Source organism: Hordeum vulgare, chromosome 5H (assembly GCF_904849725.1).
Source record: "Hordeum vulgare subsp. vulgare chromosome 5H, MorexV3_pseudomolecules_assembly, whole genome shotgun sequence".
Classification (NCBI taxonomy): Eukaryota; Viridiplantae; Streptophyta; class Magnoliopsida; order Poales; family Poaceae; genus Hordeum; species Hordeum vulgare.
In genome coordinates, this window is record NC_058522.1 from 406,688,397 (window position 1) to 406,760,485 (window position 72,089).

The 72,089-nt window shown below is 46.5% G+C and overlaps 1 protein-coding gene across 1 annotated transcript; it reads right to left on the reverse strand.

The window, feature by feature from the left end:
- Positions 1-37,525: 37,525 nt before the first annotated feature.
- Positions 37,526-40,783, reverse strand: LOC123395935. The gene is made up of 5 exons (XM_045090960.1): positions 40,541-40,783; positions 40,193-40,429; positions 39,866-40,099; positions 39,594-39,775; positions 37,526-38,246 (listed from the first exon to the last, which is right to left on the reverse strand). The coding sequence occupies exons 1-5, from the start codon at positions 40,716-40,718 to the stop codon at positions 37,674-37,676; spliced, it is 1,404 nt and encodes a 467-aa protein (XP_044946895.1). The 5' UTR covers positions 40,719-40,783; the 3' UTR covers positions 37,526-37,673.
- Positions 40,784-72,089: the final 31,306 nt, after the last annotated feature.

Here is a 72,089-nt window from a genome sequence, read left to right on the forward strand (position 1 = left end):
GATCGGATAGTAGAATAGAGAGAAGGATCTTCTACTTTCTGAAAATGATAGAGAGTCAGGAGAGGGTCTATGTTAATAGTGCTCTTTAGATAGGGAGAGGAAAGACGTAACTAGACCGTGAAAATAATATAATCTTTTACCGCTACATCCGGTGGAGAAGAAAACTCAGCAAAGGATATTCCTATCCTTTCTCTAGTTGAAGACTAATCTGGATATTCCCTAACATGCTTGACTTCGAGTTCTTGGAGTGACAACTTTCTTTGTACACAAGGGTCCCTTACTTTATTACTTTTCCACTTCATTGATCTGAAAGAAGTGACAGAAGAAAGCTACATGCATATACCCCTGCCCTGGGGGAACAAGTGCCACCTCAACAGTTATATTCTAAATCGTTAAGCCTTGCAACCCTTTCTTTTGTATCAGACCTTTCCCGATTTCCTTACTTTCCTTGCCACCTCAACAGCTATGAACACACACGTACTTGGTTGACTTGACGTCCCGTCTCACAACCGTGTAAGATCTAATAAACAAACAACTTGCTTGCCCAATCCCTATTGAGAGGATTTCTTGAGCTTGAACTTCCTTTTGTAGCTCCGCACAAAAGGACTTCTTTTCATCCGCAATGAAGCTTATACCACCACTTGGTGAGTAAGGCCTGATTTCGTCCCGTCCATAGCACTTCACTTGGTGAGTAAGCTTATACCACCACTTGGTGAGTAAGGCCTACAAGGAGGGATATTGTGATAATAGTGACCTCCGGGCTACCATGTCAATTGTAAAAAGTAGTTGATTCGTGACTTGCAGGAGCAATAATAGTGAAATGAGGACGTAAGCCCCCTAGGTCTTCCTCTTTCTTCTAAACTAATTGCTTTCGCTTGACTCTTCCAGGAGAAAAGTATAATAAGTGGTTGAAGGAAAGCGAAAAGGAATGGCTTTTTCATGTACCAGATCCGTGATCTAGACATCAAGCAAAAATGTACATACAATCAAAGAGAGCAGTTATTTGTAGTGACTGGTGTATTGGTTAGAGATGAAAGGAGAGACTGGTGTATTCGATTTAGTTGAATTTCTTGACTCCGCGGTGCTGGTTATCGAGTTTATGGCGCCGCCGACCATCCAAAAAGTCAAAGATGGCGCCGGCATTTACTTATTATGGTCTCTTCTAATAGTGGTCCCTTGGTATTCAGGTTGTAAAATCCTCATAGGAACGTCGATTGTTATACCTTATTTTTGTAATGGTCTATCTTATCTAAAAAGCCCAAAGATAAACAAGCTCTTGGAACCGAAGGTATGTCTGAGCATTCTGGGCAGGTCGCAAGAAGCCGCTTTTAGAAGGTTTGGAGCAACCGCAATTTTTCACCATATTACCCGCTTCCAATTTTTCACCATGCCACCGTGGGACCCGCTTTCGCGAGCTCTGCCTTCTCCGGTTTGGCCCCCCCATCCGTGGCAGCCGACTGGCAGCCCTCGGCCGCTTACCGTTTACCTCAACGGTCCAGGACTACGCCGACCGATTCCAAGCCCTGGCATGCCACGCGCCAGGCATATCCGGGACTTCGACGCCCTCACGATGACATTCTGGCGGCTGGGACGCCAAATTGGCCTTGGCCTCCTCCTCCTCCTCTTTATGTCTTTTTTGAGCTAAATTACCTAATTATGTCTTTTTTGAGCTAAATTACCTAATTATGTCTTCTTGGAGCTAAATGGGCTAATTATCTCATTTTAGAGGAAAACAAGCTAAGTTTGGAGGAGGAACTTACCGTAGTGGTCATCAAGGAGGAGAAACACCACGGTTGCTCGCGCCGGCTTCGTTTGGAGACGGTTGCCCTGGAGAAGGGTCGTGCGATGCCGCTCGGGAGTTATTCTGCAGAAAAGATATTTTGCAATGTCCCAGTTAGCATGATGACACTCAATTATTAATACTAGTTTATAGTGAAACTCACCGTGCCAATCGAAGAGAAGACGGGCATCGGCGGAGGGACTTGACCGCTCTTCTCGCACAGACCTAGAAGAGTGGGTCGTATTAGTTAGTATTGAAACAGACATTACACACATGATTTGGCTAATGTGAAAAAAAAACATACCACAAAAAGCTCGTACAGGGCCCGTTGACCCGCCTCACTACGGGCCCTCTCCTCCTCAAACAATCGTGCCGTGCTCTGGTCCCTCTCATCAAGAGCAGCCTGAAGAGCAGCCTGGCTTGCCAATCTCTCTTTCTCAAGAGCAGCCTGGTTTGCCGCTCTCTCTTTCTGAAGAGCAGCCTGAAAAACCATTCCTCGTTACCACAGTAATGATCTATGGTGACACACATAATGAAATGGATGAAAGTGTTCTTAGTCTGTACAACTAACCTCGATGGCAAGTTCGACTGGCCGTGGACGACGCGTTATCTCAGGACAGTTGCTCGACTGGCGCGCCTTGATCTCCAGAAGAGTGAGTGGACAACGTATTATCCCATCTCCAATGGCTATCGAGCCATGGGGCCTCCCGCCACCAGATATCATCAGCAGCTCTGGATCCAAAGGTTCCTGGCTAGGGTTAAAGTCATCCCCTTTCGTAGCCTTCCCCGCGTCCCTGTATGCCACGAGCTTCTGGTGGGATGATATGTTGGTGAAGTTACTGGGATCATCCAGGTCAGACTCAGAGAATGCCTTCGCCTTCTTGTACGAGGCAGTATGGGCCATGCCATTAACGTCGTACAAGTGTGGCATCTCAGTCTTATTGTGATGCGCCTAAAAGAGAGGAACAAAATATTAGCATAAGAATGAATTGCATGAATCATGAAGCAAATCACATACCCAGTTTCGTCCAAACTGAAGTAAGTTGGCGCTGCCTTGATGGTGTGGCACACCAACCATTTGGCTACGCCGATCCTTCGCATTATCGTGGACGGCTCGCCAGCTGCCTGTGCACCACTCATCAACCAACGCCTCCCAACAATCCATCTTATCCGCACACCATCTCGGGGGCACCTGTAAGTTATTAGAAAGAATTTTCAGCGCTACGCCTATGAATGAAATCAAGAAAACTACGTAGAAGGACTTAAGAATAGGTAATTACCTTCATGTATTGCTCCTTCTTCAGAAACTTTCCGCGGCAATCCTTCTTCTCCTTCTTAATACCACGCGTGGCGTAGTAATCTCGAATAGCCTGCGGCCGAGCCTCGTGGCGCAAGTTCTGTAGTAACCGCCTACACTCGACCTCGAGAACCCTGGCCGCCGCCTCCTCATATCCATCCTCACACCTATAGAAGGTCTGCAATCAAACGTGAAAACACCGATTAGTACAATAATGAGGTATATGCTTAATTTTAGATTCTGTAAAAGGATAATTTACCCAAAAGCTCCTGATCACCATCTCGGCCCTCGTGTGGCACAAGACACCATCTATAATCTCCTCCGGCGGGGCCTGCGCAGCCTGGTAGTGCTCCCAGGTAAATCCTAGTGTAGGAACCTGACCCTCACCAGGCAACGTGACAAACCCCGGGAAATTTGTCCGGCAAAGCACACCAAGGACGGAGTTCGGCCTGCGGACTCCAAGAGGGTGTACCCATCCCCTGCAGTATGATAAGGTCAGCGCATTAGATATTTGAACAAACTTGAAGGCAAAAGCTAAAAAAAGGGTAAATGTACTTACCTATCTCCTTCAGGTTTTATCACCGGCCTCTGCTCGCGGGTAGCCGGGGCGACCGGGAGACGTGTACTACCACGCTTGTACACGGTAGCCGGGGCCCCGTCCACCTGCACATCGCCCTCGCTATCCGTAAGCTCATCCCCGCCATCCCCGCACCCTGAGCCACCCGGACCCTCGGTCCAATCCGGCAACTCGGTACGATCCGGCCAAGGCTCCCATCCGGACCTCTCCACGTCGGGTGAAGCCTCCGAAACCGTAGTCTCCTCCGGCTGCTCCTGGGCCGAATGCACCTCGACCCGAGGCTGCTCCTGGACCGGAGTCTCATGGGACGAATGCCCGTGAACACCAGGCTCCTGGACCGGAGTCCCCGTAGCCTCCTTCGCAAACGGGTCGACCATACTAGTCCTATGCTCGGTTGAATGAGCTGGTGGTGGTGGCGAGGACGGCTCAACAGTCCTCCTGGATCTTCCGCGGCCACCACCTCTCCCTGTACCCTTCCCCTTCTTCCCTACCCGACCAGCACCTCTACCAGCGGGCAATGCCGCCGACGAAGAAGAACCCCCGGCTGGTGTCGAAAGACTGTCTGCCAAGGCTCTACGTAGAGATAGGGGTGGAAGGGAAGTACCACCCCTCGTGCGGGGCGCCTGGGAAGAACCCATCGAGCGCTCTGGACCCGCGCCCACCATCTTTCAGCACCTGCCATGATAAAGATTAAAAGAAATTAGTACAACATAAAAAAATTGAATGACTGACATGAATAATAATATGTACATGAATAATAAATATTAAAATATATAGATATTATCTTGTGTTGCCCGGCTCTCCAAGGAGCCGGAACCCTAGCCTCCGCCGCACCTAACCCTAGCCGCGACGGCGCCATCTCACCGGCGCGTCCGCTCCAGCCCTCGCTCCCCTCCTCCCTGCCCTTACAACCTACGCCGGAGGCCCGGAAGGAACCCTAGTCCTACCAATTTGGTATCCAGAGATTCCAGGCTGATCATGTCGCTCCCTCCACCACCACCGCCGCTCAACACCACCATCGCCCCACTGCCGCAAACCACCACCACCGCCCCGCTGGGGCCCAACCCCCGCCGCCGAGCGTCGCCCCCACTACCTACGGGCCGCCGTCGCTGCCGTGGGCCACCCCGGCCTTCCAGCCACTCCACGGAGGGGCGCCGCCACTGCCGCCGCAGCTGCTGCTGCTGCAGCACTACCACGCCGCGGGCACTCCCTGGCCGGTGTGGCCGGCCACCACCGCGCCGCTGGGGGGGCTGCCCCAACAGTCGCTACCGGCCACCAAGGCGCAGGCGTCGGGGGTCGGGGTAGGGGGTCGGGGGTCGAGGGTGAGTGTTGTCTGGGGTCGGGGGTCGGGGGTCGAGGTTACCTATAAAACTTTCCAGGTTACCTATACTACTTTATAAAACTTTCCAGGTTCCATCAAAAATATTTCATGCCGGGGTGTCGTCGAGATGTCGTGTCGGGGCGTCGTGTCGGGGTTTCGGGGCATCGTGTCGGGTGTCAGGGGTGTCGTCGAGATGTCGTGTCGGGGCGTCGTGTCGGGGTTTCGGGGCATCGTGTCGGGTGTCAAGGGGGCGAATGGCTTCCTTGGAACCCCCGCATCCCATTTAAACCCCACGAAGTGTCGTGGGGAGGGGATCTGGTGCGCGCGGGACCCCACCAACCCCATGTATTACGGGCGGTAGCGCTTCCCTAAGCCCAACCGACGCGGAGTAAATCCGCAGAGGATCTCTCGCACGAAGGCCGAGGGGGCGTCGTGGCGGGACCCAGGGCCCAGGCCCGGTCCCGTCACCAGTAATCACCATCATTATGTCAGGCATGGCCTGGCACGTGGCGCGTTTTGAGCGATCTACAACGAAGCCGAGGCGTCGCTTGGAAGCCAACCGGCTTCGGAGCCGGCGTCCCCTACCATGGATGGCGGCAGGGTGATGTAGCGTAGCGGTGGTAAGTATTTCCCTCAGTTTGAGAACCAAGGTATCAATCCAGTGGAGGAGTATCTCAAGATCCTGGACAAACACAAAAGCTTGCTCCCAACGCTATGAAAGGGTTGTCAATCCATTATAGATTTTTTGCCAAGTGAGAACTGAAAGCAACAAAGTAACAAAGCAAAGTAAAAGTGGAGGTGTAAACGATGGATGTGAATAGACCCGGGGGCCGTAGTGTTTACTAGTGGCTTCTCTCAAGAAAGCAAGTAGACGGTGGGTGAACAAATTACTGTCGAGCAATTGATAGAACCGCGCAAAGTCGTGACAATATCTATGCAATGATTATATCTATAGGCATCACGTCCAAAACAAGTAGACCGATACTTTCTGCATCTACTACTATTACTCCACACGTCGACCGCTATCCATCATGCATCTAGTGTATTAAGTCCATAAGAACAGAGTAACGCCTTTAGCAAGATGACATGATGTAGAGGGATAATCTCAAACCAATGATAAAAACCCCATCTTTTTACCCTTGATGGCAACTACTTGATGTATGCCTTGCTGCCCCTACTGTCACTGGGAAAGGTGATCACATGGTAGAACCCAAAACCAAGCACTTCTCCCATTGCAAGAATCATAGATCTAGTTGGCCAAACAAAACCCAAGACTCGGAGAGACTTACAAGGATATCAAATCATGCATATAAGAAATCAGCAAAGACTCAAATATATATCATAGATAATCTGATCACAAATCCACAATTCATCGGATCTCGACAAACACTCTGCCAAAGAAGATTACATCGGATAGATATCCATGAAGATCATTGAGAACTTTGAATTGAAGATCCAAGAGAGAGAAGAAGCCATCTAGCTACTAACTACGGACCCGTAGATCTGAAGTGAACTACTCACGAGTCATTGGAGGGGCGATGATGATGATGAAGAAGCCCTCCAACTCCAAAGTCCCCTCCGGCAGGGCGCCGGGAAGGGTCTCCACATGAGATCTCGCGGAAACGGAAGCTTGCGGCGGCGGAAAAGTATTTTCGAGGCTCCCCTCATTTTTTGCTGAATATTTGGGAATGTATAGGCCAAGGGTCTAGGTCAGGGGGCGGCCAGGGAGGCCACAAGCCCTGACACCGCCGCCTCCCCCCTGGTGGCGGAGTGGGAGCTTGTGGGCTCCCTGGAGCCCACCTGGCTTGGCCCAGAAGCTCCCTGATCTTCTTCCGTTCAGGAAAAAATCATTTCGGGGTTTTTATTCCGTTTGGACTCCGTTCCAAAATCAGATCTGAAAAGAGTTAAAAACACAGAAAAAACAGGAACTGGCAGTTGGCACTGAATTAATAAGTTAGTCCCAGAAAAAAGATATAAAAGGTACATAAAACATCCAAAGAAGACAAGATAACAGCATGAAACCATCAAAAATTGTAGATACATTTGAGACGTATCAAGCATCCCCAAGCTTAACTCCTGCTCGTCCTCGGGTAGGGAAGTGATAAAGAATGAATTTTTGATGCTTGCATGCTACCTAGCATAGATGTCCTTTGTAATTCCTCTAATGTGACGTGAATGTTCAGATCCATTAGATTCAAAACATAGTTTGCTATTGGCGTGGAAACAATAATAATTCAAGCAAACTAGCAAGGTAATCATGAACTTTCAAAATAACAAGGCCAAGAGAAAGTTATCCCTACAAAAGCATATAGTCTGGCTATGCTCTATCATCATTGCACAACGAATTTAAATCATGCACAACCCCGGTATTGGCCAAGTAATTGTTTCACACCTTTACTTTCTCAAACCTTTTAAACTATCACGCAATACATGAGCGTGAGCCATGGTTATAGCACTATAGATGGTGTGGAATGTGGTGGAGGTTGCAAGACCAAAAGAAGGAGAAGATAGTCACATTAACTAGGCATATCAATGAGCTGTGGAGATGCTCATCAATAGATATCAATGTGAATGAGTAGGGATTGCCATACAAATAATGCACTAGAGCTATGAGTATGTGAAAGCTCTTACAGAAAACTAGTGGGTGTGCATCCAACTTTCTTGCTCACGAAGACCTAAGGCAATTTTGAGGAAGCCTATCATTGGAATATACAAGCCAAGTTATATAATGAAAATTTCCCACTAGCTATATGGTGGTGAAAAAACGAAAGACTCTCAATCATGAAGATCATGGTGCGTAATATGCACAAGTGTGGAAAAAGTGGTAGCATTGTCCCTTCTCTCTTTTTCTCTCATTTTTTTATTTATTTATTTTTTTGGTGGGCTCTTTGGCCTCTTTTTTCTTTTTCTTTTTTTGGTGGGCTTCTTTGGCCTCTTTTATTTCCTCACATGGGACAATGCTCCATTAATGATGATCATCACACTTTCAACTCAAAACTTAGAGTAATGATGACTCTATATGGAATGCCTTCGGTAGTGTACCGTGGCAATGATCTAGCATGGCATAGACATCAATGGAAACATCATGCTAGCTATCTTACGATCATGCAATGGCAATGTAGACGTGGTGGCACATGTCATGGTGGTAGTTGCATGGCAATATATATAGGAATGACTTTGAAAAGGCCATAGTAGGTAGTTATGGTGGCTGTTTTGAGGGAGGCTAATGGTGGGTTTTGTGCACCGGTGAAAGTTGCACGGCACTAAGAAGATAGTGATGGTGGAAGGTGAAAGTGCATCTAAACCATGGACTCAACATTAGTCATGAAGAACTCATATACTTGTTGCAAAAGTTTTATAAGTAATCGAAACAAAGCATTCAACGCATACTCCTAGGGGAAGGGTTGGTAGGTATAAACCATCGCGCGATCCCGACCGCCACGCAAAGGATGACAATCAATATACTAATCATGCTCAGATTTCATCACATAGCGGTTCACCATACGTGCATGCTACGGGAATCACTAACTTCAACACAAGTATTTCTAGATCCACAACACCTTACTAGCATGACTTCAATATTACCATAACCACAACTCAAAACTAATTGAGATGAATCAAACTTCTCTAACTATTCAATGCACATGAAGGTGGAAGTTTTCGTATCCCTTTGGATAAGTACCCCTTTTGAGACTACTTTCAAAGCATAGATCAACTACCAAGCCATGCACCGATGTGCTCTAAAAGATATAAGTGAAGCACATAGAGCAAAAGTATCTAGCTAAAAAGATATAAGTGAAGCACATGTGAGTTGAATTATCTACCAAAAGATATAAGTGAAGCTCGACAAAATCACGGTGTGTGCATGTCTATCTCTCTAGGTGTGCAGAAAGGATGATTGTGACACAAAAAAAGAAGTCTCCTACGATACAAGACTCTCCAAGCAAAAACTCATAACATGTGGTGAATAAAAATATAGCCCCAAGTAACGTTACCGATGGATTGAAGACGAGAGAGGGGATGCCTTCCCGGGGCATCCCCGAGCTTAGGACTTTACGGCATCCTTGAATCTCTTGGGGTGCCTTGGGCATCCCAAATCTTGAGCTCTTGCCACTCTTTATCTCTTTGTCCATAAGAACTTCACCCAAAACTTGAAAACTTCACAACACGAAACTTAAACAGAAACTCGTGATAACATTAGTACAAGAAAGCAAACTACCACTTCCTTAGGTACTGTAGCAAACTTAAATTCTACTTGTTCTGATGTTGGGTTACTGTACTTTCAATCTTACATGGCTAATACCCCCCCCCCCCCCCGCTACTATCCATAGTTTCATCAAAATAAGCAACCAACACAACAAAAACAGAATCTCTTAACAGCAGACTGGTCTGTAGCAATCTGTATATTTCGTATACCTCTGGTACTTCAAAAATTCTGAAACATTACGAGAGTCTGGAGAATTTGTGTATCAATCAGCAGCAAAAAGAATCAACTCAAAATCTCTCACAGAAAAAAGATGAAAATTATTTTCGTGAGCAGAAAGTTTCTGTCTTTTCCAGCATGACCAAACGATCATCCCCAAGACTAATAATAATGGTTTTGCTTGGCACAAACGCAAAAAGAAACACAAAAAACACAATCATAACAGAATTATGAAAGTGTGGAAAACAAAAAACAGAAACAAAAAGGATAGATTCGTTGGGTTGCCTCCCAACAAGCGCTTTTGTTTAACGCCCTTAGCTAGGCAAAAAGTGATGCAAACACATATAGTCATCTTTGGTGCTCAAACCATAAGTAGCCCTCATCATAGATTCATAAGGCAATCTTATTTTCTTTCTAGGAAAGTGCTCCATGCCCTTATTTAAAGGAAATTGAAATCTAATATTCCCTTCCTTCATATCGATGATAGCACCAATAGTCCTTAGGAAAGGTCTACCAAGAATAATGGGACATGAAGGATTGCAATCTATGTCAAGTACAATGAAATCCATGGGTACATAGTTCTTATTTGCAACAATAAGAATATCATTGATCCTTCCCATGGGTTTCTTGACAGTAGAATCCGCAAGATGCAAATTAAGAGAACACTCTTCAATCTCATGAAAACCAAGAATATCACATAAAGACTTTGGAATCGCGAAAACACTAGCACCCAAATCACACAAAGCATTGCACTCATAGTTTTTTATCTTGATTTTGATAGTAGGTTCTCACTCATCTTGAAGTTTTCTAGGTATATAGACTTCTAGTTCGAGCTTCTCTTAAAGAGATTTCATCATAGCATCTACGATATGCGCGGTAAAGGCTTTGCTTTGGCTATAAGTGCGTGGAGAGTTTGCAATGGATTGCATAAAAGAAATGCATTCAAACAAGGAGCAATTATCATAATTGAATTCCTTGAAATCCAAAGTGGGAGTTTCATTACTACCCAAAATTTTGACTTCTTCTACTCCACTCTCCACACCTTTATCATCAAGATAAGTGGTCTCCGGATCATTGGGGCGTTTTTCCACCAAAGTGGATTCATATCCAGCCCCTCCATAAGTAGGGTTGACACGCGAAAACAAAGATGCAAGAGGAGACACACCAAGCACTTTAAGATCTTCGTGATTTGCATCACTAGAACGCACCCTTTTAAACCATTCATGTCTAGCGCAAATTTGGGCGGTTCTTTCTTTGCTCTCATTCATGGAGATACGCATAGCTTTCAAAGTTTCATCCAAGTTGACCATGGAAGGAGCGCATCTAACTTTCAAAGCATCAATATCACAAGACATCCTATCAACACTCTTAGCCAAATCGTCTATTTTGAGTAGTTTTTCCTCTATGGACGCATTGAAACTCTTTTGAGAGTTGATGAACTCTTTGATATTACTCTCTAGATCAGAGGGTAATTTGTTGTGATTTCCATAAGTGTTGTCGTAGGAATTGCCATAATTGTTAGAGGAGTTACTAGGAAAAGGCCTAGGAACATAGTTTCCTCTAAAAGCATTGTTGTTGCCAAAATTGTTCCTACCAACAAAATTCACGTCCAAACTAGCGTTGCTACTCTCAATCAAAGAAGATAGTGGCATGTCATTAGGATCTATGGTAGCGTTTCTACTAGCAACCAAATTCATCAACTCGTCCATCTTAGCACTAAGCTAGTTAATCTCTTCTATAACGTGCACCTTTTTGCTAGCAGGCGACCTTTCAGTGTGCCACTGAGAGTAGTTGGTCATGATATTGTCTAGGAGTTTTGTAGCGTCTCCTAACGTGATTTCCATGAACGTTCCACCTGAGGCAGAATCCAAGATATTGCGAGAAGCGAAATTCAAGCTAGCGTAAAAGATTTGTATAATCATCCACAAACTCAAGCCTTGAGCGGGACAATTTCTAATCATAAGCTTCATCCTCTCCCAAGATTGTGCAACGTGTTCATGATCAAGTTGCTTGAAATTCATGATATCATTACATAAGGAGATGATCTTAGCCGGCGGAAAATACTTGGATATGTAAGCATCTTTGCACTTATCCCAAGAATCGATACTATTTTTAGGCAAAGAAGAAAACCAAGTTTTTAGGCGATCTCGCAACGAGAAAGGAAAAAAGTTTCAACTTAATCACATCATTATCCAGATATCTTTTCTTTTTCATATCACAAAGCTCAATGAAGGTATTAAGATGGGATGCGGCATCTTCACTAGGAAGGCTAGAGAATTGCTCTTTCATAACAAGATTCAGCAAAGCTGCGTTGATTTCATACGATTCCGCACTAGTGGTGGGAGATATCAGAGTACTAATAAAATCATTATTATTAGTGCTCGAGAAGTCGCAAAGTTTGGTGTTTTCAGCCATGATGACTTCAACAAACAAACAAGCACACAAGCAAGCGAGAAAACCGGCAAAGGCAAAAGAAAACGGCGAAGGAGAAAGGAAAAAGAAAACGGAAAATGTGAAGTGGGGGAGAGGAAAACGAGAGGCAACTGGCAACAAAAGTAAATGCAAGAGAAGAGTTTGTGAGACCTACTTGGATAGATCTTGATTTCTCCTCCCCGGCAACGGCGCCAGAAATACTTCTGCTATTGCAACAAAAGACCTTCCAATGGCGCCAGAAATAGGCACGTCGACGGGAGAATACTTGGCTTGATCCTTCTGCTGCGGCTACGCCTTAAGGGACTTCCTAGGCAACTATGCAAAGGATTTCCCCCGTGGCCTTGGAGCCTTGCGTTGGTGTTCCCTCAAAGCGGAAAGGGTGATGTAGTGTAACGGTGGTAAGTATTTCCCTCAGTTTGAGAACCAAGGTATCAATCCAGTGGAGGAGTATCTCAAGATCCTGCACAAACACAAAAGCTTGCTCCCAACGCTATGAAGGGGTTGTCAATCCCTTATAGATTGTTTGCCAAGTGAGAAATGAAAGCAAGAAAGTAACAAAGCAAAGTAAAAGCGGAGGTGTAAATGATGGATGTGAATAGACCCGGGGGGCATAGTGTTTACTAGTGGCTTCTCTCATGTCGTGGGTACAAGCCTGACAGTAGATGTGTAGGGTACGAAAGGATGGGCAGAGCCTTAGCTACGGCGAGATTGTATGAGTTCAGGCCCCTCTACGGTGGAGGTAAAAGCCCTACGTCTCAGTGCTCTTGGGAGCTTGTTGTCGAGTGGAATATGGATTACGGTGAATTGCTAACCCCTGCACCAGTGGGGAAGGGCGGCTTATATAGAGTGCGCTACCCTTCACAACGGTTCGGTGCACAGCGGTGGAGTAGTGGTGAATAACTGCATACGTTACAGGTAACATATGTCTTAAATGCTAGTAAGGGTACATGCAAACGTATGACCGTTGCCCTCCAGGGGGGTTACGATGTACATAGTGGAATCCAGTCGGTAAGTTTGATACGCTCCGAATGCTCATCTCCGACTGGATGATGGAGGGATCGTCACCAACTGGATGATGCAAAGTCCTTAACTCAGTCGGAACTGACTAAGGGCCTTGTCCTTTATGAAGGGTAGTCCTTGGGTAGGCCCCGCAGGGCAGGCCTATGACCCTACCCTAGGACAATAACCCCATCATTAGTCCCCGAATGGATTGGCGTTGGAACGACGAAGCGATGCTTGGAGTACGGATCCGACTGGTACGGATGCGACTTTGGCGTTGTTTGCCTCGATCCATTTTATCTTCTTGACCAGTGATCCGAGTGGATGTATTTGTGAAACGAACCGTCAGGGACCGAGTGCTTCCGTGGTATCTTTTGACGTGACCAGTCAACTGACAGCGGCGGATTTTCCGGGATCCTCAAATTTCGGTTGCCGCATGCTCGGCGGGGGTGACGACATCGTAATCGAGTAGTATCTGTCGCCTCAATTTCCGCGCCTTCATCTCCTCCACTAATATCGCAGCGACCGGTCGGGGGATAAGATTTCGGGGCCACCTGCTAGTGACCTAGTCGGAACCTTATTTAAACCTCTACAACAAGGGTTTTTCGTTGCACTCGCCTGATAGCTTGCACTTTCCCTGCTTCTCTCGTCACCTCCTGCGCATCTCAAGCTCCTTCCTTCTCCTTCTCCCCCGCGGGTCTGTAGCCTCCACCATGACAAAGGGGCAGACGAGCAAGCTCGAGGCACGGAAGAAGAAGGGGAAGGCGGCGGCTCCTGCTCAGCGGCGGCAGCGAGCACTGCCGGCGGGTTGGATCCAGGGGGATTTCCTCCCCTCCACGGTGACGGAGGAGGACATGCTAGTGCTGGTGGAGCACGGCATGATCGAGCACAAGACGTGGAGGTTGCCGGCGGAGGGCGAGACCGAGTCGACGCCCCAGGAGGGGGAGCGCGTCTTGCTGCTCAGTCACGTGCACCGAGGCTTCTCTGTGCCTCCTCATCCCTTCTTCACAGGTATAATGAACCACTTCGGGGCGCAGCTCCACCATTTTCCTCCCAACGCAATAGATCATCTCTCTGCCTTCGTCGTGTTGTGCGAGTGTTTTATCGGCTGTCCTCCCCATTGGGGGATTTTTAAGCACATCTTCTCTACTAGATCTCAAACCATCAAAAGGCTGAGCCAGTCGGATGACAAAACTCACCTCCTCCAGCTCTGCGGAGGCTTAGGCTTCCAAAAGAAAAGTAAAAGTAGCTATCCCGCTCTTCAGTTGTCTGAATCCGTTAGGAACTGGCAGTCGACTTGGTTTTACTACCACGACGTTGCTGGCCCGAATGCCGCCACTGGACTACCACCTTTTAGCTTAGACCAACAGGCTCCGCCTAGGCAGCTCGTGCTCACGAAGATGGGGAAGATCCAGATCCAGCCTCTGGTCGATGCGCTTGTAGAGGTCGTCCGAAAGGGAGTCACTGGCATAGATTTGCTGGAGGTTTTTCTGGGTCGGCGTATCCATCCTTTGTAAGCTCGACACCACGCCATGTGGCACTACACGGGGCCTGAGGACTCCACTCAGACTAACCCCGAGTGCGTGACCGGGGAGCTGGTGGCGTCGTGGGTCCTCAACATCACAGGCGCCTGCGATAATCCCAGAGGAGCCCGGCGAGTGAAGCCCTTCCGCGCGGACAACCCTCCTCCGAATGAGGTGAGTATAACTTGTCGAGTGCACCCAATTGTCTTAGATTTATCACTTTTTCTTGTATTACTGTCTGACGTCTGATGTTGTCGACTGTATCTCGTGCAGGCGTGGACCAACTGGTTTTCTCCTGTCTCGAACGGGAATCTGACTGAGGAGGAGGAAGGTAGCCAGGAGGGCAGCGTGGAGAGCATCGAGTACGTCTCCGACAGTGGGGAGACGGAGGAGGAGTCCGAAGAAGAAGAGGAGGAAGATGAGGAACAGAACTCGCCACCCCCACCACCAGAGCCTCGAAGTAAATGCCGCCACGAACCTGTGGCTCCGTCGGCTCCCCCAGCGGCCTCGAGTGCCCCGCCAGCCGCTCCTGTGGTTCCGAGTGCCTCGCCAGCTACTCCCGTGGTTCCGAGTGCTCGGAGCACAAAGAGGACCAGGGACTCTGCTGCTGAGCCCGTGGGCCAGCCCTCTAAGGTGGCCAAACCGAGTGGATCCAAGCCTCGGAAGGCTTTGCCGCGGATGAGGATCGCCGTTCCCGTCGCCTCAGCGTAAGTGCATTGTTCTTCTATCTTCTTCCAGTATTTGATTGAACTCATGCTTACTGGTCGAATGAATTTAACTTGACAGAGCTGCCACCTCCGCCACTTCTCTGCCACGCCAGGGGGACGATCCCATGGATACGGACAACGTTGTCACATCCCAGCAAGGTACGTCATGGCGACTCCGAGAGCTTACATTATTGTTTCACGAATTCTGTCTTTGGTCTTGTCATTTTTCCTGTGGTCTCTTGTCGTTTGGTCGGGCTTCCTTCAGAGGTGATCCACATGGAGGAGGACGATCAGAAGAGGTCCGAGCAAGCTGCGGCGCCCGTCATTGAGGCCGTTCCGTCTGTTACCACTCCTGCCATGGAAGCGCCGCCAACTGAGACGATGTCGTCGACTAACACGGCGCTCATCGTTGCTGAACCGACTGGAGCAGGACTTGGGATGCCCAAGGAGCCTCTTGTGGTGCCAGGTCCGTCGACCGTCCAGTTCGACGCCCGGCGCCTTCCAGAAGATCAGGTGGGACCTGCCAAGGGGGCCATGGTGCAGGCGGAGTTGATGGCGGGTGATGCCAAGAGAGCGTATGACTCCATCGCGTCTGTGTACAAGCGAAGCTTGGAACTCCGGGACGATATCCGAGTAAGTGGGCTAGTAAGTATTTGCTTTCCCCTTGTAACCCACTGGGTGTTTAAGCCAGATACTCGGATACAGAATGATTAGTTTGCGGTGGGTTCACTCTTAGTGAACCCAGTGGGTGTAGTCCCCGAGACTTCTGTTGAGTGCTTGCACCGGCAGTTGTCTTTATATAAATTTTATTTTAACTTGATCAGATCAAAACTAATCTGTTCGAATGTTACCGGTGGGGGCATTCCGAATGCACCTACTGGATTAGTCCCTGAGAGTAATTTTACTCAGGTCGGGTAGTAGTAGCCTCATAGGCTTGTTTTTTGTTATGTATCTCAATAGGGCGGACCTGTTTGAGCATCATGCCAGTGGGGTCACTCTTAGTGAACCCACTGGGTGTAGTCCCCGAGACCGTTGTCGACTGCTTGCGTCGGCAAGGGTCTGAAGAACTTCGAGTTTGTATTGTTGTCCTTGTTGAATTTGACTGATCGTCTCTTCGCGCTGACTTGCAGAAGACTTGCGAGATGGGATCAGCGTACGACACTCTGAAAGCTGAAAAGATTCAGTTTGCTGCGGAACTGGATGCAGCAATGCTTGCCTTGGCTGGTCTGAAGGGTGTTCTGACTGAACGAGAGAAGTCCTTGGAGGAGTCCCGTGAGGCAAACAAGGCATTGGTGGCTGAAGTAGAGAAAATGGGGAAACAAAGAACTGAACTGATGGGACAGATGCAGGTGATGAAGAGGCGGTGCATAGCACAGGAGAAGTACGTCAGTGACTGGGCAAGACAGATGATTGCGCTTCCCGGTGGTAAGTTCTGTTTTTCCGAGTGTTTGTTGACTGTGTAGTTCATTCTGCGCTTACTTGCTGCTCGTCTTGTCTTTGCAGATTTATGTATGGATGCTGAGGCTGAAGCAGCTGACGTTGAGCGGTCGGTTATTCCAAACGTTCCACTCGGCGAAGACGCCAATCGAGACATACTCCGAGCGCACATTCTCCTGGGTAAAGTGGGACCTTTCATCGGTCGACTGAGAGAGGTCGTCGGCCGAATCGACAAGGAGCTGTGGCCCGAAGACGAGTCTCGGCAAGAGATGGAAGGGTTGATGACTCGGTTGGAGGAGGTCCCGAACCGAGTGCAGGCGTGGAAGAAGTCTGCGGCTCGCTGTGGTGCGGACGTGGCGCTATTGCTGGTTCGAGTGCACTGCAAGGAGGCTCGCGAAGAGAAGCTGAAGGTGTTGCAGGTCGCAAACACCAAGAAGCTTCGATTCGAAGATTTCATGGAAACCTTCCTCGAGAGCGCCACTCGCATCGCAGACGGGATCGACCGCGCCAGTCCCAGTGCTAGTCCTGATGACTCTTGAGAAAAATTTTACCTCGGTATGCCGAGTGTTAGTTGTATGAAACTTTGGCCACTGCTGTTGGCCGTCACATTCGTGGTTCGGTGTGGATAAGCTTGATCTACACCGAACCAACTATCTTTAGACGAATTTTGAATTTGAATCGAATCTTTTGCTCTTCCTTTGCCAAAGAGTTGTTGACACGATTTTGGCTCGTGGTTTTTGTTTGGCGTTTCTTGGTGAAGCCAATGGCAAACATGCAGAGCATGTAATTGTCAGTTGTCTTGACATCTGCATGAGCCTCACTGAGGGTCTGCTGGGTCTCCGAGTGGATCTGTAGGATACACTCGAAGGCAATTGTGTACTTAGCCGATTCGTGATCGCGGCTAAGTCTTCGAGTGCGACTGTAAGGTCGTACTCGGAGCGAGTTGTTACTCATGTAATTGTCAGTTGTCTTGACATCTACATGAGCCTCAATGAGGTTCTGCTACTCATGTAATTGTCAGTTGTCTTGACATCTACATGAGCCTCAATGAGGTTTTGTTACTCATGTAATTGTCAGTTGTCTTGACATCTACATGAGCTTCAATGAGGGTCTTCTAAGTCTCTGAGTGGATCTGTAAGATACATTCGAAGGAAGCCTTCTATTTAGGCAATTCTTGATCGCAGACAAGTCCCCGAGTGCGACGTTTAGTGCACATTTGGAGAAAGTTAGTACTTAGGCAATTCTGGATCGCGTCTAAGTCTCCGAGTGCGACGTTTAGTGCACACTTGGAGAAAGTTTGTACCTAGGCGATTCTTGATCGCAGCTAAGTCCCCGAGTGCGACGTTTAGTGCACACTCGGAGAAAGTTAGTACTTAGGCGATTCTGGATCACAGCTAAGTCCCCGAGTGTGATGTTTAGTGCACACTCGGAGAAAGTTTGTACTTAGGCGATTCTTGATCGCAGCTAAGTCCCCGAGTGCGACGTTTTAGTGCACACTCGGAGAAAGTTTGTACTTAGGCGATTCGTGATCGCAGCTAAGTCCCCGAGTGCGACGTTTAGTGCACACTCGGAGAAAGTTTGTACTTAGGCGATTCTTGATCGCAGCTAAGTCCCCGAGTGCGACGTTTAGTGCACACTCCGAGAAAGTTAGTACTTAGGCGATTCTTGATCACAGCTTAGTACCCGAGTGCGACGTTTAGTGCACACTCGGAGAAAGTTTGTACTTAGGCGATTCATGATCGCAGCTAAGTCCCCGAGTGCGACGTTTAGTGCACACTCGGAGAAAGTTTGTACTTAGGCGATTCTTGATCGCAGCTAAGTCCCCGAGTGCGATGTTTAGTGCACACTCGGAGAAAGTTTGTACTTAGGCGATTCTGGATCGCAGCTAAGTTTTTTTTGAGACCGGAGTCTGCGACCGCGGAAGAATTTTGAATCTGCAAAAACACAATCTGCTTTGTATTACTTCAACGATACTTGTTCTTTACATTGCTTCAGTCGACGGTCACGTGTAGAAGCGCTTCAGGAGATCTCCGTTCCATGCTCGCGGCTCGTCCATTTCCCTGTCGAGGTTGTAGAGTCGATATGCTCCGTTGTTGAGCACCTTGGAGATGATGAAGGGTCCTTCCCAGGCGGGAGCCAACTTGTGAGGTCTCTGCTGATCCACTCGGAGCACCAGGTCGCCTGCTTGGAATGTACGACTCCTGACGTGTCACGCGTGAAAACACCGTAGGTCTTGTTGATAAATGGTTGAGCGAGTCAGTGCCATCTCGCGCTCCTCCTCTAGCAGATCCACTTTGTCTTCCCTTGCTTGCTCTGCTTTAGCTTCGGAGAAGAGTTCAACTCGTGGAGCGTTGTGAAGCAAGTCACTCGGAAGGACTGCCTCTGCTCCGTAAACGAGGAAGAATGGGGATCGCCCTGTAGATCTGTTTGGGGTTGTGGGGAGACCCCAAAGCACCGAAGGCAGCTCAGTGACCCATGCGCCGACGGCATGTCCCACTTCTCGCAGGATTCGAGGCTTCAAACCTTGCAGAATAAGTCCATTCGCCCGCTCTGCTTGCCCGTTTGTTTGGGGATGCGCCACAGATGCAAAATCCACTCAGATACCTTGGCATGTACAGAAACCTTTAAATTTGTCCGAGTCACAGTTTGTTCCATTGTCAGTGATTATGTTGTGAGGTACCCTGAATCTGGAGATGATGTCCCTGACAAACTTGATGGCCGTAAGGGCGTCGAGATTTTTTATGGGCTTGGTTTCAATCCACTTTGTGAACTTGTCGACTGCCACCAACAGATGTGTGAATCCCCCTTGGACTATCCTGAATGGACCGACTGTATCTAACCCCCATACTGCAAACGGCCAAACAAGAGGGATTGTCTTCAACGCAGATGTTGGTTTGTGGGACTTGTTAGAGTAGAACTGACAGCCTTCACATCGGTCGACCATATCCTTTGCCATTTCATTCGCCTGCAGCCAAAAGAAGCCAGCTCTGAATGCTTTGGCGACGATTGCCCTTGAGGAGGCGTGATGACCGCAGGTTCCCGAGTGAATTTCTTCCAGGATTAACTGTCCCTCCTCAGGGGAGATGCATCGTTGAAGGACGCCTGAAACGCTTTCTTTGTACAACTGGTCATCAATGACAGTGAACGACTTTGACCTGCAGACGATCTGTCTTGCTTGGACTTCGTCTTGTGGTAATTTTTGCCTCAGGATTTATGCAATAAACAGCACAGTCCAATCGGGGATGATAGCAAGAACCTCCATGATCAAATCAACCACAGCAGGGACTTCGACTTCAGTTGGATCTGTCGAGCTCTTTGGTTGTACTGATTCCTCTGTGAAAGGATCTTCTTTAACTAAGGGAAGGTGGAGGTGCTCGAGGCAGACGTTACTCGGGACTGGTCTCCGAGTGGATCAGAGTTTTGCCAACTCATCAGCTGCTTGGTTTTTCAGTCGCGGAACATGGTGGAGTTCCAGACCTTCAAACTTTTTCTCGAGGTTCCTCACTGCATTGCAGTATGTGGTCATGGTGGGGTTCCTGACGTCCCACTCCTTCATCACTTGATTAACCACCAAATCCGAATCGCCATAGACCATCAGGCGACGGACGTCGAGTGCGATGGCCATGCGCAGTCCATAAAGGAGAGCTTCATACTCTGCCTCATTGTTGGAGGAATCAAAGTGTATCTGCAACACATACTTGAGTTTGTCACCCTTTGGCGATATGATCACAACGCCAGCGCCGGAGCCATTCAACATCTTGGACCCATCGAAGAACATTGTCCAATGAGCCGAGTAGATGTGGGTCGGTTGCTGTTGTTCTACCCATTCTGCTATGAAGTCAGCCAGAGCTTGAGACTTTATAGCTTTCTTGGCCTCGAACTTGATGTCGCAGTATAACATCTCCATTGCCCACTTCGCCACTCGACCCGATGCGTCCCGATTGTGTAAGATTTCCGACAACGGAGCATCAGAAACAACGGACACCGAGTGGTCTTGAAAATAATGAGCCACCTTCTTCGCAGTCATGTAAATCCCGTAGATAAGTTTTTGATAATGGGGATACCTCTGCTTGGAAGGAGTCAGGACTTCGGAGATATAATACACTGGCCGCTGAACCTTGTATGCTTTGCCTTCTTCTTCCCGTTTAACTGTGAGAACAGTGATGACGACTTGATTTGTAGCCGCGATGTACAGAAGAAGGGGTTCTTTACTGAGCGGAGCAGCAAGAACCGGCTGGGTGGAAAGTAGGACTTTGAGGTCGTCGAATGCGATTTGGGCTTCGTCTATCCACTCGAAAGTATCTGATTTCTTCATGAGTCGGTACAGAGGAAGTGCCTTCTCACCGAGTCGACTGATAAACCTGCTCAAAGCCGCTAGGCAACCTGTGAGTCTTTGAACATCGTGTATTCTGACCGGCCGCTCCATTCGGACGATGGTCCCGATCTTTTCAGGGTTGACATCGATCCCCCGTTCGGAAACGAAGAAACAGAGTAACTTTCCGCTGGGAACGCTGAATGAACACTTGGCTGGGTTGAGCTTGATATCGTACCTACGAAGGTTGGCGAATGTTTCAGCCAAGTCAGTCAGCAGGTCAGAACCTTTGCGTGACTTGACTACGATATCATCCATATACGCCTCCACATTCCGACCGATCTGGTTGAGGAGGCATTTTTGGATCATGCGGATAAAGGTTGCTCCTGCATTCTTCAAACCAAATGGCATAGTGATGTAGCAGAAGCACCCGAATGGGGTGATGAAGGCTGTTTTTAATTCATCGGGGCCATACAGACGGATCTGATGATAGCCCGAGTAGGCATCAAGGAATGACAACCGCTCACAACCCGGAGTCGAATCGACAATTTGATCGATGCGGGGAGCGGAAAATGGTCTTTCGGGCAGACCTTATTGAGATGCTTGAAGTCAATGCACATTCGGAGCGACTTGTCTTTCTTGGGCACCATGACAACATTGGCGAGCCACTCGGAGTGGTGTACCTCGCGAATGAAGTTGGCTGCCAAAAGTTTAGCCACCTCTTCTCCGATTGCCTTCCTCTTGTGCGCGGCGGACCGACGCAGGCGTTCTCGGACAGGCCGAGCGGCGGGATCCACATGCAGTCGGTGCTCAGCCAACTCCCTGGGTACACCTGGCATGTCAGCGGGCTTCCATGCGAAGATGTCCCAGTTCTCACGGAGGAATTGGGTGAGCTCGGCTTCCTATTTAGGATCAAGGGTGGTGGAGATGTTCGTCGGGGCAGCGGTGTCGTCCGTCGGGTGGATGCTGACGTTCTTCGTCTCTCTCGTCGACTGGAATGCGGACTCTGAAGTTGGCTTCTTCGAACGCATCAAGTCAGCGGGGTCGATTGTTTTCTTGTACTCGTCAAGCTCGAAGACAGCCATCTGCTGATCGGCGATCCTCGATCCTTGCTGCAGACACTCCTCGGCCCGCTGCCGATTGCCTGTGATAGTAATCACACCTTTTGGGCCTGGCATCTTCAGCTTCAGGTACACGTAACATGGACGGGCCATGAAACGCGCATACGCCGGGCGGCCCAGAATTGCATGGTACGCACTTTGGAAGTCCACCACCTCGAACGTCAGCTTTTCCTTGCGGAAGTTCTTGTCGGAGCCGAAGACGACGTCCAACGCGATCTGGTCGAGTGACTTGGCCTTTCGTCCAAGGACGACTCCATGGAACTGCATGCTGCTCTCGCTAAGTTTGGACATCGGAATGCCCATCCCCTTGAGAGTGTAAGCGTACATGATGTTCAAGCCACTGCCGCCGTCCATGAGGACTTTGCGCAGTCGGACTCCTTCCACCACTGGGTCGACGACCAGAGCCTGCCTCCCTGGGGTGGGTATGTGTGCTGGATGATCCGACTGGTCAAAGGTGATCGCAGTCTGAGACCATTTGAGGAACATGGGGTTGGTCGGCATGGCCATGTTCACCTCCCTGTTCACCAGCTTCAGTCGACTCTTACTCTCAACGTCAGTAAAAATCATCAGTGTTGCATGGACTTGGGGGAACGGATCCTCCTTGTCCTCCTCATCCTGTTCATTGTCCTTTTCCCTCGGCTGTCCTTCGCCGAACCCCTGGATCAGGAGGCGACATTGCCGAGTGGTATGCTTCGGATATATGGCGTTGCCCTCTTCATCCATCTTCGTGTGAATTGGACATGGCTGGTCCAGGATGGGGTTTCCGGACTGCTTCTTCTTGGGGGTGAACTGAGCCTTCCCCTTGCCCTTGAACTTGGCATTGGTAACGGCTGCGGTCTCTGCCTGCGGAGTGGACGGAGCTTTCTGCTTGTGCTTCCGAGTGTTGTTCCCATCTCCATCGGCGACTACTTTGTGCTTGCCGCTACGAATGCGGTCCTCTTCTTCGCCATTTGCATAGCGTGCCGCTATCTCCATCATCTTACTCATGGAGATGTCGCCTGTTCGATCGAACTTCAGGTACAAATCTCTATACCGCACGCGTGCCTTGAAGGCGCAGACTGCTTGGTGCTCTGTGACGTTCTCCACCATGTGGTAGAGGGTCGTCCAACGCTGAATGAAATCGCGCAGGGGCTCATTCTGCTTCTGGACACAGTGCTGGAGCTCCACAAGGCCAGCAGGGCGTTTGCACGTCCCTTCGAAGGTCCTGATTAAGACTCGGGCCAGATCTGCCCAACTGTAGATGCTTGAGGGAGCCAACTGGTTCAACCATGCTCGTGCCGAGCCGTCGAGCATCAGAGGGAGGTGTTTCATGGCGACGTGGTCGTCCCCTCCTCCGATCTGGACTGCCACTCGGTAGTCGTCCAGCCACGTTTCTGGTTTGGATTCTCCTGTAAACTTGCTGATCCCCGTCGCCAATCGGAAGTTGGGAGGGATACCAGCCGAACGGATGGCTCGACTGAAACACTCGGGACCGGAGATGATGGTCCTGCTTCCACTCAGACGGTCCATACCGTGTCCATCGCGGTGGGCTCGGCCCCTGTCGACCCTCCTCTGGGCAATATGCCCTCTCGCGTCGGGCCTTGGATCATAAGTGTCACCGACTGAACGCCGATCATCATGATGTCGGGGCCCGTAGGGCCCACCCCGCGGAGGGGTTCGTGAACGGCGACGATCTTCGGGATTCATGGAACGGTTGCCTCCCCTGTGTCGTTGATGAGAACCGGGGCTGTGAACGGACCGATGCGTGTTCGCGTGAACAGAACTATCGTGAATCCTGTTGTGCGACTGGGAGACCGCTGAATTTTGCTGCTGCGCCGTGTGCAGCAGGGCACGGATTTGCTCGATCCCTCTGCCAGCATCTGAATCAGTCGGCTGGAGAGAATCGGCTATCTTGGCGGCGGCAGCCAGGTTGAGGATGGGTGTGCGGAACACCTCCACGTTGCTCCGTCGAGTGTGCCGACTGGCAGAACGGCGGGGCTGACGGCGAGCGCCGGATGTTTCGCCGACCTCGTGCTCATTCCGGCCAGTTTGGCGGGGACTTTCATGGGAGTTGGCCATGTGCACTTCTGCTGCAGGCCCGCGACCCAAGTACTCGGAAGGAAACTCAGTCGAAACTGAGTCCGAGCACTCGGACGGCGGCGCAACCACAACCGACTCTAGGACCGCCACTTGTGAGGACGCGTTCTGGCGCGCCTGGGCGTGTTGCACCCAACTCTGGAGCCGCAGACGGCGGGACCGCTTGTTGCGGCGCGTGATGGCGGCGTAGGTCGACACCGGAGCCGACTGTTGGCGAAGAAAAACACCGCGGGCGCCGGCACGGAAGTGCGTAACCCCGCGACTGGGGAGCGCCTCGACGTCGAGAGGGGCATCCCGAAGCCATGTCGAAGAGAGCGCCGAAGAGGATCTCGTGACCCATGCTCAGATCTCCACCGGATGACATGATGAAAAGATGTAGTCGCAAACTCGCCAGAAGTCGCTTAGACGCCTGCCCCACGGTGGGCGCCAACTGTCGTGGGTATAAGCCTAACAGTAGATGTGTAGGGTACGAAAGGATGGGCACAGCCTTAGCTACGGCGAGGTTGTATGAGTTCAAGCCCCTCTACGGTGGAGGTAAAAGCCCTACGTCTCAGTGCTCTTGGGAGCTTGTTGTCGAGTGGAATATGGATTACAGTGAATTGCTAACCCCTGCACGAGTGGGGAAGGGCGGCTTATATAGAGTGCGCTACCCTTCACAACGGTTCGGTGCACAGCGGTGGAGTAGTGGTGAATAACTACATACGTTACACGTAACGTATGTCTTAAATGCTAATAAAGGTACATGGAAACGTATGACCGTTGCCCTCGATGGGGGTTACGATGTACAGAGTGGAATCCAGTCGGTAAGTTTGATACGCTCCGAATGCTCATCTCCGACTGGATGATGGAGGGATCGTCACCGACTGGATGATGGGAAGTTCTTAATTCAGTCGGAACTGACTAAGGGCCTTGTCCTTTATGAAGGGTAGTCCTTGGGTAGGCCACACAAGGCAGGCCTATGACCCTATCCTAGGACTATAACCCCATCATCTCATGAAAGCAAGTAGACAGTGGGTGAACAAATTACTGTCAAGCAATTGATAGAACCGCGCAAAGTCGTGACGATATATATGCAATGATTATATCTATAGGCATCACGTCCAAAACAAGTACACCGATACTTTCTGCATCTACTACTATTACTCCACACGTCGACCGCTATCCAGCATGCATCTAGTGTATTAAGTCCATAAGAACAGAGTAACGCCTTAAGCAAGATGACATGATGTAGAGGGATATTCTCAAACCAATTATAAAACTGTTGGAAATATGCCCTAGAGGCAATAATAATTAGTTATTATTATATTTCTTTGTTCATGATAATCGTTTATTATCCAAGCTATAATTGTATTGATTGGAAACATAATACTTGTGTGGATACATAGACAAAACACTGTCCCTAGTAAGCCTCTAGTTGACTAGCTTGTTGATCAAAGATGGTCAAGGTTTCATGGCCATAGGCAAGTGTTGTTACTTGATAACGGGATCACATCACTAGGAGAATCATGTGATGGACTAGACCCAAACTAATAGATGTAGCATGTTGATCGTGTCATTTTGTTGCTACTGTTTTCTGCGTGTCAAGTATTTGTTCCTATGACCATGAGATCATATAACTAACTAACATCGGAGGAATGCTTTGTGTGTATCAAACGTCGCAACGTAACTGGGTGACTATAGAGATGCTCTACAGGTATCTCCGAAGGTGTTCGTTGAGTTAGTATGGATCAAGACTGGGATTTGTCACTCTGTGTGACGGAGAGGTATCTTAGGGCCCACTCGGTAATACAACATCACACACAAACCTTGCAAGCAATGTAACTTAGTGTAAGTTGCGGGATCTTGTATTACGGAACGAGTAACGAGACTTGCCAGTAAACGAGATTGAAATAGGTATGCGGATACTGACGATTGAATCTCGGGCAAGTAACATACCGAAGGACAAAGGGAATGACATACGGGATTATATGAATCCCTAGCACTGAGGTTCAAACGATAAGATCTTCGTAGAGTATGTGGGATCCAATATGGGCATCCAGGTCCCGCTATTGGATATTGACCGAGGAGTCACTCGGGTCATGTCTACATAGTTCTCGAACCCGCAGGGTCTGCACACTTAAGGTTCGACGTTGTTTTATGCGTATTTGAGTTATATGGTTGGTTACCGACTGTTGTTCGGAGTCCCGGATGGGATCACGGACGTCACGAGGGTTTCCGGAATGTTCCGGAGACGAAGATTGATATATAGGATGACCTCATTTGGTTACCGGAAAGTTTTCGGGCATTACCGGAAAAGTTTCGGGCTCATCGGTAGTGTACCGGGAGTGCCGAGAGGGGTGCCGGGGACCATCGAGAGGGGTGTCACGCCCCAAGGGGTCTCATGGGCTATGGGAAGAGATAAACCAGCCCCTAGTGGGCTGTAATAAGTTCCCACTAAGGCCCATAAGGTTTGAGAAGGAAAAAACACAAGGTGGAAAGAGTTTCCAAGTGGGAAGGTGGAATCCTACTCCAAGTAGGATTGGAGTAGGACTCCTCCACCTCCAATTTTAGCCAAACCTTTAGGTTTTGAGGCTTCCTCCTCCCCTCCCTCCCTCCTATATATAGTGGGGTTTTAGGGCTGATTTGAGACAACTTTTGCCACGGCAGCCCGACCACATACCTCCACGGTTTTTCCTCTAGATCGCGTTTCTGCGGAGCTCGGGCGGAGCCCTGCTGAGATTAGATCACCACCAACCTCCGGAGCGCCGTCACGCTACCGGAGAACTCGTCTACCTCTCTGTCTCTCTTGCTGGATCAAGAAGGCTGAGATCATCGTCGAGCTGTACGTGTGCTGAACGCGGAGGTGTCGTCCGTTCGGCACTAGATCGGAGCGGATTGTGGGACGGATCGCGTGACGGTTCGTGGGACAGTTCGCGGGGCGGATCTAGGGACGTGAGGACGTTCCACTACATCAACCGTGTATCTTAACGCTTCTGCTATGCGATCTACAAGGGTACGTAGATCGGAAATCCCCTCTCTTAGATGGACATCACCATGATAGGTCTTCGTGCGCGTAGGAAATTTTTTGTTTCCCATGCGACGTTCCCCAACAGTGGCATCATGAGCTAGGTTCATGCGTAGATGTCTTCTCGAGTAGAACACAAAAGTTTTTGTGGGCGGTGATGTGCGTTTTGCTGCCTTCCTTTGTCTTTTCTTGATTCCGCGGTATTGTTGGATCGAAGCGGCTCGGACCGACATTACTCGTACGCTTACGAGAGACTGGTTTCATCGCTACGAGTAACTCCGTTGCTCAAAGATGACCGGCGAGTGTCGGTTTCTCCAACTTTCATTGAATCGGATTTGACCGAGGAGGTCCTTGGATGAGGTTAAATAGCAATTCATATATCTCCGTTGTGGTGTTTGCGTAAGTAAGATGCGATCCTACTAGATACCCATGGTCACCACGTAAAACATGCAACAACAATTAGAGGACGTCTAACTTGTTTTTGCAGGGTATGCTTGTGATGTGATATGGACAACGATGTGATGTGATATATTGGATGTATGAGATGATCATGTTATAATAGTTAATATCGACTTGCACGTCGATGGTACGGCAACCGGCAGGACCCATAGGGTTGTCTTTAAACTAAGGTTTGTGCTTGCAGATGCATTTACTATATTTCTAGGATGTAGCTTTAGTAGTAATTGCATGAGTAGCACGACAACCCCGATAGCGACACGTTGATGGAGATCATGATGATGGAGATCATGGTGTGACGCCGGTGACAAGAAGATCGTGCTGGTGCTTTGGTGATGGAGATCAAGAAGCGCATGATGATGGCCATATCATGTCACTTATGAATTGCATGTGATGTTAATCCTTTATGCACCATATCTTGCTTAGAACGACGGTAGCATTATGAGGTGATCTCTCACTAAAATTTCAAGACAAAATTGTGTTCTCCCCGACTGTGCACCGTTGCGACAGTTCTTCGTTTCGAGACACCACATGATGATCGGGTGTGATAGACTCAACGTTCACATACAACGGGTGCAAAACAGTTGCACACGCGGAACACTCGGGTTAAGCTTGACGAGCCTAGCATGTGCAGACATGGCCTCGGAACACATGAGACCGAAAGGTCGAGCATGAATCGTATAGTTGATATGATTAGCATAGAAATGCTTACCACTGAAACTATTCTCGACTCACGTGATGATCAGACTTGAGATAGTGGATTTGGATTATGTACCACTCAAATGACTAGAGAGATGTACTTTTTGAGTGGGAGTTCTTAAGTAATATGATTAATTGAACTAATTGTCATGGACATAGTCTAATGGTCTTTGCGAATTACGATGTAGCTTGCGCTATAGCTCTGCTGTTTTTATATGTTCCTAGAGAAAATTTAGTTGAAAGTTGATAGTAGCAAACTTTGCAGACTGAGTCTGTAAAACGGAGGATTGTCCTCGTTGCTGCGCAGAAGGCTTATGTCCTTAATGCACCACTCGGTGTGCTGCACCTCGAGCGTCGTCTGTAGATGTTGTGAACATCCGACATATACGTTTCTGATGACTACACGATAGTTCAGTACAAAATACTTAATGGCTTAGAAGCAAGGCGTCGAAGACGTTTTGAAACATCACGGAACATAAGAGATGTTCTAAAGGGATGAAATTGTGATTTCATGCTTGTGCCCTTGTTAAGAGGTATGAGACCTCCGACAAGATTCTTTGTCCACGAAGTAGAGGAGAAAATCTCAATCATTGAGTGTCTGCTCAGATTATCTGAGTACGACAATCGCTTGAATCAAGTGGGAGTTGATCTTCCAGATAAGATAGTGATGGTTCTCCAAAGTCACTGCCACCAAGCTGTGAGAGCTTCGTGATGAACTATAACATATCAAGGATATATACAATGATCCTTGAGCGATTCGCGATGTTTGACACCGTGAAAGTAGAAATCAAGAAGGAGCATCAATAGTAGATGGTTAGTAAAACCACTAAGTTTCGAGAAAGGCAAGGGCTAGAAGGGATACTTCGTGAAACGGCAAAGCAGTTGCTGCACTAATGAAGAGACCCCAAATTAAACCCAAGCCCGGGACTAAGTGCTTCTGTTATGAGGGGAACGGTCACTGAGGCGGAGCAACTCTAGATACTTGGTAGATAAGAAGGTTGGCAAAAGTCGAAAGAAGTATATTTGATATACATAATGTTGATGTGTACTTTACTAGTACTCCTAGTAGCATGAGCGTATTGGATACCGGTTCGGTTGCTGAGTGATTAGTAACACGAAATGAAAGCGATGGCATAAACGGAGACTAGCTAAAGGCGAGGTGACGATACGTGTTGGAAGTGTTTCCAAGGTAGATATGATCAAACGTCGCACACTCCCTCTACCATCGGGATTGGTGTTAAACCTGAATAATTATTATTTGGTGCTTGCGTTAAGCATGAACATGATTGGATCGTGTTTATTGCAATACGATTGTTCATTTAAAATGAATAATGGTTACTCTATTTGCTTGAATAATCACCTTCAATGGTTTACTGAATCTCGATCGTAGTGTTACACATGTTCATGATATTGGTGCCAAAAGATACGAGGTAATGATGATAGTACCACTTACTTGTGGCACTGCCGCTTGAGTCATGTTGGTATAAATTGCATGAAGAGGCTCCATGCTGATGGATCTTTATACTCACTTGATTTTGAATCACTAGTGGCATGCAAATCATACCACATGAGCAAGGCCTTGTTTTCATTGAGATGAAACAAGATAGTAACTTGTTGGAAGTGATACATTTTGATGTATGCAGTCCAATGGGTGCTGAGGCACGCAGTGAATATCATTATGTTCTTACTTCAATGACGATTTGAGTAGATACAAGAGTATTTACTTAATGAATCACAAGTCTGAAATATTGAAAAGTTCAGTTCTGTTTCGGAGTGAAGTTCGTCGTAACAAGAGGATAAACTGTCTACGATATGATCATAGAAATGAATATCTGAGTTACGAGTTTTGGTACGCACTTAAGACAGTGTGGAAATTGTTTCGCAGTTCATGCCACCTGGAACATCATAGTGTGATGATGTGTCTGAACGTCATAGCCGCGCACTATTTGGTATGGTGCATGCTATGATGTCTCTTATCGAATTACCACTATCGTTTATGGGTTATGCATTAGAGACAACCGCATTCACTTTAAATAGGGCACCGCGTATTTCCGTTGAGATGACACAGTATAGACTGAGGTTTAGAGAAATCTAAACTATCGTTTCTTGAAAGTTTGGGGCTTCGACACTTATGTGAAAAAGTTTCAGTCTGATAAGCTCGAACCCAAAAGCGGATAAATGCATCTTCATAGGATATCCAAAACAGTTGGGTACATCTCCTATCTCAGATCCGAAAGCAAAATGTTTGTTTCTAGAAACGGATCCTTTCTCGAGGAAAGGTTTCTCTCGAAAGAATTGAGTGGGAGGGTGATAGAACTTGATGAGGTTATTGAACCATCACTTCGACTAGTGTGTAGCAGGGCACATGAAGTTGTTCCTGTGGCGCCTACACCAATTGAAGTGGAAGCTGATGATGGTGATCATTGAGCTTCGGATCAAGTTACTACAAACCTAGTAGGTCGACAAGGTTGCGTACTACTACAGAGTGGTATGGTAACCCTGTCTTGGAGGTCATGTTGTTGAACAATAATGAACCTACGAGCTGTGGAGAAGCGATGGTGGGCCCGGATTCCAACAAATGGCTGGAGGCCATGAAATCCGAGAGAGGATCCATGTATGAAAACAAAGTGTAGACTTTGGAAGAACTACTTGATGGTCGTAGGACTATTGAGTAAAGATGGATCTTTAAAAGGAAGACAGACGACGATGGTGATAAGTCACTATTAAGAAAATCTCGACTTGTCGCAAAGATGTTTCCGACATGATCAAATAGTTGACCATGGTGAGACTTTCTCACTGGTAGCGATGCTAAAAGTGTGTTAGAATTATGTTAGTAGTTGTTCCATTATTTTTTAAATATTGCACATAGGATGTCAAAACATTGTTTCCTCGATGGTTTCCTTTAGCAAACATTGTATGTGATACAACCAGAAGGTTTTGTCGATCCTAAAGATACTAACAAGTATGCAAGCTCCAGCGATCCTTCAATGGACTGGTGCAAGCATCTCGGAGTTGGAATATACACTTTGATGAGATGATCAAAGATTTTGGGTTTGTACAAGGTTTATGAGAAACTTGTATTTACAAAGAAGTGAAGTATATGTGGTTGACATATTGTTGATCAGAAGTAATGTAGAATTTCTGTGAAGCATAAAAGGTTGTTTGAAAGGAGTTTTTCAAAGGAATACCTGGATTGAGCTACTTGAACGTTGAGCATCAAGATCTATGGAGATAGATCAAAACGCTTAATAGAAGTTCCAACAAGATGCATGCCTTGACAAGTTTTTGAAGGAATTCGAAATAGATCAGCAAAGAAGGAGTTCTTGACTGTGTTGTAAGGTGTGAATTTGAGTAAGACTCAAAACCCGACCACGGCAGAATAAAGAGAATAGACGAAGGTCGTATTCTATGCCTTAGCCGTAGACTCTAAAGTATGCCATGCTGAGTACCGCACCTGATGTGTGCCTTGCAGCAAGTCTGTTAAGAGGTACACAGAGTGATCCAGGATTGAATCACTGATCAGCGGTCAAAGTTATCCTTAGTAACTAAATAGACTAAGGAATTTTTCTCGATTATGGAGGTGGTTAAAGAGTTCGTCGTAAAGGGTTATGTCGATGCAAGCTTTGGCACTAATCCGAATAACAATGACTAGTGAAACGGATTCGTATAGTAGAGTAGATATTTGGAGCATTTCCGAATAGCACGTAGTAGCAACATCTATAAGATGACATAAAGATTTGTAAAGAACGCACGGATCTGAAAGTTTCAGAACTGTTGACTAAAACCTCTCTCACGAGGAAGACGTGATGAGACCCCAGAACTATATGGGTGTTGGATTCGTTGAAATCACATTGTGATGTGAACTAGATTATTGACTCTAGTGCAAGTGGGAGACTGTTGGAAATATGCCCTAGAGGCAATAATAATTAGTTATTATTATATTTATTTGTTCATGATAATCGTTTATTATCCATGCTATAATTGTATTGATTGGAAACACAATACTTGTATGGATACATAGACAAAACAATGTCCCTAGTAAGCCTCTAGTTGACTAGCTCGTTGATCAAAGATGGTCAAGGTTTCCTGGCCATAGGCAAGTGTTGTTACTTGATAACGGGATCACATCATTAGGAGAATCATGTGATGGACTAGACCCAAACTAATAGACGTAGCATGTTGATCGTGTCATTTTGTTGCTACTGTTTTCTACGTGTCAAGTATTTGTTCCTATGACCATGAGATCATATAACTCACTGACACCGGAGGAATGCTTTGTGTGTATCAAATGTCGCAACATAACTGGGTGACTATAAAGATGCTCTACAGGTATCTCCGAAGGTGTTCGTTGAGTTAGTATGGATCGAGAGTGGGATTTGTCACTCCGTGTGACGGAGAGGTATCTTGGGGCCCACTCGGTAATACAACATCACACACAAGCCTTGCAAGCAATGTAACTTAGTGTAAGTTGCGGGATCTTGTATTACGAAACGAGTAAAGAGACTTGCCAGTAAACGAGATTGAAATAGGTATGCGGATACTGACGATTGAATCTCGGGCAAGTAACATACCGAAGGACAAAGGGAATGACATACGGGATTATATGAATCCCTGGCACTGAGGTTCAAACGATAAGATCTTCGTAGAATATGTGGGATCCAATATGGGCATCCAGGTCCCGCTATTGGATATTGACCGAGGAGTCACTCGGGTCATGTCTACATAGTTCTCGAACCCGCAGGGTGTGCACACTTAAGGTTCGACGTTGTTTTATGCGTATTTGAGTTATATGGTTGGTTACTGACTGTTGTTCGGAGTCCCGGATGGGATCACGAACGTCACGAGGGTTTCCGGAATGGTCCGTAGACGAAGATTGATATATAGGATGACCTCATTTGGTTACCGGAAAGTTTTCGGGCATTACCGGAAAAGTTTCGGGCTCATTGGTAGTGTACCGGGAGTGCCGAGAGGGGTGCCCGGGACCATCGAGAGGGGTGTCACGCCCCAAGGGGTCTCATGGGCTATGGGAAGAGATAAACCAGCCCCTAGTGGGCTGGAATAAGTTCCCACTAAGGCCCATAAGGTTTGAGAAGGAAAAAACACAAGGTGGAAAGAGTTTCCAAGTGGGAAGGTGGAATCCTACTCCAAGTAGGATTGGAGTAGGACTCCTCCACCTCCAATTTCGGTCAAACCTTTAGGTTTTGAGGCTGCCTCCTCCACTCCCTCCCTCCTATATATAGTGGGGTTTTAGGGCTGATTTGAGACAACTTTTGCCACGGCAGCCCGACCACATACCTCCACGGTTTTTCCTCTAGATCGCGTTTTTGCGGAGCTCGGGCGGAGCCCTGCTGAGATTAGATCACCACCAACCTCCGGAGCGCCGTCACGCTGCCGGAGAACTCGTCTAACTCTCTGTCTCTCTTGCTGGATCAAGAAGGCCGAGATCATCGTCGAGCTGTACGTGTGCTGAACGCGGAGGTGCCGTCCGTTCGGCACTAGATCGGAGCGGATCGTGGGACGGATCGCGTGACGGTTCGTGGGACGGTTCGCGGGGTGGATCGAGGGACGTGAGGACGTTCCACTACATCAACCGCGTTTCTTAACGCTTCTGCTATGCGATCTAGAAGGGTACGTAGATCGGAAATCCCCTCTCCTAGATGGACATCACCATGATAGGTCTTCGTGCGCGTAGGAAATTTTTTGTTTCCCATGCGACGTTCCCCAACAAAAACCCCCATCTTTTTACCCTTGATGGCAACTACTTGATGTGTGCCTTGCTGCCCCTACTGTCACTGGGAAAGGTCACCACATGGTAGAACCCAAAACCAAGCACTTCTCTCATTGCAAGAATCATAGATCTAGTTAGCCAAACAAAACCCAAGACTCGGAGAGACTTACAAGGATATCAAATCATGCATATAAGAAATCAGCAAAGACTCAAATATATATCATAGATAATCTGATCACAAATCCACAATTCATCGGATCTCGACAAACACACCGCCAAAGAAGATTACATCAGATAGATCTCCATGAAGATCATGGAGAACTTTGTATTGAAGATCCAAGAGAGAGAAGAAGCCATCTAGCTACTAACTACGGACCCGTAGGTCTGAAGTGAACTACTCATGAGTCAATGGAGGGGCGATGATGATGAAGAAGAAGCCCTCCAACTCCAAAGTCCCCTCCGGTAGGGCGCCGAGAAGGGTCTCCAGATGAGATCTCGCGGAAACAGAAGCTTGCGGCGGCGAAAAAGTATTTTCGAGGCTCCCCTGATTTTTTGCTGAATATTTGGGAATATATAGACCAAGGATCTAGGTCAGGGGGCGTCCAGGGAGGCCACAAGCCCTGACACCGCTGCCTCCCCCTGGTGGCGGAGTGGGAGCTTGTGGGCACCCTGGAGCCCACCTGGCTTGGCCCAGAGGCCCCCTGATCTTCTTCCGTTTGGGAAAAAATCATTTCGGGGTTTTTATTCCGTTTGGACTCCGTTCCAAAATCATATCTGAAAAGAGTCAAAAACACAGAAAAAACAGGAACTGGCACTTGGCACTGAATTAATAAGTTAGTCCCAAAAAAGATATAAAAGGTACATAAAACATCCAAAGAAGACAAGATAATAGCATGAAACCATCAAAAATTATAGATACGTTTGAGACGTATCACTCCTTCATTTCCTGCCCAAAGGGAATGACCAAGTACACTTTCCCAAGGCCCAAGTCTTCTGGCCGGCTAGGCTGCGCCTGCCGGCTGGAGGAGGAGGCGGCCAACTCTCTAGCCGGCCAGGCAACCCCTACCGGCTAGAGGAGAGACGGCTACCTCTTCCTGGCCGTCTTGGCCAAGCCAGCCGGCTAAGAACGAGGCGGCCGTGCCCAAGCCGGCTGGCCAAGCAGGCTAGCCGGCCGGGAATCTCAAGTCACATCAGATCGTAGGTCATGACGAGACCTTACGATTAAAGGTGGCTACGCGTCAGCAAAGGTACTGGATCGGAGTGCCCGGCAAGTACAAGTGTCGGCGGCCACGCCGCTGACCTACCCCGGCTCTGATCCATCACCTAGCATAGTGTCGGACCGTCAAACTCCCACTCCATTACTGCACTCGGCGTGGGGAAGAGTGGAGGCGGTCGTACTATCTGCCCATGACGAATCTCGCTGGATGATGCTTGATGTACAGCGCGTGCTCGGTGTCAACCTTACGCGAGAGGTTCATTGGCCAGCCGGCGGGTCCCACCGCCAAACGAGACCATGCAGCCGGTGGGCCCCTCAAGCGACAAGACAAGACCCTCGTGGGCCCCCTGGCCAGCCGGCGAGGCTGCTAGCCGGGTCCCACTCTTGTACCCTTTATCCATATTGTAGGCCGGTGGGTTCGTCTATAAAACCCCCCGGTCACCCTCCATGCAGAGGGTCGGTCGAACAACACTTCACACCCACCAACCACATAGAGAGAGGCAGAGACGAGCCGGCTGCTCCCCTCTTCCTCCTCCTCAACACAGCTCGAGGAGCAACCTTGTAATCCATCCATATAGATCATACACTCCGATAGGACTAGGGGTCTTATCTGTACGGAGAGCCCTGAACCTGGGTACATCGTGCGTTCCATGCTTGTATCAACCTCGTCCCGAACGCCCTCCGTTGCCCCTTCGGTTCTCACCGACTTTAGCCTACCTATGGCATATGTTGTGAGTATTCACCGACATCCAGCGTGGAGGATGCGAGGCGCACGATCCAATGAATCCCATGGCCCGCGCGCGTCCGGCGCGAGTTTCGGCCAGCACCGTGGCGATAAACGTTTACCTAGTTTTATGCAAGAATGGGTGCCTTAAGTGAAAGGGTCATTTTGGGGAAACGTGGGTGATTCTTCCGATGGTCAGTGATGACCACATACCCCGCTCCCCCCCGCTAGGGTTCCTTACAGCCCCTTCCTGCCGTTGCCGGCGCCCTAGGGGCCTTCCTCCGCCGCAGGCCGCCATTCGAGCCCGTCTGACCCTGCCCCCTCCTCCCCCTCCCGGATCCGCCCTTGCGTCGCCACCCCGAGGAGGTGGATGGGGCGGCGCACGTGCCCCTTTCCCTTTGCAAAGCTCCTCCCTCTTCTACGCCCTCCTTCCTCCCTCCCCCCCTCCCCCGGTCGCCATCGGCGGGATGGTGATGGCGGTGGCCGGACCTCCTATCCCCGTGCGTGACTCCCCTGCCCGGGGCATGGGTCGACGGCGGTGCTTCTTGGCTTGGCAGCGGCCCGGTGAACCGGCAGCGAGCGTTGTGGGGGTGCTGCTCCTTGGTGGCGGGGCAGCATGGGGTCGCCAGGTGCACACTCCTAGCCCAAATCTGGCGCCTGCGGGGGGCATCTAGGTCCTAGCGGGCCGGCCACTAGCGCGGCTTCAACGTCTTCTGCGTAGTGAGGAGGAGGAGCAACTTGGACGGGCATGGCGACGTCGACGGCGTGCCTTCTGCAGCGCAGCAATAGGAGCTTTGCGGGCATCTAAAGTCCCAGCCGGGCCTATGGGCCCACAGGCCTGGTATGCTCCTGTTGTCGCCTCCGATCGGTTACCATCATTGATGGTGGAGGTTGGGCTCTCCCGCGTGCCAACGGTGCTGCTGTCCCTAGTCTCGGCTTCTCTTTTTCGTTGGGCAGGCCCCCTTCGCGGTGCCGTGGTGAGGCGGTGTGGAAGCTTCAAGATCGTGTTGGCGCGGGTGGTGGACTGTTTGGTGACATGCTTCGGAGCGCCCGAAGTGAAGGTTGGGATCGGGAGAAATCCCTATCGGCCTTGCCGACAACGACGTGGTGGTGCCTGTGGGTGTCGTCGGACCTTCCTCGGGGCTACCATTCTACCTCCTCGCCATGTACCGAGGAAAACCCTTGACAGTAGCATCTTCATCGTCACGTCCCTTCTTAAAGGTGTTGACTAGTATCGACGCTTCGGAGTCTAGAAGCTTGGTGGAAGATACCAGATGGACGCAGCGGTCGCAATGATCCATCCATTTTATTGATCCACATTTGTCGGTTTTTTTTTCTTTCATTTTTTAGACATGGTCATACTATTTTCGTCCGAGCATCGATCATTGGTTGTAACCATGATGATTGCTTTGTAATACAAATAGGGGAAACCCTTATTTCGTAATCTAGTGATGGATTTGTAGGTTCAAGAGTTGAGGCCGAAATGGTTCTCAGTCGATCATGTGGTTCATCGGCATTTGTCGCCGCCCGTGCGGCATTTACTTGTTCGGCCCTCGCCATCGGCACTCAGAGATATCCTCGATTGTCAGGCAGGTTGGACCACCGTTCAGCAGCGGCAGTCATCGGCTCCGTCTTTGTCCGCGGCCGCATCCGGGCTGTGTGCTATCGGTTCAACGATCACCAGCAGCAAGATCGTCTAAGGTTCTGTCTGGATTACCGTTTTGACACAAATACCTCTGTCGAAAAAATACAGACCTCTCCTCGTCGTTTTTTTTTTCCGGCTGGAAATCTGCTAGCAACCGGTAAGATACGCCTGGAAAATTAATACGACTGTATTTGATTACACTGCTACCAAGCACGGCCTAACTGGTTGTAAGTCCTTTGGAGCAAATAACACCCTCACAACGAACTGGCCATGCTCTAGGGCGGAGTCGTCTGGAGAACCAACAGCTCCAGCCACCCCATCTTGGAAAGTCCACTGGAACACCATCTTCTCCACTTGTAAGCGAACATCCAATTTTTCCTTCCCCCTCACAGCGACGACATGCTGGTTTAGGCTCCCGTCCCCGACGAATTTGTCGCCGAACAGCGCAATCTCGTGATCAAAGCCACTGCTGAAAGCGGTAAATCTCAGACGATGCGGATGGTCAACCTTTGCAAAGATTTGTATCACGGCCTCGACACTCAACGAGAGGAACATGAAGTCCATCTCCAAGCTGCAACTGTTACCAGGAATCCGTCCTGTTAGCATCACGTTAAAATGTGACTGGAAATAAACCTCAGCATATGCCGAGAGCAACTGTTCGTCAGGCAATCCATCTCCCTCCTTCACCCAAAGATCAACTTCCAGTAATGCCTGATCCGGTGCATACATCCCTCGACAAGGGCTACAAAGAGGTAAGGTGAAAAAATCCTGCAATTTTGACAAGTCGTCAGAACTAGTCAAATTAATCCAATTGCAAGTAAATTAGTACTGTATGTACGAACAGAATAAAGTCTTAGGATATGCATCCTCATGTTTAAATTCCTTCAGTGACTGTTTCTGAATACAGACATATATTTTCAACATTTATTAAAAAATTAAGCATTTGCATTAGACATCGATGACGGAGAGATTGGCAGCAAGGATGGAGGAAAAATGATTTCCTGTGTGTGCACTGCATGAGCAGGGTTGGCATGACGATCATCGGGAAGTGTGCTAAACGATGTAGCGGTCATAATAAAAACTATGAAACTATAACGAAAGATGGCCATGGTTTTTAACACACCCATTTCCAGGGGGTTGTTGATACTTAGTATCAGTGTCTAACAAATGCCAGTTGATGGCTCCTAACAGAGTAGTTTGTTGGTGATTTTTTTTAACAAAAAGAATAGCCTGTTGGATGTCAATGTAAGACTACAGTTGTTAGCCAGCCCAGTTTAAGTGTTATATACGTAGGGGTGTCCGGTTCTGAAGGGATCAATGCACCTGGAAATTTCACCCAAATTCTACAAAAAATACCATAAGCGGAAAAGAAGAAAATGCTACTCCCTGCGTTCACAAATAATCAAATATTAAGATGATCTAACATTTTGTGAATAGGATGAACATAGACATGTTTTAGTGTGTTTATTCACTCATTTCAGTCGGTATGCATGTACTCCATATTGAAATATTCAAAACATCTTACGTTTGTGTATGGAGGGAGTACAACCCAAAGGAGTCTGGTTATGGCGCATGTTGATGCCCAATGACCATTTAATTAAGCCCATATGTGTAAATTAACAGCACGGTAGCCTATTTGAAAAAACTTGAAAAGTCCAGTGATCCAAGCTTATTTACTCTTCACATGCATTATCTCTTATTCCCAAAAGATTAGAGCCAGATAGGAACCCCATGATCATCTCCCCACACATCCAGTTTGTCTTTCTTAATGCCTATGTATATATAATCAAAATATGCCTTCCGAAAAAGAAAGTGGAAGAGTGTAAATGTGATGACCAGATTTGTATTTTTCTTACGTAACCATATAATATTTCAGTAATCTGATGGCATGTGGATGTATAGAATGCTTAACAACATGTATCTTATAATGTGTTGACCCTTGAAAATGAAAGACTACATGCATCTAAGCAGAGATAATTTTAAAACACAGCTAAAGAGCTTATTGATACCCTTACCAATTGACATAAATCTGTTAGCTTGTTTAAAAAAACTGTTATAGCTGTACATCACTGTTCAGGAAAAAACCATTCTGAAAACAAAACAGGCCTTAATTACCTGCTCCACTGTGACAGCATCATCTCTGCGACGGTTAAAGACATGATTCCGCCGTGGTTCCAGAACATCTCTAACAGCGATAATCCCGTAAACACTAATGGGATAGGATTCATAGCTTGCCAAGCGCAAAGAGAAGACCTGTAGCATGGTTCTTGGATTGCCATACCCAAGAATTGATGCAGCTGCAAATATAGAGGACAAAAAGGTAAAGTGCTAAGTAAAAACAAAAACAGAGCAACTACAGATTACTACGAAGGAAAAGAGGCCCTTACTCGTGGAAGTGTCATGGGTCATGTATTCACGGTGGTAGCAGTAGATGCTGTTTTGAGTGCATAGACTTGTTACCACAGGGAGTACTTTCAGAGGAAAAGAAGGAAGACGAGCATTCTTATCACCCCGGGCTAGAATCTCCTCACGCAGGTTCAAGCAGTCATTAAACGCTTTGATGAAACTGCCACACCATCTGGCCACTACTTCATCCGCTTCTTCGTTGGAGTAGTTTTTCCCTGAAGAACCAATGCAGTATCGATCGTCAGTTAATCATTTTCAGCTATTTTGATAGTAGAAAATCTTTTTTTTATGGAGGACCAATTAGCAACCTGGGCAATTTGTCTCGCTGTCCTTGTCAATCACTTGGGCATAGTATTCATCCCTAACCTCCTCCTCATCACTGTTCTCGTCTACCATCTGGGCACCATATTCATCGATATCATCCTCGTCATCGCTGCCATCCTTGTCATCGCTGCCATCCTCCATCACTTGGGCGTGAGACTGGTCGTCGATGTCCACCTTTGTGCTCACGACCTCATGAGCGCGGGAGGAAAACCGATCTGATTCTGCGCAATTGAAGCAAACAGTTGATCAATGGTGTCTTGTTGAGTCGGCGCAAGGATGTGCGAAGATCAATGGGGGGCACAGAGCAGAGGTGCACAGTCAGATGGACGCACCTGCGGACACGAGCGCCTGGTCATCACGGGGTTCCGTGTTCTGGGCCGACGGGCCGCCTAGGGCGGACGGCTGATCCGTGCAAATGCTGGGGTGGCCGCCGCCGTGAACAGAAAGGCCGGGGACCTCGATTTCCTCTGATCCACGCCGGAGCTGCTCTTCCGTTGAAGGAGGCGCCATCGCCACGCGAGGGTTTTCTTCAAGACGGCGGCGCTTTGTGGTTGGGTCAGAGCTAGGGGTGGGGAATGAGGAAATACCCTTTGGTTTCGGGTGTATCTGGGAACAATAATTAATAATTAAAAAAGTTTGGAAGTTTTTATACTAATAAACTTGATTTTTTTCACTATATAAATAATTACAAATAGAAAACCAGCATTGACTTTAGAAAAAAATACTCCCTCAATCTATATATACAGGGCCTAATACATTTTTCGAGGCTAACTTTGACCACATGTTAGAGCAAATAATATATGACATGCAAGTTACACAAAGCATACCGTCAAATTCGTACCTGAAAGGAGCTTCCAATGATATAATTTTTATGTTATACATCTCATATAATATTAATCTTATCAATAGTCAAACACAGTCTTAGAAAATGCATTAGGTCCTATATATATATGGATGGAGGGAGTATTTGTTATTATAGGTCACTATTCGCACTATTTTAATTTTCTTTGTATTTTTTGAAAAGAAGACAATGAGTCGTGGATATTTTTACCAGTACAATGAAACGTCAAGTTTACTTCAAATATATTTTTCAGAATTTATTGACATTTTATTAACTAATTATTTGTTTCTACATAGGGTGTATATAAACTCATAGACCAAAAGTTCATGTCCTTGGAAATGAGGATTCGATTCCTTCAATTTGAAGGGTGTGTGTTGGATTTTTCTATGCTAATATAGCGTGACGTCCAATCATGGAGGCACTCCAAGGAGCGAAGTCTTATTTAAACCTCGAGATTGTAGAGCTTGTTAGAAATAAATCTTCACTTCCAAATCCCTGAAGTATGTACTAGGTCATCTATATTCTCGATCATTATCAACCTTGAATCTATCCTAGATCTCTTTGTAAGTACAATCCCGACGGGGATCACTCATTTCAACTTCATCTTCATCATATATCCCCCCTCTCTTCCTCTCTATGAGCCCATGTGAACTGGGTGACAGTGTCCTTGACTAGGGTGCTAGCCACGTCAGCCTGCCAATTATGAGTCGGGTTGAGGATGCCTAGACAACTGAAGAATGAGCCATCTCTATCATGGTCCCCGACGTACTCAAGATGAAATCCTCCGAAGACTTGGCGCACACTTCAAGACATGTTTAAATCATCTACAAACTTATCCATAGATGTAACCGGCGATCTTGTAACCCTATGTACCCCCGATCCCTATATAAGCCATATGGTAGGTTAAGTTAGATTCATACATATGATCTTGAGGTGGATGGCCTTGTACTCTATACTCCAATACAAGTAGGACGTAGGGTTTTGCCTCTTCGAGAGGGACCAAACATGGGTAAATATTGCGTCTCTCGTTCGTAATGTTACCATCAAGCTCAGATCATCAGGTCGGAACCCCCTACCAAAGATCTACCAGATTTAGCTCTATCACTACTCACTAGGCAGCAAGGCAGCATGGTTCTTATGCGAAGAATTTAAGTGTGTTGCTAGCCAGTAAGCATATGTAGTTGATTTTTCTCGAGTGCCCAAATACCATCACGACGAACTCGTCAACCTCGACCATATTTGTGACACCTTGGGTAGTGACGCATGTCAGACAGGTTGCCAGCTCATCGCATGATGGTGAGTTTGGGCATCAGCAGGTGGATCCCCATGGCCATGAGAGGACGACGTGTAGTGCCTATCATGGAGAACATGGGTGACTGGTGCAGAGGGTAGGTTGCCCATGGCAACATGACACAGGATGCAACAATGATTGTCGTGTGCCCGTTGATTGACCTGATGATTGCAGGTGTAGGGTTATGCAACAAAAAACAAAAAAATCATGTCCTACGCACCAGCCCAGGACCACTATAAAGATGCTCATAAGGTTTGATGTCATTATTACCAACTCGTAGCAGAGCAGAAAGAGTGCTCGTGAAGATTGTTGGTGTAGATTCCCGCAGCTAGGAATTTACAACCTCCCAACCACGAGGATTTTCTCCCTCAAACAGTCCTCCAGACAGGCCCTCCAAACAATTTTTGGTTTTTCCGAAACACTTTTGGTTTTCTCTCCAAAACATTTACAGTGTGTCCGAAACTTTTTCGGTGACTTTCTATTAAACTCCTTTCCTAGTACTTTCGGATAGATGACCATTAGGTGTGTAGGCTTGTAAGTTCAGTGAAATATAGACATGATAGGAACACTTTCCGATCAATGATCAATGACGGAACCATTGTTGCAAATATGCCCTAGAGGCAATGATAAATAGTTATTATTACATTTCCCGTTTAAAGATAATCGTTTATTATCCATGCTATAATTGTATTGAATGAAAACATAGATACATGTGTGGATACATAGACAAAACAATGTCCCTAGCAAGCCTCTAGTTGGCTAACTAGTTGATCAATGATAGTCAAGGTTTTCTGACTATATGCAAGTGTTGTCACTTGATAACTGGATCACATCATTAGGAGAATCATGTGATGGACTAGACCCAAACTATGAACGTAGCATATTGATCGTGTCGTTTTATTGCTATTGTTTTCTGCGTGTCAAGTATTTGTTCCTATGACCATGAGATCATATAACTCACTGGCACCGGAGGAATACCTTGTGTGCGTAAAACGTCTCAACGTAACTGGGTGACTATAAAGGTGTTCTACAGGTATCTCCAAAGGTGTCCGTTGAGTTAGTATGGATCAAGACTGGGATTTGTCACTCCGTGTGACGGAGAGGTATCTCGGGCTCACTCGGTAATACAACATCACACACAAGCCTTGCAAGCAATGTGACTAAGTGTAAGTCACGGGATCTTGTATTACGGAACGAGTAAACAGACTTGTCAGTAACGAGATTGAAATAGGTATGCGGATACCGACGATCGAATCTCGGATAAGTAACATACCGAAGGACAAAGGGAATGACATACAGGATTATATGAATCCTTGACACTGAGGTTCAACCGATAAGATCTTCGGAGAATATGTAGGATCCAATATGGGCATCCAGGTCCCGCTATTGGATATTGACCGAGGAGTAACTCGGGTCATGTCTACATAGTTCTCGAACCCGCAGGGTCTGCACACTTAAGGTTTGAGGATGTTTTAGTATAGTTGAGTTATATGTGTGGTTACCGAATGTTGTTCGGAGTCCCGGATGAGATCACGGACGTCACGAGGGTTTCCGAAATGGTCCAGAAACGAAGATTGATATATAGGATGGTTTCATTTGGTCACCGGGAAATTTTGGGCATTTCCGGCAGTGTACCGGGAGTGACGAATGTGTTTCGGGTGTTCACCGGGAGGGGCCCACCCACCCGGGAGTGAGCCCAAGGCCCTAGGGTGGCGCCACAAGTCCTTAGTGGGCTGCTGGAGTCATCCCAAGGAGTCCATGGCGCCACATAAAGGAAATACCAAAAGAAAAGAAAAAGAAAAAGGAAAGAGGGAGGTGGGAAGGAAGAGGAGGACTCCTCCTTCCAAACCGAATTGGAGGAGGAGTCCTCCTCCTCCCTGACGGCTGGCGCACCCTTGAGGCCTTGTGCCTCAAGGCTAGCCCCTCCCCTCCCTCCTATATATAGTGGTGGTTTAGGGCTTTTTGAGACACAACTTTGCCACGTGCAACTCTAGCCTATACCACACAGTTTCACCTCTAGATCGGATCTCTATGGAGCTCGGGCGGAGCCCTGTAGGAGTAGATCATCACCACCACCAGAGCGCCATCACGCTGCTGGAGAAGTCATCTACTTCTCCGTCTTGCTTGCTGGATCAAGAAGGCCGAAATCAACGTCGAGTTGTACATGTGCTGAACGCGGAGGTGCCGTCCGTTCGGCGCTAGATCGGAACGGATCGTGGGACGGATCACCGGACGGTTCGTGGGATGGTTCGAGGGACGTGAAGACGTTCCACTACATCAACGGCGTTTCTTAACGCTTCCTGCTGTGTGATCTACAAGGGTACGTAGATCCAATCTCCACTCGTAGATGGACATCACCATGATAGGTCTTCGTGTTCGTAGGAAATTTTTTGTTTCCCATGCAACGTTCCCCAACAGTGGCATCATGATCTAGGTTCATGCGTAGATGTTATCTCGAGTAGAACACAAAAGGTTTTGTGGACGGTGATGTTCGATTTGCTGCCCCACTTAGTCTTTTCTCGATTCGGCGGTATTGTTGGATTGAAGTGGCCCAGACCGACATAACTCGTACGCTTACGGGAGACTGGTTTCATCAATTGACATGCAACCTCGTTGCATAAAGATGACTGGCGGGTCTCGGTTTCTCCAACTTTAGTTGAATTGCTTTTTGACCGAAGCGGTCCTTGGAGAGGTTAAATAGAAATTTGCACATCTCCGTTGTGCTTTTTGCGTAAGTAAGATGCGATCATACTAGATACCCATAGCAGCCACGTAAAACATGCAACAATAAATTAGAGGACGTCTAACTTGTTTTTGTAGGGTATGCTTGTGATATGATATGGCCAATGACGTGATGTGATATATTGGATGTATGAGATGATCATGTTCTAATAGTTAATATCGACTTGCACGTCGATGCTACGGCAACCGGCAGGAGCCATAGGGTTGTCTTTAAACTAACGTTTGTGTTTGCACATGCGTTTACTATATTGCTAGGTCGTAGCTTTAGTAGTAATAGCATAGATAGCACGACAACCTCGATGGCGACACGTTGATGGGGATCATGGTATGGCGCCGGTGACAAGAAGATCATGCCGGTGCTTTGGTGATGGAGATCAAGAAGCACAAGATGATGGCCATATCATGTCACTTATGAATTGCATGTGATGTTAACCCTTTTATGCACCTTATTTTGCTTAGAACGACGGTGGCATTATAAGGTGATCTCTCACTAAAATTTCAAGATGAAATTGTGTTCTCCCTGACTGTGCACCGTTGCTACAGTTCGTCGTTTCGAGACATCACGTGATGATCGGGTGTGATAGACTCAACGTTCACATACAACGGGTGCAAAACAGTTGCACACGCAGAACACTCGGGGTTAACTTGACGAGCCTAGCATGTGCAGACATGGCCTCGGAACACATGAGACCGAAAGGTCGAGCATGAATCGTATAGTTGATATGATTAGCATAGAGATGCTTACCACTGTAACTATTCTCAACTCACGTGATGATCGGACTTGAGTTAGTGAATTTGGATCATGTACCACTCAAATGACTAGAGAGATGTACTTTTTGAGTGGGAGTTTAGAAAGTAATTTGATTAGTTAAACTCTAATTATCTTGAACATAGTCTAAGTCCACTTTGAAATATTTGTGTTGTAGATCAATGGCTGACGTGACAGTCACCCTGAATTTTAATACGTTCCTAGAGAAAGCTAAGTTGAAAGATGATGGAAGAAACTTTGTAGACTGGGCTTGTAATCTTAAGTTGCTCATGCAAGCTGAGAAGAAGGATTATGTCCTTAATGCTGCGCTAGGAGATGAACCACCCGCTACGGCTGACCAAGATGTTAAGAATGATTGGTTAACACGTAAGGAGGACTACTCAGTAGTTCAATGTGCAGTCTTGTATGGCTTAGAGCCGGGGCTTCAACGTCGCTTTGAGCATCATGGAGCATATGAGATGTTCCAGGAGTTGAAGTTTATCTTTCAGAAGAATGCCCGGATCGAGAGGTATGAGACCTCCGATAAATTCTATGCTTGCAAGATGGAGGAGAATTCGTCTGTCAGTGAACATGTGCTCAAAATGTCTGGGTACTCAAACCGTCTAGCTGAGCTGGGGATTGAACTCCCGCAAGGGGCTATCACTGACAGAATTCTTCAATCACTGCGACCAAGCTACAAGAGCTTTGTGTTGAACTATAACATGCAAGGGATGAACAAGTCACCCGGCGAGTTATTCGCGATGCTGAAAGTCGCAGAGTCAGAACTCCGGAAAGAGCATCAAGTGTTGATGGTCAATAAAACCACTAGTTTCAAGAGAAACGACAAAGGCAAGAAGGGTAACTCCAAGAAGAGCGGCAAACCTATTGCAAATCCGACGAAGAAACCCAAGGCTGGACCTAAGCCTGAAACAAAGTGTTATTATTGTAAGGGACTGGGTCACTGGAAGCGCAACTGCCCCAAGTATCTGGCTGATAAGAAGGCGGCCAAGGAAAAATCAGGTATATTCAATATAGATGTTATAGATGTGTACTTAACCGGCTCTCGTAGTAGTGCCTGGGTATTCGATACCGGTTCTGTAGCTCATATTTGCAACATGAAACAGGAACTGCGGAATAGACGAAGGCTGGCGAAAGATGAAGTGACGATGCGCGTAGGAAATGGTTCCAAGGTTGATGCAATCGCCGTCGGCACAGTTTCACTTCAGTTACCATCAGGATTAGTTATGAACTTGAATCATTGTTATTTAGTGCCTGCGTTGAGCATGAACATTATATCTGGATCTTGTTTATTGCGAGACGGTTACTCTTTTAAGTCAGAGAATAATGGTTGTCCTATTTCTATGAGTAACATCTTTTATGGTCATGCACCCAATGTGAGAGGATTGTTCATATTGAATCTTGATAGCGATAGACACATACATAACATTGAGACCAAAATAGTTAGAGTTAACAATGATAGCGCCATGTTTTTGTGGCACTGTCGCTTAGGTCATATTGGTGTAAAGCGCATGAAGAAACTCCATTCTGATGGACTTTTGGAGTCACTTGACTTTGATTCACTTGACACATGCGAACCATGCCTCATGGGTAAGATGACTAAGACTCCGTCCTCCGGAACAATGGAGCATGCAAGTGACTTGTTGGAAATCATACATACCGATGTGTGCGGTCCAATGAGTGTGGAGGCGCGCGGCGGATATCGTTATTTTCTCACCTTCACTGACGATTTGAGTAGATATGGTTATGTCTACTTCATGAAGCACAAGTGTGAAACGTTTGAGAAGTTCAAGCAATTTCAGAGTGAAGTTGAAAATCATCGTAACAAGAAGATCAAGTTCCTACGGTCTGATCGTGGGGGTGAATATCATAGTTTCAAGTTTGGTTCTCACTTAAGACAATGTGGAATTGTTTCACAATTGACACCGCCTGAAACACCATAGCGTAATGGTGTGTCCGAACGTCGTAATCGTACTTTGTTAGAAATGGTGCGATCTATGATTTCTCTTACCGATTTGTCGTTATCGTTTTGGGGTTATGCATTAGAGACAGACGCATTCACTTTAAATAGGTGATACGTCTCAAACGTATCTATAATTTTTGATGGTTTCATGCCGTTATCTTGTCATCTTTGGATGTTTCATGTACCTTTTATATCTTTTTTGGGACTAACTTATTAATTCAGTGCCAAGTGTCAGTTCCTGTTTTTCTGTGTTTTTGGCTCTTTTCAGAACTGATTTTGGAACGGAGTCCAAACGGAATAAAATCCCCGAAATAATTTTTTCCCGAACAGAAGAAGATCAGGGGGCTTGAGGGCCAAGCTAGGAGAGCTACAGGGGGCCCACAAGCCCTGTAGCCGCCACCAGGGGGCGGCGGCTAGCAGGCTTGTGGCCTCCCTGGCGCCCCATGACCTAGCTCCTTCGCCTATATATTTCCTAAAATACAGGAAAAAAATCAGGGAATCCACGAAAACACTTTTCTGCCGCCGCAAGCTTCCATTGCCGCGAGATCTCATCTGGAGACCCTTCCCGGCGCCCTGCCGGAGGGGACTTTGGAGTTGGAGGGCTTCTACATCAACATCATCGCCCCTCCAATGACTCGTGAGTAGTTCACTTCAGACCTATCAATACTAGTCTTTTCTGCGCACTTTGTCCTCACTCATGCGCAGCCGGGATGAACTTCCCGGTCAGTCACCCATCCTAGAACTACTCCAAGCCGAGCACGCTTAACCTAAGAGTTCTGTTTGAATGGGCTCCCGGAAAATAAGTAATTACTTATTGATATGAGTAGTCTATCACCAGGCTATCAGATACACCACCACTCAGAGGAACTGACGTCCTCGTCGGGCCACAGGAGCGTTCCCTCTTGGTACAAACGTGTGTGCATCCAGTCCAGTACATGTACCATGCCGTGTGCCACAACAGGTCACAAACGTCATGAACAACATGACCGCACACCTGTCCGTAAATATCCGTGTAACCGGGAGAACCTGGCTCTGATACCAAACTTGTAACGCCCCGGACACACACGCCGGCGGTCGTTACTCCTGCGGGATCTAGACTGGCCTCACATATCAATACTAGTCTTTTCTGCACACTTTGTCCTCACTCATGCGCACCCAGGATGAACTTCCCGGTCGGTCACCCATCCTTACTCCAAGCCGAGCACGCTTAACCTGGGAGTTCTGTTTGAATGGGCTCCCGAAAAAGAAGGAATTCCTTATTGATATGAGTAGTCTATCATCCCTAATAAGCCAGGCTATCACACTACGGGTCCGTAGTTATTAGCTAGATGGCTTCTTCTCTCTCTTGGATCTTCAATACAAAGTTCTCCATGATCTTCATGGAGATCTATCCGATGTAATCCTCTTTGGCGGTGTGTTTGTCGAGATCTGATGAATTGTGGATTTGTGATCAGATTATCTATGATATATATTAGAGTCTTTGCTGATTTCTTATATGCATGATTCGATATCCTTGTAAGTCTCTCCGAGTCTTGGGTTTTGTTTGGCCAACTAGATCTATGATTCTTGCAATGGGAGAAGTGCTTGGTTTTGGGTTCATACCGTGTGGTGACCTTTCCCAGTGACAGTAGGGGCAGCAAGGCACACATCATGTAGTTGCCATCAAGGGTAACAAGATGGGCTTTGTCGTAGATATGAGATTGTCCATCTACATCATGTCATCTTGCTTAAGGCGTTACTCTGTTCTTTTGGACTTAATACACTAGATGCATGCTGGATAGCAGTCGACGTGTGGAGTAATAGTAGTAGATGCAGAAAGTATCGGTCTACTTGTTTTGGACATGATGCCTATAGATATAATCATTGCCATAGATGACGTCACGACTTTGCGAGGTTCTATCAATTGCTCGACAGTAATTTGTTCACCCACCGTCTACTTTCTTTCATGAGAGAAGCCACTAGTGAATACTATGGCCCCCGGGTCTATTCACACCTATCGTTTCCACTTTCGCTTTTACTTTGCTTTGTTACTTTGTTGCTTTCAGTTCTCACTTGGCAAACAATCTATAAGGGATTGACAACCCCTTCATAGCGTTGGGAGCAAGCTTTTTGTGTTTGTGCAGGTACTTGTGATACTCCTTCACTGGATCGATACCTTGGTTCTCAAAACTGAGGGAAATACTTACCACCGCTGCGCTACATCACCCTTTCCGCTTCGAGGGAACACCAATGCAAGGCTCCAAGGCCACAGGGGAATTCTTTGCATATTTGCCTAGGAAGTCCCTAAAGGCTTAGCCATAGCAGAAGGATTCTTAGTGCTGTTGCTGAGGAGAATCAAGACAAGAGTAGTCTCCCGTCAGCACGTGTTTCTGGTGCCGTTGGAAGTTCTTTTGTTGCAGCAGCAGAAGTATTTCTGGCGCCGTTGCCGGGGAAGGAGAGATCTATCCAAATAGGTCTCACAAACTCATCTCTTGCATTTGCTTTTTTTGCCAGTTGCCTCTCGTTTTCCTCTCCCCCACTTCACATTTGCCATTTTCATTTGCCTTTCTCCTTTGTCGTTTTCATTTGCCCGTTTCACTCTCTCTTCCTGCTCGTTTGTGTGTGAGATAGTCCATCAGTGGCTAGACCCACCACTCCAAAAAATACCCCTGAGAATGAAGTTCTCAACTTTAGGCAGAACGAGAAAGAAAATTTAAAGGACGCTTGGTACAAGATTTGCAATGCTCAAAGTAGATCTACTCGTAAGCAATCCACTACCGTTCTTGTTCGCAGTTTTTATGTTGGAATTTCTCCTTGGAATAGGTATATCCTTGATACCATTGTAGGCGGGAATTTTTTGGGGATCCATACTGTTGACTCCTATGGAGCTATCAATAATTTGGTAGGCTCACCCCTGCTCATGGTTAATGGAACTACCTTAACCTTGGAACACGTGATGCAAAGACTTGATGCTATTGAAAACAAAATTGCCACAGTTGAACTTATTGAGGGTTTGGATAGAAAGATCCACAATCAAATTACTCAGTACGGATCCAAAGTGTGAAATTTTTTGAAAATTTTAAGGGTCAAGGAACTTATAGTTAATGATTCTTCGAGAATTGGCAAACTAGAAGATGTCATAACCAACTTGGGTTCCGCTTTTGCCGTTGTGCAAAATACTCCAAAACTCACTCTCAAAAAGACCGTCAAGTCTATTTTTGTTCCTAAAGCTAGTGGTGAGTCATCCAATAAAGATGAAGATCTTAAGATGATAAATGATCACGCTACTTATGGTTTGAGGACCAAAGATGACTATACGTGATTCCATCACCTTTTGCCTAGCTAAGGCCGTTAAACAAAAGTGCTTGTTGGGAGGCAACCCAATGAATCTATCCTTTTTCTTTCTGTTTTGTGTTTTCCACACTTTCATAATTCTGTTATGATTGTGTTTTTTGTGTTTCTTTTTGTGTTTGTGCAAAGCAAAACATTTATGATTAGTCTTGGGGATGATCGTTTGGTCATGCTGGAAAAGACAGAAACTTTCTGCTCATGAAAAGAATTTTAAATTTTTTTCTGTAAGAGATTTTGAGTTGATTCTTTTTGCTGCTGATTGCTACGCAAATTATTCAGACTGTCGTAATTGTTCAGAATTTTTTAAGTACCAGAAGAATAAGAAGTATACAGATTGCTACAGACTAGTCTGCTGTTAACAGATATTGTTTTTGTTGAGTTGGTTGCTTATTTTGATGAAACTATGGATAGTATCGGGGGGTATTAGCCATGAAAGATTGAAAATAAAGTAACCCAACATCAACATAAGTAGAATTTAAGTTTTCTACAGTACCTAAGGAAGTGGTGGTATGCTTTCTTATACTAATGTTATCATGAGTTTCTGTTTAAGTTTCGTGTTGTGAAGTTTTCAAGTTTTGGGTGAAGTTCTTATGGACAAAGAGATAAAGAGTGGCAAGAGCTCAAGCTTGGGGATACCCAAGGAACCCCAAGATATTCAAGGATGACGTAAAAGCCTAAGCTTGGGGATGCCCCGGGAAGGCATCCCCTCTTTCGTTTTCAAATCCAACGGTAACGTTACTTGGGGCTATATTTTTATTCACCACATGTTATGTGTTTTGCTTGGAGCGTCTTGTATCGTAGGAGTATTTTATTTTTGTTGTGTCACAATCATCCTTGCTACACACCTAGAGAGAGAGACATGCACTCACCGTGATTTTTTCGAGCTTCACTTATATCCTTTGGTAGACAATTCAGCTCACATGTGCTTTACTTATATCTTTTGAGCTAGTTGATTTTGCTCTATGTGCTTTACTTATATCTTTTAGAGCACAACAGTGCGTGACTTGGTAGTTGATCTATGCTTTGAAAGTAGTCTCAAAAGGGGTAGTTATCCAAAGGGATATGAAAACTTCCACCTTCATGTGCATTGAATAGCTAGAGAAGTTTCATTCATCTCAAATAGTTTTGAGTTGTGGTTTTGGTAATATTGAAGTTATGCTAGTAAGGTGTTGTGGATCTAGAAATACTTGTGTTGAAGTTAGTGATTCCCGTAGCATGCACGTATGGTGAACCGCTATGTGATGAAGTCTGAGCATGATTAGTTTATTGATTGTCATCCTTTGCGTGGCGGTCGGGATCGCGCGATGGTTTATACCTACCAACCCTTCCCCTAGGAGTATGCGTTGAATGCTTTGTTTCGATTACTAATAAAACTTTTGCAACAAGTATATGACTTCTTCATGATTAATGCTGAGTCCATGGTTTAGATGCACTTTCACCTTCCACCATCACTATCTTCTTAGGGCCGTGCAACTTTCGCTGGTGCACAAAACCCACCATTAGCCTCCCTCAAAACAGCCATCATATCTACCTACTATGGCTTTTTCAAAGTCATTCCGAGATATATTGCCATGCAAATACCACCATGACATGTTCCACCACTTCTACATTGCCATTGCATGATCGTAAGATAGCTAGCATGATGTTTCCATTAATGTCTATGCCATGCAAGATCATTGACACGGTACACTACCGAAGGCATTCCTTATAGAGTCATCGTTGCTCTAAGTTTTGAGTTGAAAGTGTAATGATCATCATTGATGGAGCATTATCCCATGTGAGGAAATAAAATAGGCCAAAGATGCCCTCCAAAAAAAAACAGGCCAAAGAGCCCACCAAAAAAAATGATGATGAGAGAAAAAGAGAGAAGGGACAATGCTACTATCCTTCCACACTTGTGCTTATTAAGCACCACGATTTTCATGATTTAGAGTCTCTCGTTTTGTCACCACCATATAGCTAGTGGGAAATTTTCATTATATAACTTGGCTTGTATATTCCAATGATAGGCTTCCTCAATTTTGCCTTAGGTCTTCGTGAGCAAGCAAGTTGGATGCACACCCACTAGTTTTCTTTAAGAGCTTTCACATACTCTTAGCTCTAGTGCATCATTTGTATGGCAATCCCTACTCATTCACATTGATATCTATTAATGAGCATCTCCATGGCTCATTGATATGCCTAGTTAATGTGACCATCTTCTCCTTGTTTGTCTTGCAACCTCCACCACACTCCACACCACTTATAGTGCTAAAACCATGGCTCACACTCGTGTATTGCGTGAGAGTTGAAAAGGTTTGAGAAAGTAAAGGTGTGAAAAAAATTACTTGGCCAATACCGAGGTTGTGCATGATTTAATTTTGTTGTGCAATGATGATAGAGCATAGCCAGACTATATGCTTTTGTAGGGATAACTTTCTTTTGTCCTTGTTATTTTGAAAGTTCATGATTACTTTGCTAGTTTGCTTGAAGTATTATTGTTTCACGTCAATAGCAAACTATTGTTTTCAATCTAATGGATCTGAACATTCACGTCACATAAGAGGAGTTACAAAGGACATCTATGCTAGGTAGCATGAAAGCATCAAAAATTCATTCTTTATCACTTCCCTACTCGGGGACTAGCAGGAGTTAAGCTTGGGGATGCTTGATACGTCTCAAACGTATCTATAATTTTTGATGGTTTCATGTTGTTATCTTGTCATCTTTGGATGTTTCATGTACCTTTTATATCTTATTTGGGACAAACTTATTAATTCAGTGCCAGTTCTTGTTTTTCTGTGTTTTTTGGCTCTTTTCAGACCTAATTTTGGAACAGAGTCCAAACGGAATAAAATCCCCGAAATAAGTTTTTCCCGAACGGAAGAAGATCACGGGGCTTGAGGGCCAAGCCAGGAGAGCTACACGGGGCCCACAAGCCCTGTAGCCGCCACCACGGGGGCGGCGGCTAGCAGGCTTGTGGCCTCCCTGGCGCCCCCCTGACCTAGCTCCTTCACCTATATATTCCCTAAAATACTGAAAAAATCAGGGAATCCACGAAAACACTTTTCCGCCGCCGCAAGCTTACGTTTCCGCGAGATCTCATCTGGAGACCCTTCCCGGCACCCTGCCGGAGGGGACTTTGGAGTTGGGGGGCTTCTACATCAACATCATCGCCCCTCCAATGACTCGTGAGTAGTTCACTTCAGACCTACGGGTCCATAGTTAGTAGCTAGATGGCTTCTTCTCTCTCTTGGATCTTCAATACAAAGTTCTCCATGATCTTCATGGAGATCTATCCGATGTAATCCTCTTTGGCGATGTGTTTGTCGAGATCCAATGAATTGTGGATTTGTGATTAGATTATCTATGATATATATTTGAGTCTTTGCTGATTTCTTATATGCAGGATTTGATATCCTTGTAAGTCTCTCCGAGTCTTGGGTTTTGTTTGGCCAACTAGATCTATGATTCTTGCAATGGGAGAAGTGCTTGGTTTTGGGTTCATACCGTGTGGTGACCTTTGCTAGTGACAGTAGGGGCAGCAAGGCACACATCATGTAGTTGCCATCAAGGGTAACAAGATGGGCTTTGTCGTAGATATGAGATTGTCCATCTACATCATGTCATCTTGCTTAAGGCGTTACTCTGTTCTTTTGGACTTAATACACTAGATGCATGTTGGATAGCGGTCGAAGTGTGGAGTAATAGTAGTAGATGCAGAAAGTATCGGTCTACTTGTTTTGGACGTGATGCCTGTAGATATAATCATTGCCATAGATGACGTCACGACTTTCGCGGTTCTATCAATTGCTCGACAGTAATTTGTTCACCCACCGTCTACTTGCTTTCATGAGAGAAGCCACTAGTGAATACTACGGCCCCTGGGTCTATTCACACCTATCGTTTCCACTTTCGCTTTTACTTTGCTTTGTTACTTTGTTGCTTTCAGTTCTCACTTGGCAAACAATCTATAAGGGATTGACAACCCCTTCATAGCGTTGGGAGCAAGCTTTTTGTGTTTGTGCAGGTACTTGTGATACTCCTTCACTAGATCGATACCTTGGTTCTCAAAACTGAGGGAAATTGTTACCACCGCTGCGCTACATCACCCTTTCCGCTTCGAGGGAACACCAACGCAAGGCTCCAAGGCCACGGGGGAATCCTTTGCAAATTTTCCTAGGAAGTCCCTAAAGGCGTAGCCGTAGCAGAAGGATTCCTGGTGCCGTTGCTGAGGAGAATCAAGACAAGAATATTCTCCCGTCAGCACGTGTTTCTAGCACCATTGGAAGGTCTTTTGTTGTAGTAGCAATAGGGCACCATCAAAATCCGTTGAGACGACACCATACGAACTGTGGTATGGGAAAAGACCAAAGTTGTCGTTTCTTAAAGTTTGGGGATGTGATGCTTATGTCAAAAAGCTTCAGCCTGAAAAGCTGGAACCCAAAGCGAAAAAGTGTGTCTTCATAGGTTACCCAAAAGAGACAGTTGGGTATACCTTCTATCTCAAATCCGAAGGCAAAGTGTTTGTTACTAAAAACAGAGCTTTTCTTGAGAAGGAGTTTTTCTCGGAAGAATTGAGTGGGAGGAAGATTAACTTGATGAGGTTGTCGAACCTCTAGTCCCTCTGGATGGTGGCGCAGGGCAAGGGGAAACCCCTGTCATTGCGATGCCGTTGAGGAGGGAGTTGATGATGATGATCATGAAACTTCGGATCAAGTTCCTATCGGACCTCGAACGTCGACAAGATCACGTACTGCTCCTGAGTGGTACGTCAATCCTGTCTTATCAATTATGTTGTTAGACAACAATGAACCTGCGAATTATGAAGAAACAATGGTGGCCCCGGATTCCAACAAATGGCTGGAGGCCATAAAGTCCTAGATAGGATCCATGTACGAGAACAAAATGTGGACTTTGGAAGTACTACCTGAAGGCCGCAAGGCTATTCAGTACAAATGGATCTTTAAGAAGAAGACGGACGCGGACGGTAATGTGACCGTTTATAAAGCTCGACTTGTGGCAAAGGGTTTTTCACAAGTTGAAGGAGTAGACTACGATGAGACGTTCTCATCGGTAGCGATGCTTAAGTCCGTTCGAATCATGTTAGCAATAGTTGTGTTTTTTGATTATGAAATCTGGCAGATGGATGTCAAAACGGCGTTCCTTTACGGTTTTTTTAAGGAAGAGTTGTATATGATGCAACCCGAAGGTTTTGTCGATCCAGAGAACGCTAACAAAGGGTGCAAGCTCCAGCGATCCATTTGTGGACTGGTGCAAGCATCTCGGAGTTGGAATAAGCGCTTTGATGAGGTGATCAAAGCATTTGGGTTTATACAAGTGGCTGGAGAATCTTGTATTTACAAGAAAGTGAGTGGGAGCTCTATGGCGTTTCTAATATTATATGTGGATGACATATTGCTGATTGGAAACAACGTGGAGTTTTTGGAGAGCGTAAAGGATCACTTGAATAAAAGTTTCTCTATGAAGGACCTAGGAAAAGCTCCTTACATTCTAGGCATTAAGATCTATAGGGATAGATCGAGACGCCTGATAGGACTTTCACAAAGCACATACCTTGATAAAGTTTGGAAGAAGTTCAAAATGGATCAGTCCAAGAAAGGGTTCTTGCCAGTGTTACAAGGTATAAAATTGAGTAAGACTCAGTGCCAGAAACTGCGGAAGATAGAGAACAAATGAGTTCCGTCCCCTATGCTTCAACCATAGGTTCTATCATGTATGCAATGTTGTGCACTAGACTAGACGTCAGCTTGGCCATAAGTATGGCTGGCAGGTTTCAGAGTAATCCAGGAGTGGATCAATGGACGGCGGTTAAGAATATTCTGAAGTACCTGAAAAGGACTAAGGAAATGTTTCTCGTTTATGGAGGTGACAAAGAGCGCGTCGTAAAAGGTTACGTCGAAGCAAGCTTTGACACCGATCCGGATGACTCTAAGTCGCAAACCGGATACGTATTTATTCTTAATGGGGGTGCAGTAAGCTGGTGCAGTTCCAAGCAAAGCATTGTAGCAAATTCTACATGTGAAGCAGAGTACATGGCTGCCTCGTAGGCAGCAAAGGAGGGTGTGTGGATGAAGTAGTTCATGACGGATCTTGGAGTTGTGCTGAGCGCACTAAATCTAATAACTCTGTTCTGTGACAACACTGGTGCCATTGCTCTAGCAAAGGAACCAAGTTTTCACAAGAAGTCCAGACACATCAAACGACGCTTCAACCTCATCCGCGACTACGTCAAAGGAGAGGACGTGAATATTTGCAAAGTGCACACGGATCTGAATGTGGAAAACCCGCTGAGTAAACCTCTTCCACGGGAAAAACATGATCAACACGAGAACTGTATGGGTGTTAGATTTATTAGAATGTAAATCTCACGGCGATGTGAGGACTAGATTATTGACTCTAGTGCAAGTGGGAGACTGTTGGAAATATGCCCTAGAGGCAATGATAAATAGTTATTATTATATTTCCAGTTTAAATATAATCGTTTATTATCCATGCTATAATTGTATTGAATGGAAACATAGATACATGTGTGGATACATAGACAAAACAATGTCCCTAGCAAGCCTCTAGTTGGCTAGCCATTTGATCAATGATAGTCAAGGTTTTCTGACTATATGCAAGTGTTGTCACTTTATAACTAGATCACGTCATTAGGAGAATCATGTGATGGACTAGACCCAAACTATGAACGTAGCATATTGATCGTGTCGTTTTATTGCTATTGTTTCCTGCGTGTCAAGTATTTGTTCCTATGACCATGAGATCGTATAACTCACTGGCACCGGAGGAATACCTTGTGTGCATCAAACGTCTCAACGTAACTGGATGACTATAAAGGTGTTCTACACGTATCTCCGAAGGTGTCCGTAGCGTTAGTATGGGTCAAGACTGGAATTTGTCACTCCGTGTGACGGAAAGGTATCTCGGGGCCCACTCGGTGATACAACATCCCACAAAAGCCTTGCAAGAAATGTGACTAAGTGTAAGTCACGGGATCTTGTATTACGGAATGAGTAAAGAGACTTGCCGGTAACGAGATTGAAATAGGTATGCGGATACCGACGATCGAATCTCGGGCAAGTAACATACCGAAGGACAAAGGGAATGACATACGGGATTATATGAATCCTTGACACTGAGGTTCAACCGATAAGATCTTCGGAGAATATGTAGGATCCAATATGGGCATCCAGGTCCCGCTAATGGATATTGACCGAGGAGTGCCTCGGGTCATGTCTACATAGTTCTCGGACCCGCAGGGTCTGTACACTTAAGGTTCGATGATGTTTTAGTATAGTTTTGTTATATGTGTGGTTACCGAATGTTTTTCGGAGTCCCTGATGATCAAGGAAGTCATGAGGGATTCCGAAATGGTCCGGAAACGAAGATTGATATATAGGATGGTTTCATTTGGTCACCGGAAAATTTCGGGCAATTCCGGCAGTGTACCGGGAGTGACAAATGGGTTCCGTGTGTTCATCGGGAGGGGCCCACCCACCCGGGAGTGAGCCCAAGGCCCTAGGGTGGTGCCACAAGTCCTTAGTGGGATGGTGGAGGCAGCCCAAGGAGTCCATGGCGCCACATAAAGAAAATACCAAAAGAAAAGAAAAATAAAAAGGAAAGAGGGAGGTGGGAAGGAAGAGGAGGACTCCTCCTTCCCAAATCGAATTGGAGGGGAGTCCTCCTCCTCCCTTGCGGCCGGCGCACCCTTGAGGCCTTGTGCCTCAAGGCTAGCCCCTCCCCCTCCCTCCTATATATAGTGGTGGTTTAGGGCTTTTTGAGACACAACTTTGCCACGTGCAACTCTAGCCTATACCACACAGTTTCACCTCTAGATCGGATTTCTGCGGAGCTCGGGCGGAGCCCTGTAGGAGTAGATCATCACCACCACCGGAGCACCGTCACGCTACCGGAGACCTCATATACTTATCCATCTTGCTTGCTGGATCAAGAAGGCCGAGATCATCGTCGAGCTGTACGTGTGCTGAACACGGAGGTGCTATCCGTTCGGCGCTAGATCGGAACGGATCGTGGGACGGATTGCGGGACGGTTCGTGGGACGGTTCGAGGGACGTGAAGACGTTCCACTATATCAACCGCGTTTCTTAACGCTTCTTGTTGTGCGATCAACAAGGGTATGTAGTTCCAATCTCCACTCGTAGATGGACATCACCATGATAGGTCTTCGTGTGTGTAGGAAATTTTTTGTTTCACATGCAACGTTCCCCAACAACCATGGACATCCATATTGACCCCTACACTCACATAAATGGATAACTGAGTGAACCTTTAGTTACCTTCTGCTATTCATGTCGCTTCGTGGTATGTTACAAAAAGCCGAGGTGAGATTTATCGGCATCAGCATGAACCAGCAACTTGTTCACTATGCCATTTTTCTCATTATCGTTTTTGTTCTATTTTTGTGTTTCGTTTCCCGGCATCCTTGTGATCAAATCACATTGTATCTGGCCAGCTGATGATAAATATCATAACATCAAGAGAGCTCCTAGAATATTTCTCCATCTCCGGAGGAAAAAATCCCAATCTTGAGCTATCTTGTCCCTTGTCATACATTTTAATGACCCGTAAGCCGTCATAATAGAGACCCTATTACATATCACGTTTAACAAACTCCAAATTCTCAAAGCAAGTATGAAGGAACTTGACACTCTCATGGTCTAAGAGAATTATGCAAACATTTTAATTTGTGTGTGTTATAAATCATTACCTTATGACCAAAGGATCTCATATCATAACAACAAATGGATTCGTTCAACACAAGGGTTCTTTCAATATTGTGTCCTCAAAATTGTCGGCATCTCATGCCCATGATCATAAAAACAGAATCGCCATGCAACACTTGACCTAGTCTATGAGGCTAGACTAGAAATCTATTTTATCATTTATTATTATACATATGCATGTGAGTTCTCCTCAGAGCATCATTGTTATTGCATACTCGAGAAGCATAGAAGTTATAGCACGAAATATAAACATAATTATGTTGGAAATATGCCCTAGAGGCAATAATAAAATGGTTATTATCATATTTCCTTGTTCATAATAATCGTCTATTGTTCATGCTTTAATTGTATTAACAGGAAACAGTAATACATGTGTGAATAAATAGATCACAATGTCTCCCTAGCAAGCCTCTAGTTGGATAGCTCGTTAATCAATAGATGATCATGGTCTCCTGATCATGGGCATTAGATGTCATTGATAACGGGATCACATCATTGGGAGAATGATGTGATGGACAAGACCCAATCCTAAGCATAGCACTAGATCGTATTTTTCGTATGCTAAAGCTTTTCTAATGTCAAGTGTCTTTTCCTTCGACCGTGAGATTGTGCAACTCCCGGATACCGTATGAGTGCTTTGGGTGTATCAAACGTCACAACGTAACTGGGTGACTATAAAGGTGCACTACGGGTACCTCTGAAATTGTTTGTTGGGTTGGCACGAATCGAGATCGGGATTTGTCACTCCGTGTGACGGAGAGGTATCTCTGGGCCCACTCAGTAGAACATCATCATGAGCTCAATGTGATTAATAAGTTAGTCACACGAGGATCGCGTCAAGTCACAAGTATCTGCACAAACACAAAGAGCTTGCACCCAACGCAATGAAGGGGTTGTCAATCCCTTATAGATTGTTTGCAAAGTGAGAACTGAAAGCAAAAAGTAAACAAAGCGAAGTAAAAGTAAAAGCTGAGATGATAGTTGTGAATAGACCCGGGGGCCGGAGTGTTCACTAGTGGCTTCGCTCATGAAAGCAAGTAGACGGTGGGTGAACGAATTACCGTCGAGCAATTGATAGAACCTCGCAAAGTGATGATGTTATCTATGGCAATGATCATACATATAGGCATCACGTCCAAAACAAGTAGACCGATACTTTCTGCATCTACTACTATTACTCCACACGTCAAGCGCTATCCATCATGCATCTAGTGTATTGAGTTCATAAGAACAGAATAACGCCTTAAGCAAGATGACATGATGTAGATGGACAATCTCAAATCTATGATGAAAGCCCATCTTGTTACCCTTGATGGCAACAACACGATGCATGCCTTGCTGCCCCTTTTGTCATTGCGAAAGGTTACCGCACGGTATGAACCCAAAACCAAGCACTTCTCCCATTGCAAGAATCATAGATCTAGTTGGCCAAACAAAACCCAAGACTCGGAGAGACTTACAAGGATATCAAATCATGCATATAAAAAATCAGCAAAGACTCAAATATAATTCATAGATAATCTGATCACAAATCTACAATTCGTCGGATCTCGACAAACACACCGCCAAAGAGGATTACATCGGATAGATCTCCATGAAGATCATGGAGAACTTTGTATTGAAGATCCAAGAGAGAGAAGAAGCCATCTAGCTACTAACTACGGACCCGTAGGTCTGAAGTGGACTACTCACGAGTCACTGGAGAGGCAATGATGTTGATGTAGAAGCCCTCCAGCTCCAAAGTCCCCTCCGACAGGGCACCGGGAAGGGTCTCCATATGAGATCTCGCGAAAACGGAAGCTTGCAGCGGCGGAAAAGTGGTTTTTTACCGGCTACTGTAGGGAAAACACCCCACAACCTTTTTTTTCTTTTATTCCCATATGCAAGAGTTATATGTACAAGAAGAGGTTAGAATGTACAAGGGGGTTGGGTAGCTATGAATACAAACCTCAAGGAGGCAGAAAGGAAATCCATTTAAGGAGGTCATCCCTGAAACTAGACTTAATCCTATGAGCTAACAGGGAAATGTCATGAATAAAGCTGGATCTCCATTTTATGAACCTTGGCTGCTCCTGGTTAAACACCTTGGCATTTCTGGCAGTCCAAATGTTCCAACATGCAGTGAACACTACCTCAACAAAAAAGGGGTTGTGGAAGTCTCTCTTAGCAGCCAAAGCAGAGCTCCACATGGATTAACCTGCCATGTGATCTGCAGGTAGGTCCAAACCCTGGTGTTGAAAAGACAGTTGAAGAATAGGTGATCTCCGTCTTCTTTAACTCTGGCATGACATAAAACACAGAGATTGGAGTCTGAAACATTCCAGTGGCACCGTTCAAGCATGTCTTGGGTGTTGAGCCTATCCATGATGAGCATCCAGGCAAACATCTTGATCTTCATTGTACAACAGCTCTTCCAGATCCAGTTCAGCAGGGGGTTTGGGGTAATAGTGTTGTGGATATGAGTATAGTATCTCTTGGCTGTGTAGGCCTTAGCATCCTTACCCCATACCCATATATCAGACACCTGGGGATTGATCACCAGGTCTTGAAGCAGGGAGTTGACAGAAAGTAGCTCCTGGTAAGCCTGACCAGAGAGTGGTAAATGGAACATGGTGAGCATACTTTCATCATGAAAGGCTTTAAAAACCTCCTCAGCTGTGCAGAAAGGATCAGTAACAAAGGAGAATAGCCTTTGGAATCTAGCAGCCAGAGGCCTAGTAGAATGTCCAATCAACCAGGAGTCAGACCAAAACAAGAAAGTGTCTCCCTTGTTAGGCTGAACATATGTAACCGATCTGAACTTGTCAAGCCTTTTGCAGATATCCTTCCACCAAAATGAACCACAAAGAGCAGTTCCATGAGGGACTGTGTTATGGTAGTAAGTGTTCCAGATTAAGTGAACCCATGGGATATCAGCTTGATTCAGGAATTTGTCTACATTCTTGAGCAGTATGGCTTCATTCTGGATTGCCAGATTCATAATGCCTAAACCCCCTTTATGTTTGGGTCTGCACACCAGATTCCAGGCAGCAAGAGAGGGTGCATGATCTTGCCCATTTTTCCTCCAGAGGCATTGTCTTTGAATTCTTTCAAGCCGTTTCAATATGCCTGGTGGGATATCCAAACTGCATAGAAAGAAAATAGGAACAGAGGACAGTGCTGAGTTTAAATACTGTAACCTTCCCCCTGGGCCAGGAAAGATGAACTAGCACTTAGTCTTCTCTCCATGTTGTCCACTAGTGGCATGAGATCAATGATTCTTGGTTTAGTTGTCCCAACTGGAAGGCCAAGGTATGTGAAGGGCAATGATCCTACTTTACAGCCAATGGAGTCAGCTAGGTCTTGGAGATGCTCTGGAGAAATGTTGACAGGGAGAAGGGTAGATTTACGATAATTCACTTGTAGTCGAGTCGATTGGGAGAAGAGCAAGAGCATTTTCTTGAACTGCAACAGTTGAGTTTCATCAGCAGGGAGGATGATAAGGGTATCATCAGCATATTGGACTATAGGAAAATCCTTATCATGGCAAGGGATGGGCAGCTGAATCAGTCCCTCCACCAACAGCTTGTTAACCAAGGTCTGTAAAAAATCTGCAGCAATTGCAAAAAGCAGTGGGGACATGGGATCTCCCTGTCTGACCCCTTTCTTGCACATGAATTTCCTTCCAGGCTCACCATTGACCAGGACAGAGGAAGAGCCAAAAGTTAGGAGCTGTTGTACCCAAAGTATCCATTTATCATTGAATCCTTTGTTTGAGAATCTGAAAGATGAACTCATGTTCCACAGAATCAAAAGCCTTTTCAAAATCCAGCTTGAGAATAACTGTAGTTTTTTTTGGATTGATGACATTGATGCAGGTATTCCAAAGTCCATCCAACATAATCTTGTATGGTTCTAGACTTGACGAAGCCATACTGATTCTTGTGAGTACACTTCATGATCAGCAACTGCAATCTGTTGGCTATCATTTTAGACAGAAACTTAAGGCCCATCCCAGTGAGGGAGATAGGGTCTGTAGTCTCCCACTTGCTCAGGTGATCTCTTTTTGGGAATCAGAGTAATATAAGAAGAATTCATGGTCTCCAGCTTAGCAGTACCAGCATGAAAGGCAGCAGCAAGTTGATAAAACTCAGGACAAATAATAGACCAGCATTTCTTAAAGAAAAGGCCATTGAAGCCATCAGGTCGAGGAGCTTTGTCAATTGGCATTTCCTAAATAGTTTTATCCATTTCAAACTTAGAAAAAGGTTGTGAGAACATCAAGACCATCCACCTTCTGGATCAGAGATTGTAGATCAAAGGCCATGTTAATTCCAAGGGAAGTTCCCATTCTATCCTTAAAGGTTGCCCAAAAACATGCAGCAATTTGATCATGGTCAGATATGATGGATCCATCATTTAACTTGAGAGAGGCAATGGAGTTCCTCCTATATCTCTCACTTGCCATAGCATGGAAAAATTTGGTGTTTTCCTCACCAACTTTGACAAATCTGATAGTGGCTCTCTTTTTCCAGTACAGGAACTGAAGATGCAAGAGGTGCTCCAGGTGCAACTTAATAATGCTCCTGAAGTTAGCTTCGGGTCTAAAAAGGGGCCTTAATTCCTCAAGTTCATCCAAACATAACACAGCTTGATTGCATCGAGAGATGAAAATCTTTAGCTGGGATAAATTTGTCTGCCATCTCTTCATAGCCTGCCTAAGATGTTTCATCTTATCCATAATGACAGGAGTAATATGAGCCTTCTTAGAAGGAATGACCCAGGACTTTTGGACACAGTCCATGAAGCCCTCCATTTCAACCCAGTAGTTTTCAAAACGAAAGAGGTTGCACTTAGGGATGGAAGTGTTGATAGTGACCACACATGGAACATGATCAGAAGCTGTTTTTGCAAGGGGGAGCACTTGTGTAAGAGGGTATGAAGAGATCCAGTTGGCAGATGTGCAGAACCAGTCAAGTTGCTCAAGAAGGGGGGAATCTTGCATATTGGACCAAGTGAATGATCTGCCCTTAATGGGTAGTTTCAGTAAACCTAGATGACCAATGATTTCATTGAAGATGAACATATCATTTACATCAGCCCCAGGAAGGTTTCTGTTATCAGGTGATCTAATGAAATTAAAGTCACCCAGAAGCAACCAGTTAGCATCAGCAGGTATATGAAGATTATACAGCCAGCTAACAAAGAGATCTCTAGCTTCACCCTGACAAGGACCATAGACATTCACTAAAGTCCAGGATTCTCCATATGATTTGAGGTGAATGAGATGATTAATCCAAAAGGTGTGCATTCCACTAACAGACCAGTAAGAATGGATGAGTTCCAAAGTGTTATAAGACGCCCAGATGCTCCCCGGGAAGGGGAATAAGCAAATTGATCAAAATGTTTAGGACAGAAACACTTGACTGTCCGGAAATTAGTGGACTACATTTTGGTTTCCTGCAAGCACACTACAACAGTCAGGCTCTCATCAATCTTGTCACGAACCGCGCGTTGCCTATGATCAGAATTTAGGCCACGCACAATCCAACAGAGCACACGCCAACTTCTCGTAGAACGACTATCCATTGGAAGATATATATAAAGCAAAAGCAGGGATATGTAATAGCCCTTGCAACCGAGGTTTAGTTAACCATAAAACAGAGCAAACAGTAGTCTGACGATACATGGAGCCAGTACAACAACAACTTAACATAAGTAGACTAAACATCTGCACATGATGGCTTGGAATGAGCTGGATCTTCCATAAGACAATCCACGGTCAGCTTCTCAGGGGCGATGCCAAGCTGCTGACCGACAGCCTGAATCAACGAATAGGAGTGGCAGGGGGGATATGTTCTTGTGGATCAGCAGACTCCTGCGCTGGAGAAGGCATGGGCTTGGCTTTGGGCTTCCGCTTCTTAGGGACATGCGCTGGCAGCTCCTGCAATACCGGTTTGAAACCATCCCGCTTGATGGAGCCTCGAGTGCATCGTCGAACAGAGGAGTCGACAACAGGTGCGACCTTCTTACGGGCCCCTTTCTTCGTCACAGCAGGTGATCGGAAGGAGAATGAGTCTTCAGAAGATGAAGAGGGGCTGACGGGGATTACCTCGTCCGAAGAAAGCGGGGTGCATGCTGGCTCTATTGGCGACAACTCTGGGTCAGAGCTATCAAAATCCACCGTCCAAGATCGCTTAGGGATCATAATGGCCGTCACCATTGGCATCTGCAGCTGGCGAGGGACATGCATGGTGGTGGCAGCTCCCATGAGAGCTTCAAAAGATCGGGACCAGGAGAGTACCGGCGGCAGAGGAGACCCATAAAAAACCCTGGCAGCCCCAACAAAAAGATTCTCAGACTGAACCTACGGGGGCTTGTACGGAACGATCGCCAGGGGATTATCGTCCTGCGCCTCATCCTCCACCTACACTTCTTCTTCCGGCTCAGCAGCGTGAGCTTGGACAGTAGCTGCCTCCTCAGCATCAGGGGCGGCAGGGTCAGCGACCACCATTGCATCCATATTGGGAGCAGGGGGAGAATGATCAGCGGCGGCCTCCTTGATGTCACCCTGGGGCTGTGGGTCTAAGTCCACAAGCTCATGAACCGAGTCCGGAGAAGAAGGACTTGGCTGATCAATCACCATGGATTCCTGGTCTTGTGTAGGAGGAGCAGGTGGTGCTTCTGGGGCCGCCTCGGGCTCCCATCCCCCTCAATCAGCAGCAGCAGTCGGTTGCCCCCAACCCCCTCCATCAGCAGTAGCAGGTACTATTGGTTCGAGTTTAGAGGGGTGGCACTACATTCCAGCCCAAAGCAGGGTATGGGGGCAGGGCAAACATGAGATTGCCATTGACAAGGTGGCCGGGAAGCGGATGGGGGTTGCCATTGAGGGGCATAGGATCCTCATTGTTGGGCAGCAGCTCAGCAGGCGCCGCCCCCAGGATGTAGACCGGTGCAGACCAGGACACCTTCGCCCCACCCCAAGCAGCATATTCTCAGAAGTTGATACTGCGAGGTACTAGTCGATCATCAGGAAAAGATGCAAACACGATGGAATGAACCAACTAGGGATCATCGCTGACCCAATGATGGAACTCTCCGAAAGTGTTGACTGCAGCCCGGAGTGTTGGAATTATGCCCTAGAGGCAATAATAAATATAGTTATTATTATAATTCCTGGATCAAGATAATCGTTTATTATCCATGCTATAATTATATTGAATGAAGACTTATATACATGTGTGGATACATAGACAAAACACCGTCCCTAGCAAGCCTCTAGTTGGCTACCCAGTTGATCAAAGATGGTCAGGGTCTTCTGACTATGTACAAGGTGTTGTTGCTTGATAACTGGATCACTCATTAGGAGAATCACGTGATGGACTAGACCCAAACTAATAGACGTAGCATGTTGATCGTGTCATTTTCTTGCTACTGTTTTCTGCGTGTCAAGTATTTGTTCCTATGACCATGAGATCATATAACTCACTAACACCGGAGGAATGCTTTGTGTGTATCAAACGTCTCAACGTAACTGGATGACTATAAAGATGCTCTACACGTATTTCTGAAGGAGTTCGTTGAGTTAGTATCGTTGAGTTAGTATGGATCGAGACTGGGATTTGTCACTCCGTGTGACGGAGAGGTATCTCGGGGCCCACTCGGTAATACAACATCACATACAAGCCTTGCAAGCAATGTAACTTAGTGTAAGTTGCGGGATCTTGTATTACGGAACGAGTAAAGATACTTGCCGGTAAACGAGATTGAAATAGGTATGCAGATACTGACGATCGAATCTCGGGCAAGTAACATACCGAAGGAAAAAGGGAATGACATACAGGATTATATGAATCCTTGGCATTGAGGTTCAAACGATAAGATCTTCGTAGAATGTGTAGGATCCAATATGGGCATCCAGGTCCCGCTATTGGATATTGACCGAGGAGTCACTCGGGTCATGTCTACATAGTTCTCGAACCTACAGGGTCTGCACACTTAAGGTTCGACGTTCTTTTATGCGTATTTGAGTTATATGGTTGGTTACCGAATGTTGTTCGGAGTCCCGGATGAGATCACGAACGTCACGAGGGTTTCCGAAATGGTCCGGTAAGGAAGGTTGATATATAGGATGACCTCATTTGATTACCGGAAGGTTTTCGGAGTTACCGGGAATATACCGGGAATGACGAATGGGTTCCGGATGTTCACCGGGGGCAGCCCACCCCGGGGAAGCCCATAGGCCTCGGGGGTGATGCACCAGCCCTTGGTGGGCTGGTGGGACAGCCCAAGAAGGCCCTATGCGCCATAGATAGAAAATCAAAGAGAAAATAAAAAAAAAGGAGGTGGCAAGGGGGAGAAGGACTCCACCTTCCAATCCTAGTTGGACTAGGATTGGAGGAGGACTCCTCCTCCCCTTGGTGCACAGCCCTTGGGGATCCTTGAGCCTCAAGGCAAGCCTCCCCTCCCTCCTCCTATATATATGGAGCTATTACGGCTGATTTGAGACAACTTTTCCAAGGCAGCCCGACCACATACCTCCACGGTTTTGTTGGAATTATGCCCTAGAGGCAATAATAAATATAGTTATTATTATAATTCCTGTATCAAGATAATCGTTTATTATCCATGCTATAATTGTATTGAATGAAGACTCATTTACATGTGTGGATACATAGACAAAACACTGTCCCTCGCAAGCCTCTAGTTGGCTAGCCAGTTGATCAAAGATAGTCAGTGTCTTCTGATTATGAACAAGGTGTTGTTGCTTGATGACTGGATCACGTCATTAGGGGAATCACGTGATGGACTAGACCCAAACTAATAGACGTAGCATGTTGATCGTGTCATTTTGTTGCTACTGTTTTCTGTGTGTCAAGTACTTGTTCCTATGACCATGAGATCATATAACTCACTAACACCGGAGGAATACTTTGTGTGTATCAAACGTTGCAACGTAACTGGGTGACTATAAAGATGCTCTACAGGTATCTCCGAAGGTGTTAGTTCAGTTAGTATGGATCAAGACTGGGATTTGTCACTCCGTGTGACGGAGAGGTATCTCGGGGCCCATTCGGTAATACAACATCACACACAAGCCTTGCAAGCAATGTAACTTAGTGTAAGTTGCGGGATCTTGTATTGCGGAACGAGTAAAGAGACTTGCCGGTAAACGAGATTGAAATAGGTATGCGGATACTGACGACCGAATCTCGGGCAAGTAACATACCGAAGGACATAGGGAATGACATACGGGATTATATGAATCCTTGGCACTGAGGTTCAAACGATAAGTTCTTCGTAGAATATGTAGGATCCAATATGGGCATCTAGGTCCCGCTATTGGATATTGACCGAGGAGTCTCTCGGGTCATGTCTACATAGTTCTCGAACCCACAGAGTCTGCACACTTAAGGTTCGACGTTGTTTTATGCGTATTTGAGTTATATGGTTGGTTACCGAATGTTGTTCGGAGTCCCGGATGAGATCACGGACGTCACGAGGGTTTCCGGAATGGTCCGGAAACGAAGATTGATATATAGGATGACCTCATTTGATTACCGGAAGGTTTTCGGAGTTACCGGGAATGACGAATGGGTTCCGGGAATGACGAATGGGTTCCGGGAGTTCACCGGGGGGGGGGGGGGGGGGGCAACCCACCCCGGGGAAGCCCATAGGCCTTGAGGGTCGCGCACCAGCCCTTAGTGGGCTGGTGGGACAGCCCAAAAGGGCCCTATGCGCATTGGAAGAAAAATCAAAGAGAAAAAAAAGGAGGTGGGAAGGGAAGGAAGGACTCCCACCCACCAAACCAAGTCCAGCTCGGTTTGGGGGGGGGGAGACCTTCCCCCCTTGGCTCGGCCGACCCCCTTGGGGCTCCTTGAGCCCCAAGTCAAGGCCCCCTCTCTCCCACCTATATATACGGAGGTTATAGGGCTGATTTGAGACGACTTTTCCACGGCAGCCCGACCACATACCTCCACGCTTTTTCCTCTAGATCGCGTTTCTGTGGAGCTCGGGCGGAGCCCTGCTGAGACAAGGTCATCACCAACCTCCGGAGCACCGTCACGCTGCCGGAGAACTCTTCTACCTCTCCGTCTCTCTTGCTTGATCAAGAAGGCCGAGATCATCGTTGAGCTGTACGTGTGCTGAACGCGGAGGTGCCGTCCGTTCGGTACTAGATCGTGGGACTGATCGCGGGATTGTTCGCGGGGCGGATCGAGGGACGTGAGGACGTTCCACTACATCAACCGCGTTCACTAACGCTTCTGCTGTACAGTCTACAAGGGTACGTAGATCACTCATCCCCTCTCGTAGATGGACATCACCATGATAGGTCTTCGTGCGCGTAGGAAATTTTTTGTTTCCCATGCGACGTTCCCCAACAGTGGCATCATGAGCTAGGTTCATGCGTAGATGTCTTCTCGAGTAGAACACAAAAGTTTTTGTTGGCGGTGATGTGCTTTTTTCTGCCCTCCTTAGTCTTTTCTTGATTCCGCGGTATTGTTGGATTGAAGCGGCTTGGACCGACATTACTCGTACGCGTACGAGAGACTGGTTTCATCGCTACGAGTAACCCCGTTGCTCAAAGATGACTGGCAAGTGTCGGTTTCTGCAACTTTAGTTGAATCGGATTTGACCGAGGAGGTCCTTGGATGAGGTTAAATAGCAACTCATATATCTCCGTTGTGGTGTTTGCGTAAGTAAGATGCGATCCTACTAGATACCCATGGTCACCACGTAAAACATGCAACAACAAAATTAGAGGACGTCTAACTTGTTTTTGCAGGGTATGCTTGTGATATGATATGGCCAACGATGTGATGTGATATATTGGATGTATGAGATGATCATGTTGTAATAGATAATATCGACTTGCACGTTGATGGTACGGCAACCGGCAGGAGCCATCGGGTTGTCTTTATACTAATGTTTGTGCTTGCAGATGCGTTTATTATTTTGCTAGGATGTAGCTTTAGTAGTAATAGCATGACTAGCACGACAACCCCGATGGAGACACGTTGATGGAGATCATGGTGTGGCGCCGGTGACAAGAAGATCGTGTCGGTGCTTTGGTGATGGAGATCAAGAAGCACGTGATGATGGCCATATCATGTCACTTATGAATTGCATGTGATGTTAATCCTTTTATGCACCTTATTTTGCTTAGAACGACGGTAGCATTATGAGGTGATCTCTCACTAAAATTTAAGACGAAATTGTGTTCTCCCGGACTGTGCACCGTTGCTACAGTTCGTCGTTTCGAGACACCCCGTGATGATCGGGTGTGATAGACTCAACGTTCACATACAACGGGTGCAAAACAGTTGCGCACGCGGAACACTCGGGTTAAGCTTGACGAGCCTAGCATGTGCAGACATGGCCTCGGAACACATGAGACCGAAAGGTTGATCATGAATCATATAGATGATATGATTAGCATAGGGATGCTTACCACTGAAACTATACTCAACTCACGTGATGATCGGACTTGAGCTAGTGTAAGTGGATCATGAACCACTCAAATGACTAGAGAGATGTACTTTTTGAGTGGGAGTTTAGCGAATAATTTGATTAAGTTAAACTCTAATTATCTTGAACATAGTCTAAGTCCACTTTGAACATATTTGTGTTGTAGATCATGGCTCACGCGACAGTCACCCTGAATTTTAATACGTTCCTAGAGAAAGCTAAGTTGAAAGATGATGGAAGCAACTTTGTAGACTGGGCTCGTAATCTTAAGCTAATCTTACAAGCTGGGAAGAAGGATTATGTCCTTAATGCTGCGCTAGGAGATGAACCACCCGCTACGGCTGATCAGTATGTTAAGAACGCTTGGTTAGCACGTAAGGAGGACTACTCAGTAGTTCAATGTGCAGTCTTGTATGGCTTAGAACCGGGACTTCAACGTCGCTTTGAGCGTCATGGAGAATTTGAGATGTTCTAGGAGTTGAAGTTTATCTTTCAGAAGAACGCCCGGATCGAGAGGTATGAGACCTCCGATAAATTCTATGCTTGCAAGATGGAAGAACTCGTCTGTCAGTGAACATGTGCTCAAAATGTCTGGGTACTCAAACCGTCTAGCTGAGCTGGGGATTGAACTCCCACAAGAGGCTATCACTGACAGAATCCTTCAATCACTGCCGCCAAGCTATAAAGGCTTTGTGTTGAACTACAACATGCAAGGGATGAACAAGTCTCCCGGTGAGTTGTTTGCGATGCTGA

What these genes read in the sequence shown, in the direction of transcription:
- LOC123395935 (XM_045090960.1), bottom strand. Translation starts at nt 40,718, where the DNA reads ATGGCGCCTCCTTCAACGGAAGAGCAGCTCCGGCGTGGATCAGAGGAA. An exon ending in CCAGGCGCTCGTGTCCGCAG is followed by an intron (nt 40,430 to 40,540) that starts GTGCGTCCATCT and finishes TCAATTGCGCAG; the next exon opens with AATCAGATCGGTTTTCCTCC. An exon ending in ATGCTGTCACAGTGGAGCAG is followed by an intron (nt 38,247 to 39,593) that starts GTAATTAAGGCC and finishes TCAAAATTGCAG; the next exon opens with GATTTTTTCACCTTACCTCT.